The 60,802-nt window shown below is 48.3% G+C and overlaps 2 protein-coding genes and 1 non-coding gene across 6 annotated transcripts in view; all 3 read left to right on the top strand.

The window, feature by feature from the left end:
* The first annotated feature begins 5,311 nt into the window (after positions 1-5,311).
* Positions 5,312-5,384, top strand: TRNAR-CCU (transfer RNA arginine (anticodon CCU)). Its single transcript has one exon. It is a non-coding gene; the product is annotated as a tRNA-Arg (tRNA).
* A 5,486-nt stretch (positions 5,385-10,870) lies between these two features.
* CALCOCO1 (calcium binding and coiled-coil domain 1) lies at positions 10,871-28,614 on the top strand. Of its 4 annotated transcripts, XM_081821761.1 has the most exons (17): positions 10,871-10,968; positions 13,136-13,315; positions 13,655-13,757; positions 14,567-14,757; positions 16,950-17,108; positions 17,519-17,667; positions 20,191-20,281; positions 23,355-23,510; positions 23,701-23,955; positions 24,428-24,553; positions 25,049-25,144; positions 25,521-25,629; positions 25,856-26,055; positions 26,443-26,549; positions 26,808-26,879; positions 27,104-27,168; positions 27,550-27,779. In XM_081821761.1, the coding sequence occupies exons 2-16, from the start codon at positions 13,160-13,162 to the stop codon at positions 27,147-27,149; spliced, it is 2,016 nt and encodes a 671-aa protein (XP_081677887.1). In that variant the 5' UTR covers positions 10,871-10,968; positions 13,136-13,159; the 3' UTR covers positions 27,150-27,168; positions 27,550-27,779. The 4 variants fall into 4 exon arrangements, with proteins under 4 accessions (XP_081677887.1, XP_081677884.1, XP_081677888.1 ...); XM_081821758.1 differs by lacking the exon at positions 27,104-27,168 and having other exon boundaries at positions 27,550-28,614; XM_081821762.1 differs by lacking the exons at positions 23,701-23,955; positions 27,104-27,168 and having other exon boundaries at positions 27,550-28,614.
* Positions 28,615-56,051: 27,437 nt separating this feature from the next.
* ATP5MC2 (ATP synthase membrane subunit c locus 2) overlaps positions 56,052-60,802 on the top strand; it is a 7,849-nt gene continuing 3,098 nt past the window's right edge. Inside the window, exons 1-3 of the mRNA XM_006728692.3 lie at positions 56,052-56,153; positions 58,828-58,897; positions 60,158-60,247. Coding sequence (XP_006728755.1) covers positions 58,859-58,897; positions 60,158-60,247 — 129 coding nt within the window. The 5' untranslated portion in view covers positions 56,052-56,153; positions 58,828-58,858. The remainder of the gene's footprint in view (positions 56,154-58,827; positions 58,898-60,157; positions 60,248-60,802) is intronic.

Raw genomic sequence — 60,802 nt, 5'->3', positions numbered from 1 at the left:
ACCCCCCACCCTGTCCCCTCCCACCTGGACAACCTACCACCCTACCCAGCCTGCCTCCCTCACCTCCTGGCTTACCTCCCCGAACAACCCCATCTCCCAACGGGCTCCACCTTCCCATTACCTCCATCTCTCCAACCTGCTCCATCCCACCATCTTGCCCCATTTCAAGTCATTTCTACATCTGCTTTCACAGCTCTCCCCCCACCCCTTCAGAATCTAGGGAGGAAGAGCAGGGTTCAGAGCCGAGTGAAAGGAAGTTTGTCCCCTTCTCTCTCTTCCTGCCCTGTGCCCACCCTCCCTGCTGTCTTCCCTCTGAGAGACCTGGACGGGTGTTAACAAGAGTTGAAGAGATCTCTCCTCATCAGCAAAGTGATGGGCGGGGTGCGCAGAGGAACAGGGTGACCAGGGGAAAACCTGCGAGGCAATTCAGTCATACCTGGGGAAGCCCGCCCACTACGGCGAGCCCCGCCCCCTCCTGGGTGGCCTTGGAGGCCGGGCCCTCACGGCTCCGCCCTGCCCCGGGTCTAAAGGGACCTTAGGCAGCCCTGGGACCTTGGGTAGTGGGCCTGGTTAGTTGGTCACTCCAAAGTCACTCCCTCTCAGGAGAGGACAGAGGCAAATAGTGACTGTTCCCCATCAGGGCGTCCCACCACCTCCAATTCCACTCCGGCTGGAGGGAAGGCTCCCCCTCCCCCCCAGCTCCTAGCGCGGGTTTGGGGAAGAGAAAGGAAAGTGCGCAGCCTCTGCGTCTTTTCTCCTCGCAGATAATTTATGCCTGAGAGCCGAGCAGATGGCGGGTAATTTAGCAATTACCGTGTGCAGGAACGGGACTCGCGCCTCCACATGGAAGCCAAAGAGTCCCCGCCGCAGTCTCATCTTCCCCTCTGCCTGCTTGCTCTATTTTGTCTCCTCTCCCTAACCCCCGCCACACCTTGCTGAATCCCAACACTCAAGGGGAGAGGATCTCCCTCTACGGGTCCCCTTTCAGCCTGATCCCTCCCTGTATGAGGCGGAGCATTTCTGCTTCAGAATACAAGTAGCGCGGTCAGCTCACTGGAAGTTCTTCCTCTGCGCTCACTTTAATCTTTCTTGCTGCTATAAGTAATCACACTTCCCCGGGGAAACTGGGGGGGGGGGTGTCTCTCCCAACCCTCCCCGTCTCTCCCCCCCCCCACTTCTTCATGTTCTCCATAGTATTTCCTGAATATCTAGGTTCCAGTTTCAGGGCTTCAGAGGAGGTTTCTGGGCTCCAAGATCAATCCAGGGGCTGAGGAGTCTGGGTATCTGCGTGGGCAGCAAGGGGAAAGCAGTGGTTATTGAGGTGAGAATGACCAAAGAGCATTTTGGAGCTCCGTGTACCCAGTGAGTGTGAAATGGCCTGTTGAGAAGCTGGGTTTAGCGAGGTGAGGGAGGGTAGAGAAGACAGGTATGAGTCTGAAATGTCTCCTCCCATTCTCTTCCCATCCCCTCTGGGCCCCCTGGAGAGAATATGCTATAACACAGGCCCTGAGCCTGGAGTCCTCCCTAAGCTGAGGGGGGGTGTCCTCCCCCCTCCATCCACCTCCACCCAGCCCAGCTCAGGACACCCCCCACCAACAGCCCAGGCCACACTGTACCCCACCACACACACATACCCTCTCTTCAGCCAGGGCTCCCAGAGCTCTGACCGCTAACCTTACACACCAACCTGAACGCCCCCGTTCTGGCAGAATCCTAGGTGACCTCTGGCCTCGACGAGCTGGGCTCTTGGGCTTTGAGTCCCACCACCACCACCTCCCCCAGATCCTCCTCATTCCTCGACACCAGAGGAGCACTAATTAATTAGCGTGTGCAACCAGCCATAGGCACGATCTCTTTACTCACCACAGGGACCCGCTGTTAACACACCAGACCCCCGGGACGCGGGCACACACCAATTACACAGCCAGCAGCTCGGCTAATCACCGCTCCTGGTGACACTGTGGCTCACAGAGGAATCCCCAGCTTCCCTTGCCGCATCCCCCCGCCCCACCCCCCTGCCTCCTAGGCTGGGATGCTGAGAGGGAAGAGGTGAAAACTGGTTGGGGAAAAGTTGAAACTTGCTGGGAAAACAGGAGGCCAGCCATAGAGTAGCTAAGGGGAGACTGGGTATGAAGTTAGGAAGAAAAGAGAATTTTCCTACCAATCACTCTGGGCTATAAACAGCCACTCTGAAAACAGTAACTTCAGCAAGAGGGAGTGCTGGTTAGACTATGAGAAGGACTTCCTGAGTTGTTGCTGGTGTAGGACTGGGCTGGGAAAGAGCTGCCTTTCTCCTCACAAGCAGGAGGCAAGAGAAGGTGGCCGCTGAGGTGGAAGAGGAAGGGAGAAAGGGGCAGCCCCAAGAACACAGGTACCGAGGTGCATAGCGTCCCCCGGCTGCAGTTCAAGGGTACGGAGAGGAGGCAGCTCCACTGCAGACACAGATAGACAGCTTCCCCCCACACACGTCCCATTGACTTTGCCGTTCCGCTGTCACTCCACAGCTTCTCCGAGATTTAGCATATTGACTCTCCGAGCTGCAGAAAATTGAATTTTCTTCATTACGACTGTCTCCCGACAAAAGCAGCTCATAAATTCTCCATCTTTTTCAGACTTCCCGCCCCCTCACCACCCAACATTTCTCCAGGGAATTCACGTATGTGAACATACCATTGCCATGTAAAGGCGAGGCATGACCAGCTCTCCCCACGACCATCCCCCTCGCCGAGCCCACCCCTCGCGGCGCATGCGTAGATGCAGCCTAGACCTGGGCCAGGCCGCGGCCGTCAGCTTCCACAGCCGGGGTCCATGCGTGCAGTACTCCTGTGCCCCATAGGGCAGATACAGTGGGTCCCTACCATGGGACTGAAAGGTCCCATGCCTAAGGCGTGCTTGTGCTTCTCCTGTGCCCCAAGAGCCGTCTCACAGCTGTCACTCCCACACGGGACAGATTCAGGTGTCCGGACCTGCAATAGTCACTCCAGGCGCACCTGGGCACTGCATGGACACAGCTAACCACCCCTCCCTCCGGGATCGGAGCCCTGCCCACACTCCCGCCTTGGGATGCAACCCCCCCACCCACGTCTACAGGATGGTGCACAGTCACGGAGGGAGAGGAAGAAACGTCCCCCAGTATCTAGTAGGGAGTCTTCCTTTACACCATGGCAACCACTGCTGTCTCCTCCAACATTCCCCGGGCCCAAGTGCCCATCAAGGTGCTCCTCCTCTATGGACTACAGCCTCGTGCCTCAGCAGTCCTCCCCAAGGCACGAACACCCCTTTCCTGCATCCAAGGGTTTGTGTCGACATTGGTTTCCGGCTCCCGCGTGTACTCTCTTCATGTGACTCTCCACCACTTTGGCCTCGGGAACAGAACTGGGGGGAGGGCAGAACCCAGCCGAAGTTCCTTTTGATACCTGTGCCAGCCTGGCAGCTGAGGCTATAATGGATGGGCAAGAGGCCAGGCTGATGGCCAGCACCATGTGGCTTGTGCCCACGGCCAGCTTGGGGCGGGAAGTAGTGGGCCAGGTGCCCAGGCACTCCACCCTCCAAAATGCCACACAATCTGTGTGTGGAAAGAGACAGAAAGAGGGACCCAGATAGATAAAGACAAGGACATCCCCTGAGACCAGACTAAGCTAATCTCCGTCCCTATCCTGGCCCCTCAACAGCCGCTCCCTCCCCCACAACTCTGACCCAGGCACAAAGAGAAATCACCCTATACTGACAGGAGGGACCCCAACCGGTTGTTTCTTTTGGAGTATGACCAGCCCTACTTTAAACAGCAAGCCAGGGGCTTTGGGGTACAACTAGAGGATGATTCTTCAGTTAAGAGAGGGGCTGAGACTTGGGGGGTCTCCATGCATTTTTATGTGTGCTAATTGTTTGGGGGGGACTTCCCACCAGTTTGGTGGCACTTCACGTTTTTTTTTAAAGATTTTGTCAGAGAGAGAGAGTGCACAACAGGCAGAAGGAGAAGCAGGCTCCCCACTGAGCAAGGAGCCCAATGATGCAGACTCCATCCCAGAACCCTGGGATCATGACCTGAGCCGAAGTCAGACGCTTAACTGACTGAGCCACCCAGGCGTCCCTATGTGTGTTAATTAGTGTGTAAATATTATTCACAATGTAGATGAACATCTATTGTCTTTGCAATCCCAACCTGCTCCTAATGGTATTTACACACACACACACATACACACACACACACTTCACCTATTTTACCTATGTTTGGCTCCTCTGCTTCTCCCAACACCTAAATTTCTGAACCATCCTTCATCTCCTTTATGAGCAAGTTTGCAGCTGCAGAAAGTTGGGGGGTGCCTGGCTGGCTCAGTCTGTAAAGCATGTGACTCTTAATCTTGGGGTCATGAGTTCAGACCCCACGTTGGGTGTGGAGACTACATAAAATAAAAATTTAAATTTAAAAAATTTTAATAAAAAGAAAGATGGCTGGGGAGGCTGAGCTCTACAGTACAAGGAATGGCTTTCTGAAAACTAGGAAGTATTTCAAACCTTCTATATCCAGAAGTAGAGAAACAACTTCCCCCAACCCAATCCCCCCCAGACCTACCCCAAAACCTGCTCATCCCACCAAGTTCCCCATCTCAAGGAAGGACCACCATGCTTCACCATGTGAAGCTGGGAACCTGCGATCAGCCATGACTGACTCTTCCTTCTCCTTGGGTTAGAGATGGGACAAGGTACTCTGTTGCACACATTAAGTGATTTAAGTGACAATTTTTTTGAAAAGCTAAAAGTTGAACTTTTTTAGGGTCACACATCCATAGGCATCAAAATAACTTCACAAATCAAAGTGTCCTGCCCCCTTCTCCCTCACCACCCCCACACCCTTCCCATGCTATGTCCTAAATAACTCTTGAGTCTATCCACTTTACTCCATTCTCCAGCTGAGAGTGAGTTCTCAACAAGATAACTGAGCTACCTCCTTCCCGTTTTCCCAGACTCCAGAGTTAAACTTCTCCCTTCCCCCTGTACTAGGGAGGCCCAGGAAGCGAACGGGATATGTCCACCCACAGTTTCCCAGACAGAAGTATTGTGAAATATAATGCTTATTAAAAAATCTGTTGAGGGGCGCCTGGGTGGCTCGGTCATTAAGCGTCTGCCTTCAGCTCAGGTCATGATCCTGGAGTCCTGGGATCGAGCCCCGCATCGGGCTCCCTGCTCTGCGGGAGGCCTACTTCTCCCTCTCCCACTCCCCCTGTTTGTGTTCCCTCTCTCGCTGTGTCTCTGTCAAATAAATAAATAAATAAATAAAATCTTTTTTAAAAAAAATCTGTTGAATACAGGTGCCTGACTGGCTCAGTCGGTAGAGCATGTGACTCCTGATCTCAGGGTCATGAGTTCAAGCCCCACATTGGGTGTGGAGCCTATTTTAAAAATAAATAAAAATTAAAAATAGAAACAGATTTTTTAAAAAATCTGTTGAATAAATAGATGGAGAGTACTCAGAGCCGTATCTTGCTCCCTACTAATACAGGAAGGACCAAGGAGATCTGAACACTGTGAGATTAGGGTACATCTGTGGGTCCATGGGGTGAAGCAGGAGCTGCAGGACCTGAGTATTATGAGAACCCTAAAGCACCCTCCACCCAGTCTAAGGAAAATGGAGCCAAAGAACTAAGGAGACAAAAGAAAATGGGATAGGGGCCCTAAAGAAAAGTCCAAGAGAATCAGATTTTGCCCTAAAATTATGTTAATGTTTTCTTTACCGTTATGGACTGAATGTTTGTGTCCACCCAAAATCCACATGTTGAAGCTCTAAAGCACAATGTGATGAGATCTGGAGATGGGCTTCTGGGAGGTAATTAGGGTTAGATGAGGTCTGATGATGGGGCCCTCTTGATGGAGTTGGTGCCCTTACAAGTAGAGACCAGAGATGTTGCTTTTTCTCACCGTCCTCCATGCAAGGACACCGTGAGAAATCAGCTGTCCACAAGCCAGGAAGAGAGTCCTCATCAGGAACCGAGTCAGCCAGCACCTTGATTTTGGAATTCCCTCCCCAACATCTAGAAATGTGAGAAATAAATTCCTGTTGTTTGTGCCACCCAGCCTATGATATTTTGATATGGCAGCCCGAGCCGACTCCAACTCTGACACCTACTTCCCACAGAGTCCGCAGTTTGGAAACACTAGTAACAGCCTACAATATCTGATACACCAGCTGCTTCTGTATGTTTGTAAAGCACCAGCAGAGAGCCTGGCCCATGGCAGGCACTCAGTAAATACTGGCATTATGATTTTCTGAGAAAGCATCTTGTTATATTGGAAAAGGTACAGGTTTCAGAATAAAATTTTTCCAAGAGACCTTGAGCAAGTTACTCTTAGAGTTTCAGCTTCTTCATTTGTAAAATTGCACGGTGGTTGTAATGATTCTGTGCGCAGAAGAGCCCTCTCCACATTGCCAGCCCTCAGCTAGAGGTAGCTCCTCAAAGCCTTCCAAGAGTCCAGAACCAGCTTCCATTCAACATTTATTACGTACCAGGCACTGGGCTAGATGGAGCAATACTGAAGAGATAGGACTTCTACAAAAACAGAAAAGAGACTTTAATCTTCAGGAAGATAGAATTCATTTTGCAGCAGCTCCTTCCACAGCCTCTGGAGAGACTTTCAACGTCATGTCAATCTAACCCCAGCCCCAGTCAGGAGTTGCCCTGTATTCTGACAACACCGACAGTCCCAAGAGCTCACAACCTCACTCAGAAAGTATTCTTCAGGGCGCCTGGGTGGCTCAGTCGTTAAGCGTCTGCCTTCGGCTCAGGTCATGATCCCAGGGTCCTGGGATCGAGTCCCACATCGGGCTCCCTGCTCGGCAGGAAGCCTGCTTCTCACTCTCCCACTCCCCCTGCTTGTGTTCCTGCTCTCGCTATCTCTCTCTCTGTCAAATAAATAAAATCTTAAAAAAAAAAGAAAAGAAAAGAAAGTATTCTTCAATCCTGTGACTGTCACTTCCACTGGTCTTCACAGTATTACTTATTAAAAAAAGCATCGGGGGGCGCTTGGGTGGCTCAGTCAGTTAAGCATCAGACTCTTGATTTCAGCTTAGATTCTGATCTCAGGGTTGTGAGATCAGCCCCATGTCCAGCTAGTCTCTTGGTGCAGAGCCTGCTTGAGATTCTGTCTCTCTTTCTGCTCCTCCCCCTGCTTGCGTGCTCTCCCTCTCTCTCAAATTAATTAATTAATTAAAATCTTTTAGGGCGCCTGGGTGGCTCAGTCGTTAAGCGTCTGCCTTCGGCTCAGGTCATGATCCCAGGGTCCTGGGGTCGAGCCCCGCATCGGGCTCTGTGCTAAGTGGGGAGCCTGCTTCTCCCTCTCCCATTCCCCCTGCTTGTGTTCCCTCTCTCGCTGTGTTTCTCTCTGTCAAATAAATAAATAAAATCTTAAAAAAAAAAAAAGAATACTACTATTTAAAAAAAAAAATCATCAGCAACTAACTTCCTATTCCTGATGGGAATCAAATCCAAACTTTTTAACCTGATGTATTGGTTGGGAAAACATTAACTATAACTATATAGTTATATATTATTTTAGTTATATATTATTTTATAGTATTTTATATAACTATAAAACATAAAGCCCAAAATTTTAGTGTTGTAACGAATAGAAATTGATTTATTGGTCAAGTGAAGTACAAAACGCATGCTCCTGATTATAGCAGGCAGTTCTCTGCCAAGTGGTGATTCAGGGAACTAGGTTCCTTCCAACCTGTGGCCCTATTCATCTTTAACATTTGGTCTTCAAGTCACTGTGCTTAAGGTCATATTCATCAAACCACAAAGAAAACAACATGAAGGATCTCCCTTGGGAGGCTTCATAGGTCAAGCCTGGAAACAGAACATATTACTTAAAAGGAAACTGAAAAATGTGGTCCAGCTATGTGTCCAAGAAAAAGAAAGAGATTCTGATAAATACACAGGAGTCTCTGCCTCACCTGGCATTCAAGATTCTCCACACTCTGGCTTAAACTTACCTTTCAAACTTGATACCATTACACAGGTATGACTATTGGTCAGCTTTGCTGCACTAACAACCAAACCTAAAATCTCAGTGGCTTACAGCAACAAAGGTTTATTTCTGACTTATGTATATGCAGGCTGTGGGCAGGCTACAGCTCTGCTCCATGGGTCTTCCCATTTCAGGACCCAGGCAGAAGGAGCGTTTCTCATGTGGAATATACCCAGTCTAGTGGCAGAGAAGAACAAGAAAGTGGAAACTCACATGTGCAAACATGGCATCTGTTCACATCCCATCAGCCAAAATATGAAACATGATCAAGGTCAAAGTCAATGAAATGAGACATATATACTCCATCTGCAGGAGACACTTCAAGTCACATAGCAATGGGCAGGGAAGGAGAAAGTAAATAATTTCAAACAACAAGTCAATCTATTACAACTGCCATCTTCCTTCTAGGGTACATGATAGATACTACTAATTAATCCCAGCACTCTTTCCTCAGAATCCTTCTCAACACATTTCAGGCAGTCATTACTAATAATCTGAGTTTTTTTTTAAAGCTGAAATTTATATGCTGTTCTTATATGACCTCCTAGGCTCCAGTAAACATTATAAATTTCCACTTCTGAATCCTTGCTTCGGGCTGGAATAAGCTTTGCCTTCCCACACCTTGTTCTGCCAAACTATCCAAATCCAATTCATCCTTCAAATATCTGTATTTTATATTCATTCATTCATTTTTAAAAAATTTTTAAAGATTTTTTTATTTATTTGAGAGAGAGCACGCCGGGGGAGGGACAGAGGGGGAGGGAGAAGGAGAGAATCTCAAACAGACTCCCCACTTGCGGAGTTCAATGTGGGGCTCGATCTCAGGACCCTGAGTTCACGACCTGAGCAGAAACCAAGAGTCCCACGCTTAGCCAATTGGACCACCCAGGTGTCCCTTTATGTTCATTCTTTCAACAAAACTTATTGAATACCTAGCATAGTACCTCGCACATATATTTGTTGAATGAATGTTTCACATCACCTGTGCCTTGCACATAAATGCTCAGTGAACATTTGTCCCTTGATTAATTAATAGCACTGTTTCCTAGAACTATGGGAGTTAGTATCACATACCAGCAGTTTCTGTGGTGGGAGCCTAGTATACTGACTTCTTATGCTTGAATCCTGATTCTACCACTTACTAGTTAGATGATGCCAGGTAAGTCACTTTAATTGTGCCTCAATCTTCATCGTATGTAAATTGGGGATAATAATAGGACCTACTATATAAGCCTGTCATATTAAATGGAAAAATTTCTAGCATAAACACTTGTAAGAACCTAAAAAATGGAAAATGTTATTATTATTATTATTACTATTATTATTATTATTTTTAGCTCCCCCTGAGGCTGAATTTTCTTTCAAGCCTTTTTTCTGGGTGGAAGACAAAAACCCAGAACACATGGGACCTGGGTCGCTGAACAGGCCCCGCTCTTAACCCACCCCAGGACCTTGAGCCAGCTCCTCATCCAGCAGCTTAATCCCTAACTCATAAATCCTGACTAATGACACAGACATGTCACCTTAATGTTTGTGAAGCCCAGTGACTTATTGTTAAGTGCTTGGAGATCTTCAGATGAAAGGCACCCAAGGGCAGGCACCAGACACCCTATTCAGTCATAAAAGCAAAATACTACCAAAAAACTTGGAAAAGGCAGAGGCTCCATAATTTAGTAAGCAGAGAATTAAACCAGGCACCCAGGAAGAGCAAATCAATCCTAAGACTGTAATCCCTTAATACAGAGACAGGATTTATTTAACAACAAAGGTTTATTTCTGACTTATGTATGTGATGACGAGAACCATCTCATCATTTTGAATGCCTCAGACTACCTGGAGGGTCTTGGAGGGTCCAGGAAGGGGGAGGCAGGAGGATGCCCAAGTCTTTAACTTGAGTTGTGGGAGAAGTGTGAATCTTTCACCTCTCCTAAATAAAAACAGGAGCAGTAACATGTATTGTTATCCTAATACATTTAAGCCAGTTAAAAGGCTTGGGCAAACCAGCCCCTCTAAGTGGCTTGTTTGTGAGTTCTGACCAGTCCTGAATTATGTCAGTCTCCCCTTTCAACCTCATTCTTTCTTCACCTCCCCGTCACCACCACCACCACTTCAAGCAATGGGTCCTCTTCCTAGACCTAAAGGCCACTCTAGGGGAGCCCAGTCCAGGTGTGTATTGGCAGCCCCTGGCACTGAAACCTTCGAGTTGGGGGGGAAAAAAACAGTGGTGCACAACACAGTTTTTACAGCGCCTGTCCCTGAGGTGGAAGCAAAGAAGAAACTGCTACCACAGCCTGTAGTTTCCCGTCCCTAAATAGTCGGTAGCTGTGATGTAGTGGCAAGAGCACAGCCCTTGGGAGCCGTGCAGCACGGGAGATCTACCATCGCATAGCTTTGATACTTTTAGCCCGGTTCCTTAAACATTCTGGGCTTTAGCGTCTTCAACTGTAAAGCGTGGATAACAACGCCAGCTACCCCACAGCTTCTTGTGAAAAGCAAACGAGAGGATGCAACGCAACACGCTGAACAACCCCGCAAGGCATTACGCAGGAGGCGTTAGGGCCCTAACTCCTCCCCACCGTCCCACCCACCACGCACGTTACAAACTAGCAGTCTCCACTAATACAGCCGGCCCCCTCCTAAGGAATCATGGGCCGTGAAGTCCTTTGGTGGCCACACCCTCGTTTACAGTCATAGAAGTGAGAACTACGCCTCCCAAGATGCCGCGAGGAGGCAGCCGCCACGGCCGCCCTCTGCTCCGCCCTCCTCACGCACAGCTTCCTGGGATGTGTAGTCCCAGATCCAAGCCGGCTCGCCGGCCAAAGAGGGCGGAGAAACCACAAACCCCAGAAGCCCTCACGTCCACTCTTCTCCCTCCCCTCCAGGAGTCGGAGTGCTGTTTTTGTTGTTGGTGGAAGGTGAGGGAACAGCTGATCCGTGTGTGGGGTAAGAAACTTGGCCTAATTTGGGGGCGATCTGATGGCGGGGGTCACCGCACTTTCCAGTCTGTGGAAGGATAATCTAAGGGAACTGTAGACGGGAGATGCGGGAGCGTTTGGGTTTTAATACTTTCCGTACTGGAGAAGCCACCCCTACTGTTTTTAAGAGTTCTGGGTCTCAAGGGGGCCTGGATCAGGAGGGTGCCCCCTCACTTTTCTCACCTTCCCCTCAGTCCTTCTCTAAAAGCTTGTTACGCTTAAAGTAGTTGGGAGAAGCTGAAATATTTACTCATTCTCTCCCAGGGAAGACTTGACCCTCACAAACCTTCCCTTTCTCCTTACCCTCCCGATCCAATCCAGAGGCCTTTACTACGCTAAATCCCTGAGGGGAAAAAAACCTTCCAAGTGGTAGAATGTTAAGGAACTCTAGAGCCCTACAGAGTTGGGGGATTGGGACTCTTCCCCTCCCCACTCGAACACTTGAGTCTAGCTACACTCATACACTTTAAGTGCCCAGAGCTTTGTTTCAGGTTTGGTGAATGTTTCCAGCTGTTACGGATTTTCTTTGTGGGGCATATTTGGGGTTCCCCAGGCTTAGATCTTTGGAGACAACTCATCCCTACTTAGAAAGCCAGAAGAATTGTATTTGGAGAAAACATGGACTAGTTTTAACTAGGGATTTTTCAGAGATGAAACCCCAAAGAAACCTCTTGTCCTGAATCCAGTCCTTATTTTGGAGGGAGAATTTGCTTCTTTTTGGAGAGCTAGCACACTTTTCCTTCTCTACTGAATTTCTTTTGTTGTTGTTTTTTTTAAAGTTCCTAGCCCCAGACTTTAGCCTGGCGTGGGTTTGTGATGTTTAGGGGTGTGCACATGACTAGTGACGGCTGATTGGATGCCGTCCTCTGCAGTTGACATAGGATGAAGATTAGTGGGCTGGAGCGGAGTGATGACGAGAACCATCTCACAGCCTTAGGCTGAGGAGTTCTGTTGATTATTGTTGTTGCTCCTCACCCCATCCCCATAGTGCCCACCTAACTTGGAACACCTCTTCCACTCAGTCCCATCTTACAGCATGCCTCCAGCTCCCCATCCAGGCACTTGGAATCAAGGCCAAAGGGGGCAGAGAGAAAATGGAAAGGAAAATACTAGAACTGGGTTACCATAGTCAAACCAGTAGAATTCTAGTTCTGCTTCTGGCAAGATCTGAAGAAAAGAATGTTAGGTTCTGTTTGAATTCTCTCTCCCTTCTCTCAACATCATATATATATTTCCCCTTCTCAGGGCCCCTTACTTCCCACCTTCCAGTCTATCCCCTACCCAGGGGTGGGGCTTTCCTGGCTCCAGGCTCCCACATTCCATCTCCCCACACCACCACGTTCCTGCTGAGTGTTTCACTCCACCCTTGAAGCAGCCGCCTCCAGAATTCTTGACTTCCTGGAGTAATGAAGTGGAGAGACAAAACCTGTCTTTCCCTATACCCTCCCTTTCCCTTTGTCTCTTGAATGAGAGCAGAAGCTTTTTTTAAAACTCATGGGGGTGGACAGCTCTGAGAGAGGAGAGAACTGAGACCTCACGGGCCTGAGGATTGAGCTGTTGGTCCCCCTGCCCTTTCCAGCTCTGAAGGCTCAGTCATTACTTTCAGAGATTAGTTGCTGTTTTCAGGTGTCATAAGTCATCTTGGGTACAGTTGGAGTGGGCAAGGAGACACGCTCAGAAGGAGGGTGCCCCACACCTCAGTTGGATTTTGAATCCAAGAGTCAAAAGATATGGGGGTGGGATGAGGAGGTGGAGGCTCAAGAATTTGGAATGCTCAGGATGTTAAGAGGTGAAAAAAGAGGGACTCAGAGGGCAGACCCTGGGATACTGAGACTTGGTCAATGAGGCTGTGAAAAGGGAGCAGAAATGAGAGAGATGTTAACTCTAGGAAGAGTCTATCACTCAGAACAGGTACAGTGTGAGACAGGATGGGGACTGACTCAGAAGGCCAGACCTGTGTTCTGGAGACTAAAAATTATACCTCCAAAGGGTCCTATAACCCGCAGGGGCTGGAAACGAGATATGCCTTCACCTCCAGGTGTAGTGACAGGAGCTGTGAGTGGGTGGGAATGGAGTTGGAGGGAAGAAGAGATGGATTGGAGAGATTTATAGGATATTAACCCTTTATTTCATAGGAGGGCAGATATCTTGAGGGCAGGATGGAAGAATCATCACTAAGCCGGGCACCTTCCCGAGGTGGAGTCAACTTTCTGAATGTAGCCCGGACCTACATCCCCAACACCAAGGTGGAATGTCACTATACCCTTCCCCCAGGCACCGTGCCCAGTGCCAGCGACTGGATTGGCATCTTCAAGGTATCCCTGAACCCCCTTTTGGCTCGTATTTATGAGCCATGGGTTGGTTGGAATAAGGAGAATGACTTAGTCCTTGGATTCTCAACCTCATGTTGATAGAAAAGAAGGGAAAAGATGTCACAAATAACAGAGGCCATCGGTATAAGCAGAGCTCATCTTCTGCCCATCTTAACCTTGCTCTCTCCTGCCACAAGTATCCCTCCACATTCCCTGTCTCTCATCATCCTTGCCCCTGTAACAGCTTCCTGTCCCCCGTTCAGTCCCTCAGCCCTTTCTGCCATCCATAGCTTATAGTTGCATCACCAGACCCATCCCCGCTCCCACCATGGGCCTTCACAGGTGGAGGCTGCCTGTGTTCGGGATTACCACACGTTTGTATGGTCTTCGGTGCCTGAAAGTGCGGCTGATGGCTCCCCTGTCCACGCCAGCGTCCAGTTCCAAGGTACGAGGGAGGATGGAAGGTCCAAGACGGCAGAGCCGGGGGATAGAGGTTTAGAGGAGGATAGTGGGCTCAGAAACAAAAGGCACAGATGACAAAGAAAAATAAGTGCAAATAAATAAAATAAGAACTATATCCAACAGGGCTCAACAGACATAGAATCATGGGATTATTATAGAATCAGGGACTTAGAGATGGAAGGAACTGTAGAGGGCCACTAATCCTGCCTCCTACCAAAACAAAAAAAAAAGAGGAAGTCCTCTTAGGGAACGAGGGGTAGGGAAGAGGGAAAGGTGGTGTCATAGAATGAGAAGGTGGTCGTGAGATTCAGAAAGACCTGGATTCAAATCTCAGCTCTAATACTTACAAGCTGTTTGACCTTGGACAAATTACTTAATCTCTCTGTGTCTATTATCTTAACAGTAAAAGGGGATGCATGGCTTATAGGTACAATATGAAGGTTTAAAGTGATACACGTAGAGGGTTAGCATCATGCCTGGTACAGGGTGGGCACTCAGTAAGTGGTAACTAGCATTATTATTATTATTATTATTATTATTATTATTATTATTATGGAAGGTAGGTTTGGGAAAGAGAGGAAGGACAGGCCTAGGCAGAAGGAGGGACAAGAGTACCCCAAGGAATGGAAATAGCCTGTGGGAGGTGGAAAGAAAACAGTAGATGGAACAGGGAACAAGAGGCCGGAGCCAAGGGCAGTAGGTGATAAGATGCATCCAGGGGAAGGGAGACCTGTCAAGCACTTGAGGGCCTGGGATCATATTCGGGTCCTGGGTCCATTCTTCTTCCCACAGCCAGCTACCTGCCCAAACCTGGAGCCCAGCTCTACCAGTTCCGATATGTGAACCGCCAGGGCCGGGTGTGTGGGCAGAGCCCCCCTTTCCAGTTCCGAGAGCCAAGGCCCATGGATGAACTGGTGACCATGGAGGAGACTGATGGTGGCTCTGACATCCTGCTGGTTGTCCCCAAGGCCACCGTGCTGCAGGTGAGAACAGAGCAACAGAGCTGCTTCTGGGCAGGGGAGTGGGCGGGCAGCATGGCAAGGGACCCCTTGCTTTACCTTCCCCTGGGCTGTGGCCTCAACCGAAGATCTCACTGGGAGTTACACAGTCTTGTCGTTAAGAAGGTCTCATTCTAACGTAGACACAAACATGTAGGGCAGGAAAGCAAGCCGCCCACAGGCCACTGTCACTCAGATTACATGAGTACTTTTCGAGCATTCCTCCCAAGTGCTACATCCTGTCCTAGGCCCTAGAGGAAGATCTAAAGGGTGGAGGGAGGCCACTCCAAGGAAGGAATGTTCAGAGGAAGAGGAGGATGAGACCCACGTCCAGGACAGGTGAGGAATGAGAACAGATAGTAGGGCCCAGACAGTATCGGAGGCTCTTGGGCACTTGAAATGTGACTGGTCCAAATTGAGATGTAAAATACACAAAGGATTTTGGAGACTTAGTATTTAAAAAAGTAAAAGAGCTTAATAATTTTCTATATATTGATTGCATGTTGAAATGACAATATTTTGGATAGACTGGGTTAGACAGAATATCATTAAAATGAATTTCACCTGTTTCTTGTTAATTTTTTTGAAGTATTTACTGGAAAATTTAAAAACTATATACGTGGCTTATATTCTTTTCCCATTGGACCAAATAGACCAAACTGAGAAGAATTAGAGAGTGAGGGTAGATGTTGGCAAGGACTTCCTGAAGGAAGAGAAGGGACAGGGACAGGTGGGGAGGAAGGACACTCCCTAGATAAGAGGACAGACTTGAGGAAGGCTCAGGAGGTGAGAAGGGGTTGCTTGTCTGTGACTGAAGTAAATTCTTGCTTTCTAGAACCCTCTAAACACATGGAATCAACACAATAGGAAGAAGATGTTTATATCTTGCATAAGTCAGATGTGTGAGCTCCTACCCCATATTCTGTTTTTTTAATTCTAATTCCAGTGCAGTTAACATGCAGTGTTATATTAGTTTCAGGTGTCAATAGTGTACAATACAGTGATTCAGCAGTTCCATATACTGCTCAGTGCTCATTATGATAAGTGTGCTCTTAATCCCCATCACCTATTTCACCCACCCCCACCCACTTCCCCTCTGGTAACCAGCAGTTTATTCTCTGTAGTTAACTACAAAGAGTCTGTTTCTTTCTCTCTCTTTTATTTTTTTCACTAGGCTCGTTTGTTTTGTTTCTTAAATTCCACATATGAGTGACATCATATGGTATTTGTCTTTCTCTGACTGTACACTCCCCAGCTCCATCCATGTCATTGCAAATGGCAAGACCTCAGTCTTTCTTAAGGCCGAGAGTATTGTGTATGTGTGTGTATATACATACACACACACACCACATCTTCATTATCCATTCATCAGTCGATGGACACTTGGGCTGCTTTCATAGTTTAGCTATTGTAAATAATGCTGTTATAAACTTAGGAGTGCATGTATCCCTTTGAATTAGTGTTTTCGTACTTCCTGGGTAAATACCTAGGAGTGCGATTACTGCATCATAGAGTAGTTCTATTTTTAACTTTTGAAAAACCTCCATTTTCCAGAGTGGCTGCACCAGCTTATACTCCCACCAGCAGTGCAAGAGAGTTCGTTTTTGTCCACATCCTCGTCAACACTTGTTGTTTCTTGTGTTTTTGATTTTAGCCATTCTGACAGGTGTGAGGTGGTATCTCATCACGGTTTTGATTTGCATTCCCAGATGACGAGTGATGTTGAGCATCTTTTCATGTGTGTTTTGGCCATCTGGATGTCTTCCATGTTCTGTTTTTACATTCATTATTCTTACTACAATTACCTTTCAAGAATCTACACTAAGAGATCACTTTACAAATGAGGACAAAGACTCAGAGAAGTTAAGGAACTCATTCAAAGTGACATAGCTAGTAGAAATTGTAAACCTACATCTGTCTGGTTCCAGAATAGATAAGGTACAATTCAGGGAGCCATCCCTTTTGTCTGCATGGATTGAGAGAGACTTCTTCCAAGGGGGTCGGGAGCTGGTATGTCTGACTGGTGGTGGGCAGGATTCAGTAACACCCCAAGCCTCCCCTTACTCCCCTCTTTATAGCTTGTACTGATGCAACTTCCCAGCCCCGAATGCATCTGCAGAGTGGTGGGGACGGGGCTTTCACAAGCACAAACCCCCTTTTTATCCTGCCTCCTGTAGAACCAGCTGGACGAGAGCCAGCAAGAGAGGAATGACCTGATGCAGCTGAAGCTGCAGCTGGAGGGACAGGTGACGGAGCTGAGGAGTCAAGTACAGGATCTCGAGACGGCTCTGGCGACTGCCAGGCAGGAGCACGCGGAGCTGACGGAGCAGTACAAGGTGGGAGTTGGGCCAGGTTGGGGACGGGGCCTGGCTGCTCACCCAGAGTCCAAAATCTAACCCAGTGAAGATGGAAAAGGAGAGACATTAGCGGGCTTTTAAGATGGTTCTGGCATCAAAAAATAGCTTTAGGGAGTAACAAGTGGGATTAAGCTTGAGATGACAGGAGACACATTGCAAACATAAAGTAATAAGACTCAGTTCTTTGCACACAGGAGTGCTGAGGTAGGGTGGAGATGGCCATATTCACCAGCCAGAGAATGTTCCCTTGCAGTTTCTTTCTCAAGGAAGGTGACAGGGTGGTGAGGGGTTGATAACAGTCAAATTCTGGTATGCTCCTCCTAAGCCCTTGTTCTATTCTTTGAGAGATGAGTCTCAACTTCACTATTCTGGGGTAACCTTAATTCCAGGGGCTTTCCCGGTCCCACGGGGAGCTCATAGAAGAGAGGGACATCCTGAGCCAGCAACAGGGAGACCATGTGGCACGCATCCTGGAGCTGGAAGATGACATCCAGACCATCAGTGAGAAGGTGCTGACAAAGGAGGTGGAGCTGGACAGGTGAGAGGACCTCCTCTGCCCCCGTTACTTCCTTTCATTTCCTGTCACCCCGAACTCCAGCCTCTCGTTTCAGGCAGGTGAACCTGCTGTCTCATGTGGTTATCCCGCTTACTGGGGAAATCTTTTCCTGCCTAGCTCTTCCATCTTTCCTGAGCCTGTTTGTATTCCTCACCTTCAGAAGTCATCATAGTTACTACTTATGGTACAGCAAAGGCTACGCAGGAGCCGGGAGTGGAGGATTTGGAAGAAGAGAATGGATAGAACAGTCAACACAAGAGAGGATGGATTTCATTCTGAAATCCATCTTTCTTCTGAAATCCATCTTTCTATCTATTCTTTACCGCAGCAAAGAAGATTAGAGGGGCACCTGACTCAGTCAGTAGAGTGGGTGACTCTTAATCTCAGGGTTGTGAGTTTGAGCCCGTCGTTGGGCATAGAGATTACTTAAAAATCTTTTTAAAAAAAGAAAGGGGGCACCTGGGTGGCTCTGTCAGTTAAGCATCCAACTCTTGGTTTCAGCTCAGGTCATGATCTCAGGGTTGTGAGATCAAACCCCATGTCAGGCTCCACACTCAGCCCGGAATCTGGTTGAGGTTCTCCCTCTGCCCCTCCCCCACCACCACCCTCCACTCCACCGGCCCCTGCTTGGGCAAGCATGCACATACACGAACACTCTTTCTCTCAATAAATAAATAAATAAAAATCTTTAAAAAAAAAAAAAAAGAAAGAAAAAACTATATTAAAAAAATAATAGAAAATAAAAATAAATTTAAAAGAAAAAGAAGACTAGACTCCATTCTCACTGTTAGGAAATGTTCGAACTGGTGTTCCAGAATGTGATGGAATCTCTCCTCTGAAAAAAGGCATAAGTCATAGAATTTTAGCACTGGGAGGAATATAGGGTATTTGAGAGGGTCACTGCTTCAGAAGGCAGCCTTTTTCAATATCAGACAACTGTCAGTTTTGTATCCCTTGGATTGAATGAAACTGTCCTTCCTATAACTCCCTCCTATAACTTTCCTCTCTTGGTCCTGGTTTAGACCTCTGGAGCCGCACAGAATGAATTTCTTTCTTCTACCAGACAACTATTATTTCTACCAAATAGCACAAATGTTGACCACTTCCCATGCCTGTCCTTCAGATTTTCACCAGGAGAAACAAGTTAGTTGTTTCTTTCATCACATCACACAATTGAGTCTCTTTCAGTCAGCACTGGTAGATCTTACATATATTTTTTAAATTTCTTAAAGGAAAAAGGCATATTATCCAAGGCCCAAAGTAAAACATGAGTTACTCCCTAAGGCTTCTTCAGTGCAGAATATGTTGGTCTTGCCCTAGGGAGATACTAAATGTCTAGGTTTTAAATCATAGAATAGAAAAGCAGGGATCAGGAGTGCCTGGGTGGCTCAGTCGGTTACGTGTCTGCCTTTGGCTCAGGTCATGATCCCGGGGTCCTGGGATCAAGCCCCACATCAGGCTTCCTGATCATTGGGGAGCCTGCTTCTCCCTCTTCCTCCGCTGCTCCCCCTGCTTGTGTTCTCTAACTCACTCTCTCTCTCAAATAAATTAATCAAATGGTTTAAAAAAAAAAAAAAAGAAAAGAGATGAGACTGATCATCTGGAAAAGATTAGGGACTGTTTAGACCAGGGGTCAGTAAACTATGGCCCATGTGCCAAATGTAGCCTTGCCGCCTGTTTTTGTACAGCCCGTGAGGTAAGAATGGTTTTGACAATTAATTAATGGTTAAAATCAAAAGAAGAGGGACTCCTGGGTGGCTCCGTAAGTTAAGTGTCTGCCTTTGGCTCAGGTCATGATGCCGGGGTCCTGGGATCGAGTCCCGCATTGGGCTTCTTACTCAGCAGAGAACCTGCTTCTCCCTCTGCCTACTACTCCCCCTGCTTGTGCGCATGCTCGCTTTCTCTCTCTCTGACAAATAAATAAAATCTTCTAAAAAAATAAACAAAAGAAGATATGAAAAGGAAGATAAGAAATTCAGATTTCAGTGTTCATAAATAAAGTTTTATTGGGACAGCCATGCTAGTCATGTGCATGTTGTCTGGGGCTGCTTTCACACTACAATGGCAGAGTTGAGTAGTTGCCACAGAATCCTCATGGCCTGCAGGGCCTAAAGTTTTTACTGTCAGGCCCTTTACAGAAAAGTCTGCCAACTTCTGATCTAGATCCAAAGTTTATAATCAATCACGGCTGTCCCTTGTCTAAAAAAAGACTCAGTTCTGGTCTCTTGATGGAACGAAAACAACTAGGAAGCCACCAGCAGAACATTCCTTAAAATGATAGAAAAGAAAAACTTTATTTCTAGATTGTTCTCTAGAATCAGGAATCTTGGGTACTCAGGGCTTACAACAGGATCACCTTGGTCTGGGGATTTGAACATCCCAAAGACAAATGGAGGTCTGGGCATAGAGGAGCACCAGTAGAAGAGCTCAAGACAGAAGTCCGAGCCCCTCATTTCTTCTCTGGTGACCAGTAGGTCATCTGACGTTCCATCTCCCCACGCACAGGGTGAGAGACACAGTGAAGGCCCTGACTCGGGAACAAGAGAAGCTCTTCGGGCAACTGAAAGAAGCGCAAGCAGATAAGGAGCAAAGCGAGGTAAGGGCTCAGAGTCGGTTCGCTTTCTGAATTGTTCATCCAGTGTTTATTAATTAAGTTCTGAGTTCTAGGCACCAAAGGGATATAAACGTAAAGAGAACATTGTATGCACTCTCGTAGGAAGCATAAAATGTATACCCAAATCAGGATTAGTCAAAGTAAGCATCACCAGGGAAGAATAATGAAGTGTTCTGGTGGGGGCGCCTGGGTGGCTCAGTCGGTTAAGCATCTGACTCTTGATCTCAGCTCAGGTCTTGATCTCAGGGTTGTGAGTTCAAGGCCCAGCAAGGAGCCTACTTAAATAAATAAATAAATAAATAAATAAATAAATAAATAAACGTGTTATGATGCTTCATAGAGGTGGGTGAGAGCACATCTTGTTAGGGTCATTAGAAAGGGCCTTTAGGGGCACCTGGGTGGCTCAGTTATTAAACGTCTGCCAGGGTCCTGGGATCGAGCCCCGTGTTGGGTTCCCTGCTCATCAGGAAGCCTGCTTCTCCCTCTCCCACACCCCCTGCTTATGTTCCCTCTCTCACTGTGTCTCTCTCTGTCAAATAAATAAGATCTTGAAAAAAAAGAAAGGGCCTTTAAAAAAGCTGGCACCTGGGTGGCTCAGTTAGTTAAGCGTCTGCCTTCAGCTCAGGTCATGATCCTGGAGTCCTGGATCGAGCCCCATGTCGGGCTCCCTGCTTGGTGGGGAGTCTACTTCTTCCTCTGCCCTCGCCCCGCTCATGCTCTCTCTGTCTCTCTCAAATAAATAAAATCTTTAAAAAATAAAAAGGGGGATGGGGCGCCTGGGTGGCTCAGTTGGTTAAGCGACTGCCTTCGGCTCAGGTCATGATCCTGGAGTCCTGGGATCGAGTCCCGCATCGGGCTCCCTGCTCAGCAGGGAGCCTGCTTCTCCCTCTGACCCTCCCCCCTCTCATGTGCGCTCTCTCTCTCTCTCTCTCTCTCTCTCTCATTCTCTCTCTCAAATAAATAAATAAATAAAATCTTTAAAAAAATATATAAAAAAATAAAAAAATAAATAAAAATAAAAAATAGAAAGGGGGTATAGGAGTGCCTGGCTGGCTCAGTCGGCAGAGCGTATGACTCTTGATCTCAGGGTCGTGAGTCCAAGCCCCACTTTGAGCATAGAGCTTACTTTAAAAAAAAAAAAAAAGCAAAAGGGCGGAATAAACTAGCCTCGTATTTTCCAACTTTTTTAGCTTTCCTCCCCACCCCCAGTAAAGTTTTACATCTTGTGTGGAATCTCACTGAATAGATAAAAGCAATATTTTATTACTATAAATTTTTATAAATTCAAATATTCAGTGTTGACTTACAAGGTAACAAAAGTAATCAGGTAATCCTGATGGATGTCACACCTTGAAATCAGAGGTTATAGATAACTGCTCTGTCAGCCTCAGCAGCTGGTATAGTTCTGTATTGTGTTTTGGTTGTATAGTACTGAGAACACTTTGAATCTCACACACGAGTAGGTGAGAGTGACAGCCATTGTTAAACTATCCACCTGGCCATCTCAGTTTGCTTTTTAGTTCAATAGAAGATCCTGAGGTTTGCACAAAAATGAATTAACCTAGAAGCATATGTCAGTGGATTGAGACTGTTGTGTTAACTTGTGACTGTGTGGGGGTTTTTTTTTCATATTTTTTAAATAATTTAGAAGAAGCTTAAATCACATATTTGCAGAACCTCTAAATGGCTTCCTCCAAACCCTAGGCTTTTGTGGAAGATGATTTGAAAACCATTTGCTTAGCAGTGAGGAGTAGGAAGAATTTAAGTAGACAGAGATGAGAGGGAGGCCCTTCTGGAAACAGAGAAAGACGCGAGCAAAGGCTGAGAGCCCCAGAACACTCAGGGCAATTGAATGTGTGGGTGAAGAGTTTGAGGTAAGGCCTCGGTCAGATTGGAGAGGACCTGGAGTTTAGTCTTTATTCTGTAAGCAGTGAGAGGCGTCAGTAATTTTCAGGGGGGTGAGATGTACTTAAATGTAGATCACACTTAAGAGGTACTTAAAGAAGATTCATGTGATCTCCTTGTGGGAAATGAACTAGTTATGGGATTACTCAATAATCCAAGTAAGAAATGACCAGGGCTTGAGCTAACGTGGTTGCAATGATAGTGGAAAAGAGAAGATGGCTGTGAACAAGATGGAGGATGGAGACGCCAAAGGCTTTTCTGTGGGTTGCTAAGGAAAGAACAGAACCAAGCAGGCATGGCACCAACGGATCCAGCGTGAGTGACTTGGGAAGTAGTTAGTACCATGGGTGGAAATAAGAATGGAAAGGAGTGGAGTGGGAGGTAGAATATGCTGAGTTTGAGAGCCCTATGGGACATCCAGACTGAGTTTTGATATAAAAGGAAGAGCAGATGGGTGCCTGGGTGGCTCAGTCAGTTGAGAGTCTGCCTTTGGCTCAGGTCGTGGTCCTGGGGTCCTGGGATCGAGCCCCTCATTGGGCTCTCTGCTCAGTGGGGAGTCTGCTTCTCCCTCCCCCCCCATCCACTTGTGCTTGTATGTGTGTGTGCACGTGCTCTCTCTCTCTCTCTGAAATAAATAAATAAAATCTTTTTTTTTTTTAAGATTTTATTTATTTATTTGACAGAGAGAGTTAGCGAGAGCAGGAACACAAGCAGGGGGAGTGGGAGAGGGAGAAGCAGGCTTCCTGCCGAGCAGGGAGCCCGATGCGGGGCTCAATCCCAGGACCCTGGGATCATGACCTGAGCCGAAGGCAGACGCTTAATGACTGAGCCACTCAGGCGCCCCAATAAATAAAATCTTTTAAAAATAAAAGGAAGAGCAGAGAAGCAGAAATGGTACACAGGATACCTAGATTCGTGTAAGACCCTGCCCAGGCTGTGATGCTGGTACCTCATGTTGGGAGCCGGAGACCGGATGTTCAGGACTGAGTGGCTTTGAGCTGAGACCCCAACAAGGGCTGACGAGCTGAATGCTTGGGTTGTGTTAAATCTGGGAAGCGGAACCATGACCTCCCTCATCACAGTGGTTCAACCCCCAGCCACCCCAAATACTACATATACCCCTTTCCTTACGTATCTCCACCTCCATCAGGCTGAGCTCCAAATGGCACAACAAGAAAACCATCGCTTAAATTTGGAGCTGCAGGAAGCGAAGGGCCGGCAGGAGGAACAGGGTGCTCAGGCCCAGCGACTGAAGGACAAGGTGGCCCAGATGAAGGACACCCTAGGCCAGGCCCAGCAGCGTGTGGTAAGTGAAGCCCCTAGGCAACAGGAAGTAGAGAAAGTTCCAAGGGCTCACTATAGAAAAGTGGGGAAAAGACAAGGCTAAAGATCAAGCAGTGCAAATCTTGAGTCCTGATGCAGTGGTGGGTAGCAGGGAGCCTGGTTCACGAGTGACTCACTGGGAGCCCTAACTCCATCTCCTCCTGTCTTCTGAGGCTGAGCTGGAGCCCCTGAGGGAGCAGCTTCGAGGAGCCCAGGAGCTTGCAGCCTCAAGCCAGCAGAAAGCCGCCCTTCTCGGGGAGGAGCTTGCCAGCGCAGCGGGAGCCAGGGACCGCACCATGGCCGAGCTCCACCGCAGCCGTCTGGAAGTGGCTGGAGTCAATGGCAGGCTGGCTGAGCTCAGCCTGCACTTGAAGGAGGAAAAAAGCCAGTGGAGCAAGGAGCGGGCGGGGTTGCTGCAGAGTGTGGAGGTAGAGGGATGGGGGGACCTGGCAAGCTCACGGCCACTGCCCCCACCTCCCATGTGGCCAGATCCCCTCAGAGGACAGAAAGGGATGAGGACCTTAGAGGACTTAGGGATGGGGAGGGGCTCCGAGGGAGGTACAGGTCACTCTCCAGAGATGACCCATCGTCTCTAAGCGGGGTGTCCCAGTCCTGATCTTTGTAGCACCTTCCTTGGTTACCATCTTGATTAAGAAACATTTCCTGCCCTAGGCACCGGGCCCCATCAGTAATGCCCATTCCTGATCAGCGAGGCACCTTGCTGGCATGTCCCTTCCTTCAGTGAGAAGTATAGGGAATGAGGAAGCCAAGCAGGGGAAATTGCTCCCCAAATACTCATTTAACTAAAGGAAGGGACACAGTGCGGGATGGTGCTGTTGCCAGCGGCATCCCTTTTCCTTCACCTTTCCCCTCCCATGTTCATTTTTGGCCACGTTGCAGGCCGAGAAAGACAAGATCCTGAAGCTGAGCGCAGAGATACTTCGACTGGAAAAGGCAGTTCAGGAGGAGAAGACCCAGAACCAAGTGTTCAAGACTGAACTGGCCCGGGAAAAGGATTCGAGCCTGGTGAGGCGTGCAGCCGCCCGTGAGTCCGGGCCCAGGGCCTCCTGAAGCAGCAGTGCCCTTCTTGCCGTCTTGGGTGTGGGTTCAGAAGTGCTGGCTGCTCACTTCCATGTTGAGTGGCCTCTTACTTGCACTTGTCCCACAGCTCATCAGTTTGAAACGTACGATGTCCCCTTCTGTTCTCCAGACACATATCCTGGGCCTCTCAGGGATGACTTAGGACAATTATGGAGTGCCCCTGCTACCACCAGGGCCCCTGCACCCCAGCCCAGAGGCAGTCACCCAGGCCCACACTCGAGAAGCAGAGCCTGGGACTCAGGCGACTATCTCCTGTGATCAAGACAAGGGACTCATGGAAGAAGAGTGTTGGGGCTTCCCCCGTGTGTGTCGGGGCAAGAGAAGGACAAAGGCACAGAGAGACATGGTTCTAGGGTGGTGGGTCCAGGTCGCAGGGCCTGGGTTCTTGAAGGTACATTCTAGGCTCCACATTCCCCTCAGGTGCAGCTATCAGAGAGCAAGCGGGAACTGACAGAGCTGCGGTCAGCCCTGCGTGTGCTCCAGAAGGAAAAGGAACAGTTGCAGGAGGAGAAGCAGGTGAGAACCTATGACTCAGGCTCCCTGGATGCCAGAATTGAGGACTTGAGGGCTGGGAACTTTGTATCTTCTTGCCATCTCTTGGCTTAGAAACTGTTATCTCTAAGAGGGCCCAGAGGCTAAAAATGGGACCATGGCTCCTCTCATTGGCCGACTTGACAGGACAGGAGAGGACTGCAGGGGCAGGGGATGTAGGGGGTGAAGGAGGGCTCCTGGGGGGGGAAGAGTGAGGCTTTACTTTGAGCTGCCCCGCACGTTAGAGAAGGCACCTGATCCTGAGGAGCTCGGAGTTCATCTTGGGTGCCAGGGAGGACTCTGCAGGGCAGTGGGCTGGGCATCTTCCCAGCCTCTCCTGCCTCTCTGCTCCCAATGCCAGGAACTGCTGGAGTACATGAGAAAGCTGGAGGCCCGCCTGGAGAAGGTGGCAGACGAGAAGTGGAGTGAGGGCGCTGCCACAGAGGACGAGGAGGCGGCTGCGGGGCTGAGTCTGTAACCACCAATCTTGTGACACTACTTCCCCACCCCCCTGTGTCCCTGTTGGGGAGAGCTGCATGTGACCCCTCTGGGAGCGGCCTCCACCTTCTGTGTCTTGCCTTTTCCCTTGCCAGACTCTGGCCTCCTGTCCAGTTTAACCATATCCCTCATCCAAAGGAGACAGCCCAGCCAGGCCTCTAACGACACATCCTTCTCTGCCCTCTCTCTCACCAACAGGCTGCCCAGCGGCTCTGACAGACTCAGAGGATGAGTCCCCGGAAGACATGAGGCGCCCTCCCTATGGCCTGTGTGAGCGGGGAGACTCCGGCTCCTCTCCTGCTGGGCCACGAGAGACTTCTACCCTGGTGGTCATCAGCCAGCCGGCTCCCATTGCCCCCCAGCTCTCAGGGTGCGCTGAGGACAGCAGCTCTGACTCGGTGAGCAGTGCGGGGAGGAAGGGGTGGCTAGGGCCATACCCAAGTGGCCCAGCCTCTGGAGCAGGAAGTCTTAGCCCAACAGGGCTCTCTTTTTCCCTTGGAGAGGAGGCAGGCCCAGCCTCTCTTCCAGGCCATCCAACAGACAACACCCCCAAATCCACCCCAACCCAATAGCCTCACTGCTGCCGCCCCCTGCCGCACCCCACACTTCTCTTCTTACCCACCAGCCCCCATCACAACTCCTGTCCTGCCTCACTCCTACTGCAGCCCACTGTCTACTCTCTGGGCCTAGACTGCTCTTCCCTTACCTGCTCCAGTGGGCTGCTCCCCTGTCTTGGGACACTCACTACCCCAAAACCCAGCCCTACCTATCTCTTTGGTGCCCAGGAGGCCGAAGATGAGAAGTCAGTGCTCATGGCGGCTGTTCAGAGTGGGGGTGAGGAGGCCAATCTGCTGCTTCCTGAGCTGGGCAGTGCCTTCTATGACATGGCCAGGTGAGCGCAGAAGGGGGAGACCAGGAGGGAGGTGGGAGGATGCCAGTGGAAAGGGCATTTGGGTGAATGGTCCCCATGCCCTTCGCCCAAGCTCCCTCTTCTTGGCCCTGGCCAAGAAAAGGAGACACAGGTAAGGTTGACACAGAAAGTCACCCACCACTCCGAATCCCAGGTGCCTTCAGGTAATTCCTGCCCTGTCTTATCAGTGCACTGTGCACTCAGAGGCCCTGCCTTTAACTGGCTTCTGTGTTGTTCTAGCACCATCTTCCGTGGAGCCCAAATTGCCCTGCATCCCCTCTCTCCTGCCCCTTTCCCTTCCCCAACCACCAGGTAGGTACCCAAGCTCCATCTGGGGAGGAAGGGAGGTGACCGATGCCCCCAGGGATGGGATCAGAGAGAAAACTGGGATCCAGCGTCCATCTGGCCAGCTCTGAGATGTCCCCCTTCCCTGACCCTCTTCCCTGACTCCGCCGGGAAACCCTTGGGCGATGCAGCAGCAGGGGCGGGGGTTCCAGTATCAGATTGCCCCTTCGGCCTTCCCTTTCCTTTCGCAGGTCAAGAGGGGAAGGCAGGGGGAAGAGACTTGATTTTATCATCTAGCCCCCGGCTTTGCCTCCATGTGAGATGGGCTCAGGGCAGGGAGGGGTGATGCTGTCATCCTCCTCAGCTGGAGCAGGAAGATGAAGGACGATGTCAGACTCATTTTCAGCCTCATTAGGCAGCAGACGGAGATGGAGGGAGGAGAGCAGGGGGTTGGGGGATGGGCCATGCACTACAGCAGGCACTGAAGAAGAGAGGACATGGAGAGCCAGGAAACCAAGCTCTGGTAGTGTGGGGAAAAAGGTGCTGTGGGTGAGGTGCGGGGAGAGAGCCACCAGGGAGCTGCATGAGGAACAGGGGCACCTGGGAGCCCGGGTGCGTGGGTCCCTCTCCCTGAGGTCCACAAGGCAAGAGGGCATCGGAGCACACTGACCCTCTCCTTTCCTTCTGTCTCCTTCAGTGGCTTTGCGGTGGGTCCCTTGTCAGAGGCCAACACTGGGGGCCCTGCCACCCCCCCGTGGAAAGAGTGCCCCATTTGTAAGGAGCGCTTCCCAGCCGAGAGTGATAAGGATGCCCTGGAGGACCACATGGATGGACACTTCTTTTTCAGCACCCAGGACCCCTTTACCTTTGAGTGATCTCACCCGCCCCCCCCCCGCCCCAGGACATGCCCAGATACACTTACACACAGACACACACTCATGCACAGACGTACACTTAGGTCTCATGCCTTCTCTGCCACCCTGGGCTCCGTGATATTCTGTTCCCTAAGAACCGCTCCCTGAACCATGTTCATCCCAAGCTCTCACCTTCATCCTCTCCCGCCTGGCTCTTTTGTCCAGGCAGGGGCTGACTCTACCCGCTAAAAGCGGTTTTGGAGGAACCAGGCTGGAGGAGACCTTCCCCAGGGGGAATAGGATCACCCCCTCCTCACCCTGGTTGCTCTGTCACTGACACCACCCACACACACACACACACGCACGCACTCACACTTACACACACTCTCTGCTGCCCCAAAGCCAGTTCCTGGGGCACCCCACTGCCTCTTATTCGGGGTCTGTGTTGGTTTACCTGAGTTTTCTCAGGGGCCTGCATCGAGGCAGCAGCGTGGACACCATGGCCTCTTCAGGTCTCTTTCAGTTCTGAGCTTCAGTGGTTCCTTCTGTCCCCCCACCCCACCCCATTGCCTTCTGCACCCTGCCCCAGCCTTTTCCACGCCATTAGGTATGAAGTTTGGAGGTTTCTTTTGTATTTTTGAGGTTTTCTGTACTCTATCTCCTGCCCTTCCCTGCCCTCCCTCCCCCAGTGTCCTCACATGGAAAGAAAGAATGCATTTGTGCCTTCTGTGAGGGATGAGGGGAACAGATGGTCCCAGGTGTCCCCATTTCTCACCCCTTCCTCCCTCTCCAGGTTCCCCCACAGCAATAAGAGCTTTCCCTCTTTATCCCTCCCTCAATCTGTAGTTTGAACAAATATATTTATATGATATGTATAACAATTCTAATAAAATGTGTTCCTACCATGAGGTGTGACTAGAGCAATGAAGGTCCGGATACCTGGCTCCTAGACCATAGTGGAAGGGAGGGGGAGGGAGGGGGAGGGAGGGGAGTCCCCCCTGCCTTGTTGGGGCCAGTGGCTGCACAGCCGTTCCACATTGTGCCTCCTGGTGGGCAGAGGAGGAGGGCGGGAGCTTTGTCTCAGGTTGGGGGGTGGGGGTCTGGCTTGGAGAAGACTGCTGTTGTGGGAGCGGGGGCAGCAGATTGATGGGTCAACGTGGGCCCTGCTCAGGATTTCAGTCCTGGGGTGGGAACCAGCGTTCTGGGCCCAGGTGCATGTCTCAGAAGGCAGGGAAGTTTCCACTGCTCAGACCTTCACCCCCCCCATGGCAGCCGTCGCTGTACCATGGGCCAGAGACGGGCATTACTCCCGTCAGGAGTTCACACCCTTGAGGAGCCACTTCGTAAAAAATGCCCTAAACCGCATATCGCTAAAGCCTGTTTGATATTCCTTCCATCCCTGCCTCCTTCTCTCCCTCTGTTGCCATCTCACGTACACGTGTGCACCCTCTGACTCCACGGTCACAAAAACACATTCATCCACTCTAACCAGCTTCACAGGCTAGACACACACGGCGTCGTAAAGCATTTATTAAGGACCTGCGTGCTCGCCAAGGCTCTCGGCAATGCCCAGCACAAGCCGTGCCTACAGCCCCCTTGTTCCCCATCCCAGTAGCTCCCTTAGCAGCCACCCTCCTTCCCCTTCAGGGCCTCTGGGCGGGCAACCTGCACCAATCCCTCTCTGCACCCACCTGAAATCCCCCCAGTGCACCCCCTTCCAGCCCCACCTGGATGACATCTTCCATCCTTCCTTCTTCCCTCCCGTCGCTGTCTCCTAGCAACCCCATCTCGTTCCCTGAATCCCTTCCAAGGAAATTAGAGATAATGGATCTCTCCTCTCTCCATCTCAACTCCTCTTTATTGATCCTCCTTTAATGAAAGTTAATTATAACAATGATTTAATTAATAGAATCCCTCTCTTCCTTTATTGCTTCCCGTATTAAGACTATTAATAAATACGAGCTGGGCTGACAGAGGCATCCATCACTCGCCTGGGATTCCCCCCATCCCTCCTTTTTCCCTCCCCCTTACCCCTCCCCTCGCTTGGCCTATAAACTTGCCGGGGTAGTGGGGGTTAATCAGAGAGGAATTATGAGCCAACATCCCCAGCAGGAGGTGCATTTAATGAAATCACTTGTGATTTATGTCTGGGGGAGGTTGGGGAAGGAAGAATCTGGAACCCAGACATTCTGGCTTCCAGAAGGGTGCCCCCCCCTAGTGCAAAAGGGGAGGAAGGGAGACAGAAACAGGGACCCAGAGCCCCTGCCCCCACCGCACAGCCCCTGCCATGCCACACACACCACCCCCCACCCCTAGGAGCCACACGGGTAGCTGCACAAGGCCATCGACCCCGGCTGCTGGGCTAAGAGCACTTCTGAGGGATACAACATAAGTGTTCTTTCCCACCTCCAGAGCATTACCTCCAGGATGTTGGGTCATAATTCCTCTCTGATTAACCCCCCACTACCTCTCTCTGATTAACCCCCACTTATTCTCATCTACTCTCTGTGTGGTATTTGGCAACTTGGCCTTTCTACTTGTTTCCCTTCCGGAATGGATTGTTTCTTCTGCCCTGCCTCCCAGCATCCATGCAGAAACCGTTGGATCTGAATGGGCTCCCGGCACTAGTGTGAAAGGAAAAGTCAGACCAAGTAGCAGCAGATAGGAACCGGGGTGTCAGTCGTTGGTGGAAGAGAACGAATGCAAACATCACTCCCCACTTACAGAACCTCAGTGGCTGCCTGGGACCTACAGGAACTGAAGTGCAAATCACTTAGTATGTCAGTCAGGGTCTCCACCATCCCACTCCAACCTGCCTCTCCATTTCCCATCCGACCCTAAGGAACCCTGGACTCCAGTGTCACACAACTACTCCACCATTTTTGCAGGCCTCTGGGCGCACGCTTTCTTCACAACTCACGGGACGCCTCCTCCATGAATTCCTACTCGACTTTTCTCAGTTTTACCCCCTGAGGGGCCACATACAACCCTTCGCAAAAATACACCACAGCCTGCTTGCAAGTCTTCCTTCTCTCGACTCTAAGCAGCTTGAGGGTAGGTTCTGTGTTTGTACATCTCAGGTCCCTGAAGTCCAGTACGGAGACCAGCACATAGGGCCAGTCCTTCCAAAAATAAATTTTTTAATTATTTTACTAAAATATTTCGTACATACAAAAGGATATATGTGTCCACATAGAAGGGATGAAGAATAATAAAATGAACGTCATTGGACTCACTAACCAGCTTTAGAAAAACATTACCAATACTGTTGAAGTGCCTGGTGTCGCCTAAAAGAGTAAAATGTGATGTCATTTGGGACAGAGACAGGTCATGCATTAATTCAGAGAACTTTATGGCGTGCTCTTTATGGGTCAGGTGCTGGGAGTAGAGATGGAACGGTCAAAAACAGTCAAAAACTGCCCTCGAACAGCTTCTAGTCAACATAAAGCAACGAAAACAGGAAAGCAAGATAAGCACTACTTTAGAGATAGGCACGGCAGGCTCTGGGCCCACAGAGGAAGGATAATCAACCAAGACTGGGGGAGACAAAGCTTACCATGGGTGACGATGTAGAAGCTCAATCTTAAAGAGACAGAAGGAACAGAATGTGCAAAGACATAACTGGCTCAGAAGCTTAAACACTCAGGTAGGGCTGCTGAGTGAAGGTCGTAGACTGTGAAATGAGGCTGGAAAGATGGACTGGGAGACCTTTTTTTTTTTTTTTAAGATTTTATTTATTTATTTGACAGAGAGAGACACAGCGAGAGAGGGAACACAAGCAGGGTTCTCCCTCTTCCACTCGGGAGAGGGAGAAGCAGGCTTCCTGCAGAGCAGGGAGCCCGATGTGGGGCTCGATCCCAGGACCCTGGGATCATGACCTGAGCCGAAGGCAGACGCTTAACGACTGAGCCACCCAGGCGCCCCTGGACTGGGAGATCTACACTCAAACGTTCACTCAACAAATATTCATTGAGTGCCTACTATGTGGCAAGTGCTGTTCTAGACACTGGGAAACAGCACGAACAAAACATAAGAATGCCTGCCCATATGAAGCTTACACTCTATTGACAGATCATGAAAGTCCACAGAAACCAGTTAGGAACCCATTGTAATAACCCAGGCAAAAATGGTGAGCACTGAACTGAAGCAGTGTCAAGAGAAAAAGAGGCAGAATTCTTGAAGATGCAGAATTAATGGGACTTGGTGATAATTAGATAATGGGAAGTGAACAGAAGCAGTCAGGTTGATCCCCGGTTTCTCATTTCAATGACCAGATAACCAGCAATGCCATTCACCAAATAAATTGTATAAAAGGAGAAATATATGGAGGGAAAATATGACTGGTGCAATTTTGACTTGTTGAATTTCCAACGTGTTTGGGATCTTCCAAAGGAGAGAGAGATCCAGTAGGCTGTTGGAGAGATAAATGTAAGTCTGGAGCTCAAGAGAGTTTGGAACTGAAGACAGAGACTTAAGATCCTTGAAAGTAAAGGTGATGAGAGTGAAGAAAGATCAGCCAGGTGTCCCCGCATGTAGAGTGAGAGGGTAAGAGGGCCAAGGGCAGAACCCACGTGACCATCCACATGAAAGGGAAGTTTGGAGAACTTGAAGTCTCGGAGAAGACTGGGAAGGATCGGTCAGAGGTAGCAGAGAGGTCAAGGAAACGACTCCTGGAAACCACTGGATTGGCAGCCTGGAGGTCGCTGGTGGCTTGGCAAGAGGAGCTTGAGGAAAGTGTTGCAGCTGGAGCTTAATGTGCCGCTGGACTTCACAGAACCTGTAATAGATACACAGTTCTGACCCATGGGAATTGGGAATATGTCTCCAGACTCACATAAAAACAAGGACTCCTGAGTCAAGGTGTCAGAAAAATCAAGGGCAGGAACCAAGATGCCTGGATCCGACATCAAAGAATTCCTACTGCTTGTGACTGGTCAGCGTGAGGCACGCTCTAGGCCTGCCCTGTCCTCTATGCTAGCCACGAGCCCCTGTGACTACTGAACGCTTGAACTGTGGCTAATCCAAACTGAAATGTTGGGAGTTTCAAGACTTCGTACCAAAAAAAAAAAAAAAGAGAGAGAGAGAGAATTTAAAATAATTTTATATTGATGGCTTGTTTAAACGATAATAATTTGGATATATTGGGTTAAATAAAATATGGTGTTAATGTTACTTTTACCTGGTTCTTTTTTTTTAAGATTTTATTTTTAAGGAATCTCTATGCCCAACGTAGGGCTCGAACTTACAACCCCAAGATGAAGAGCTGCATTCTCTCCCAACTGAGCCAGCCAGGCAACCCTCACCTGGTTCTTTTTACTTTTTTAAATGTAGCTAATAGAAAACTTAAAATTACAAACGTAAAGCTGTGTAATCAATTTCTCCTTCACAGTGCTAACCAAAGCCCCACCCCAGAATGGGACCCCCACAGCCTGGACATCCCTAGACTCCCCTAGAATCCCAGCATCCCTCCTAGCAGGAAGATACATGCCTGAAATTTCCAAGACTGCATACTGGATGCACCGCTCTGCCCTATGCTACCAAGGCCATAACTGGGGGCAAGAGATTCCAGTGCTTAGTACCCTATCTCCAGGTTGCCAGTCCCAGTCCCTCATATTTTTTTCTTTCTCCAGGTCTATTGATAATCAGGTGAGAGTAGAAATGTCCTATGCTAACTCACGAAAGTGGATTTTTCCCCCCAGGGTTAGAACCCAGAATCTCTCTCCTAACCCTAAATTTAGAAGCTATATCTTCCCTCCTCTGTCTCCCCTATTTCTCAACTCCCATGCTTTTCTTTTTTTTTTTTTTAGAGATTTTATTTATTTATTTGAGAGAGAGAGGGTGAGAGACAGAGAGCACGAGAGGGGAGAGGATCAGAGAGAGAAGCAGACCCCCCGCTGAGCAGGGAGCCCGATGTGGGACTCGATCCAGGGACTCCAGGATCATGACCTGAGCTGAAGGCAGTCGCTTAACTGACTGAGCCACCCAGGCGCCCCTCCCATGCTTTTCTAAAACTGGAAATCTCCCAGATTGGTGGAATCATGGTGTTGTGGCAATTAAATAGGTGTTAGAGGTCTCCAGATTTAATTTGTCATACTTCTTAACCATGTGACCTGGAGCAAAACACTCCATCTCTCTGAGCCCTTATCTGCAAAATGTGGATAACTCTCTCCAGAAAGGTTATCGTGATGATGATATGAGATCAAATGTGTAAAATGCCTTGCACAGAGCCAGGCACTCGGTAGGTACTTTATAATTTGGGGGTTTCTGTTTTGTGTCTTAACCCCTGCATATTTGGAGAAACAGAGAAACTCAGGTTCATATATGGAGACTGATAGGCCCTCAAAACCAAAAGGGCACTTAGAGATATATTTCCAACTTCTCACTCGGTACAGAAATTCCCTGGACTACATCCCTCATTGGTAGTCATCCAACCTCTGCTTAAACATCTCCAGGGGCCATTCATTGGTTCACTCAATAAATAAGAACAAGGCACTGTGGGAGCCACAAAGAAGGGCAGACACAGATCTTGCTGTTGAAGAGCTTATATATTAGCAAAAAGGATATACAGAAGAATAACTGTAATATAAGGTAAATGTGGCATGCGCCAACTGAAGTGCCACGAGAGGGTCAACAACCTTATAAGCTAATCTGTGGACAACTAAAAGATAGCTCTAATATTCAAATCCCTCCCTCCCAAGTGTCAGAGCTCAGTTTTCCCATCCATTTCGTGGAAAATAGTACAAGATTCTTCCACACTACGTCACGGGTCATCCTTAAGGAGGACATTTCTGTAATAATCTTAAAACTTCAGGGATGCCTGGGTGGCTCAGTCGGTTAAGCAGCTGCCTTTGGCTCGGGTTATGATCTCAGGGTCCTGGGATGGAGCCCCACCTTGGGCTCTCTGCTCAGCAGGGAGTCTGCTTCTCCCTCTCCCTCTATTCTCTCTCTCTTTCTTAAATAAACAAAATATTTTTAAAAATTCCAGGAGACTGTGGCCATGGAAAAGGCTAGAACGGATGAACGGGAGCACAAGTGTGGGGAGAACTGGATTAGCTGCAAGCTGGAGAGTGTCTTCGGTATCATAGAATTTCTGGGAGTCCCTAGATGCTCATCCCACCCTCTACATACTACCAAGAAATTCCTGCCCACCTGGAAAGCCCGGCACATTCCTACTCTCAGGATTTATCCAGACGTTTTCTGTCTGCTTTTTCTCTCCCTTTTCCCCCATCCTTATCACATTTTCTTCATCTTTTATCAGCATCTCTATGATTTTGTGTCCATCTCTGCTTCAGTCTGTCCCTCTCATCATTTAGATTTAGAGTGCCTGTTATTCTTGAGGTCTCTCTGCCTCTATTTCCATCTTCCTCTCTTTGACTCTTTCAACGTTCTCCATTTCTTGGTTGGTTTCCATTTTTCTGTCTCGGGCCTTGCCTTCTCCCCAGCTGCGGCAAAGCTATAAAGCCAGCCGGCCCTGCAGCAGGCAGCCGCCAATCACTAGGCTCCAGGAGTTGGGGGAGGGGGCTGCTGGAAGGTGGGGGCCTGGGAAAGCTGGGGCATTGTTGCTACAGCAGGGGAGGGGAGAGGCAGAAAAGAGCAGAGAGATGCCACTCCCAGAAGGCGGCCACAGCTGCCTCCACAGCCTGTGTCTGGACCCCTTTCCTACAGGGAGCAGACACCTGGCCCTCTTTCTGTGGTAAGACAGGGTACATGGGTCCCTCCCATACCCTCCCCAAACCATGATTTCTCATCCAAAACCACTGGCCACAGATCACTCCACGCGAGATTTGCCTCCTCCTTCATTCTTAGGCCCTCCCAAGATGAGAGAGCTAAAGGACCCTGGGGGTCTGGGGATGTCTGGGACAAATGCTTACTTCGTGAACACTGGGACAATAAAAGAATGGTCAAGACAGGGTGGAGTGAAGGATGCTGAGAAGCAATGGGTAGTGGGGAGGCCCAAGAGGAGGGAAAGTCCTAATCAGGCAAGGGTGAACCAGAAGGCTGGGCACTCCAGGCTTCTTACCAACTCCCTGGTCATTCCTAAGGCAGGATCGACAGCCAGAATCCCTGGTCCCTGGTCCAGATTGGGATTGGGCAGATTAGGGTGCTGCATAATGAGCAACTACTTAGCTCATCATTAGAGACCTATAGGGTCGGGGCGAGGGGCAGGGGTTGGGGGGTTGCCTAGGAAGGGAAAGCAGGGAAGGGGAGGGATTAGCCAGAGATTTTAGGAGAAGAGCGGAGGAGTAACATTTCCACCCTGTAGGGCAGAAGGAGACAGGCCCAGCAAGTAGTAATTCCTGGTGTGCCGGCGACCCCTGCTGGCTATGCACGCCACCACCTGGGAGAAGAGAAGGTAAAGCCAGCCTGTGTGAGTCCCGGGGTGGGTAGAGTGTGACACTGCGTCTATGAATGTCCCACTGTACAGTAGTGACGGGGCGTGTTAGTGCTACCCGTGATTATATGTGGGCCCCCCCCGGGTGAAGGCAGAAAAGTGACCAGCACAAAAGCCACAAAGTTCAGGCTCTGAACTCCTGGCCCCTGTGGGGCGTCTGGGTGTCTGGGAAGGAAGGGTGAGGTCTTCGAGCCCAGCATACGTCCTCACGAGTGTCACAAGAGTAGTCGAGGTCCACTCGGCAGGGTACCGCTTGCATCCAAGCAAAACTAACCAGTCTGGGGTTGCGGGGGAAGTAGGGGCTTTGGAATCAGACGTCCCTGGGTTAAAAATCCTGATGCCCTGGTGACTCCCTGCATGACCTCAGGCAAGTGACTTAACTGCTTTGAGCCCAATTTCCTCACCTATAAGGGCATAATAATACCTATCTCACAGGGCTACTGTGAGTGTTTAGCACAGTGCCTGGCATTTAATAGATGCTAATTTCCTGCCTCCCTCTTCCTTTATCTACTCCCACCCCCAAGGTCGAGCAGGGATTTCAAAAGGCAAATAAACTGAGGATGATTTTGACAATGGTGATGGTGGTGCTTTATATTTACATCACTCACGCAAATCATTTTAAACATATTTTTAATACACAGCTTTTTTCCTTTTTATTAGCCAAGCACATCATGATCATGTTTTATTGGGACAGAAATATCCTGGTGTTATGGCAGGTATCTAGAAGGATGGCCTTATGAAGTGATAACAAGGCATGACAAATCTTTCTTTATTGTGATACATTTTCATTACTCAGGTTAATCAGGAATTACCCATTAGAACAAGAGCTTAAGATAAGTACATGACAGTCATCTGTGGAGATCAAAATCTCCTGATTTTCCAATGGGTATCTAATTGTTATTGCTGTTGTGGGGGCCGATTAATGCCTTGATTGAACTGGTCTTAAAACATTAGAATAACTCAAGGAGATATGACAGGTAGTTAAAAATGGTATATTCTGAAATTCAAAAGAAGATGGATTTCAGTTCCACGACAGGATCTCCCAATCCCTCCAGCAGTCCAGCGATGGGGCACACTGTTTATGAAGTAAAGAGCTCCATTTCAGCAGAAGAATTGAAGCAGAAGCTGCTGACTCCCTAGCAGGCTTACTGTGACAGAAATTTAGGCTAAAGAGGGAGATTGGTGGGGCGCCTGGGTGGCTCAGTCGTTAAGCGTCTGCCTTCAGCTCAGGTCATGATCCCAGGGTCCTGGGATCGAGCCCCGCATCGGGAAGCTTGCTTCTCCCTCTTCTACTCCCCCTGCTTGTGTTCCCTCTCTCGCTGTGTCTCTCTCTGTCAAATAAATAAATAAAATCTTTAAAAAAAAAAAAAAAAAGAGGGAGATTGGTAAGAGGCCCTCCGAGGCCCCTCCACAAACACACTCCAGCGCAGAAGTTATACTTAGCTGGTAGAAGTGTTGTTCCGAATGGCATAACTGCCATACTCCGTAGTCATTGTTTGTCACCATGGGGTGGAGGTGGTAGTGGGAGGGAGGTAGAAATAACAACTCTATTCTTTTCCTCTCTGAGACTTTGCTCTTCCTAAGGAAAGGCAGAACTCCAGAATCTTTCACTCTCTAACCACCTCCCGAAAGAATCAAGGACTTAGGGAATTAGGAAGGAGCAGGAGCTGGGGAACTAGGGTGGAGACAGGAGGCTTAAACTCATCCCAGAGCAAGGTCAAAGGGCCCTTTAAGGAGTAGCAGAGACAGAAGCCAAATGTGCAGGCTCCCATCATAGTTCTAATGGGTAATTGCAGATTTCTTCTGCAATTCCTTTTTTTTTTTTTTTTCTGGCTTCATGGGATCCATCTTCAAGTATCTTGAAGAAAGATTTACTTAAAGAAAAGGCTTCTTTCGTCCTTTAATTTTCTGTCTGCAAGAGGTGGGCAGGCAATGGGTGGGGGCAGAGAAGGGGACAAATATTTGTTGAGTGCCTATTTAGTACAGATGCTATAATTTCCGCATTTGATTAAGAGAGGTGTGTATCTGCTGTCATGCAGGTAAATGTGTAGCTATAATGTATATACTGCTTTGTAAATGTGGATGTAAATGCGATGCATCTGCCAGAATTCCTTGCTGTTCAGGCCTCTCTGAGGAATTTTGTCTGGTGTCTTGCTGCCTGTGGGGAAATCTGTGTGCAGCTCCTCCAAGGATTTCAATACCTTCCATGGGCATGTGGACTAGCCGGAGTTATTCTCCTAGCTTCGGGATCTTTGTACATGATTGCGAGCTTCTCTTCCCCCATCCTCGGCACAAAGGTGTTATCACATTAGGACCCATCTGCCTCGTTACCTACCATGGGTGTGACATTGCATTTCCCATCTCTGTCACAATGCACACAGACCCATGTGCCCAATCGGACCCACATGAAGCCATGTGTGTCCGGCGGCCCCTCCTCCCACCCCTGTGGAGAGTCCTTGGCACCCTCCCCTCCTGGCTACCCCCACTCCCCACTGTCCATGCCAGGAGAGATCTAATTACACAGAAATTAGTACAGAGAAGGATCGTTTGCTTTTATGGCATCAGCACCAGGGCAGCTGTAAATCTGGGGCCGCCGCTATAGCTGCCTCTGGGCACTGCGCAGGCTGTAGGGGGGCTCTCACCTCCACACCCCACTTTGTTCCATCTGTCCAGCTGCCTAGGCCTCCACTCCAGCCCAGGAAACCAGAGCTCTATTTGGTACCTATCTCACTGGGGTACGAGGAGGTCTGGGACAGGGAGAGGGGGTTGGGGGTGTGGCCAATCAAAAATGACACATATTAGGTGTTCAGTTAATGTTCCCTGAATGATTCGAGAGGGGTTAATCCCAGCAGTGCTAACTAATACCCAACTACCCAGACCAGTGGCCAAGGGATGAATATTCCTAGTAAGCACTTCCTGGATAGTCTCCACTTCCTTATGAGTCCAGGTGAAGTAAATGGGGTGTTCTGTCATCCTGGCTTCCACTTTTGAGACCCTAAACTCCTTCTCGGGCAGCATCAGTTAGTGAAGAACAGCCCAGAGTTCAGATCTTGATATTTCTGTTTACTGGCTGAGTGACCTTGGCTACCCTACACCCTTGCACCTGACCCTTGGCTTCCTCATTTGTGAAATGGTAGTTGTGAAACCTACCTCTTAAGTTGTTGTGAGACATCAGTAAGAAAGCACCGGCCCAAGAAGAAAGTGGTCCACTAACTGTTGTTATCACTGTTAATGTCTTGCTAGCTAACACTTCTATTTCCCCATCTTAACTAGCTAACACTTCCATTTCCCACCTCTTAACTAGCCTTTATCCCAACCAACTCCCTCAAGAGCCACCATACAATTTGGGGCAATAGGATATACAGGCAATTTGTTCCCAACCTCGAAAGAGTGTTTCTTTATGTTAAGAATCTCATCAGTAGACAGGTGGCTCCAACAATCCTCGTGCACCTGGAGACACCATTTTACTCATAGCCAACTTTCTCCAGGCTCCTACCTTGGCAGTGATTATTTTTATCTCCCTTATTTTCATAGAGGGTATGAACTTGTTCCCTGGGCTACTGGAGAGTCTTGGTGTAAATGTCTGGGTAAAAAGAATCAAGGACTTAGGGAATTAGGAAGGAGCAGGAGCTGGGGAACTAGGGTGGAGACAGGAGGCTTAAACCCATCCCAGAGCAAGGTCAAAGGGCCCTTTAAGGAGTAGCAGAGACAGAAGCCAAATGTGCAGGCTCCCATCTTCTTGCCAACACGGTCTTCAAACCCAGGGACTTGGGGTCTCCTCCCTCTTGTCCTCTTCTATTCTGATATCTCCAGCCCAGGGCACTCAGCCAAGAATTCTTGATTTTACCCATATGCAGATAACCCTGGAGAGCTCTAAGTGGTGTGTAGGCCAGGAAGGGAAGAGTCAAAGAAAGGAAGGGGTACACCCTCTTCCCCAACTGGTCTGCCTAGATCTCCAAGCACCCTTTGGCAGGACCCCCTGCTCCCACCGTTAAGGCGCATGAGGAGCTCGCAGGAGAGAGGTGAGGCATATCTTCTGTGTCTGGCCTCTCACCCCTTGATCTGCGTCCCAAGGAGGGTGAGGATTTGGCGTGAAGGGCAGAGCGGCTGGGGCATCTCTGGCCCCCGCCTCCCCCACCCCCAACCCCAACTCAGGCTGCAGTCTCTCCTCGTTGTAGCAGAGCGAGAGCAAAGGGACGGGCAGTAAAGATGAGTGATGGCGCGGAGACAAGCAGAAATACACCATCATGAAAATGCTAATGACTCCTTGCTCTCTTTCTTTATGGTTGGAGTAATACAGACTTCAATCATAAAAACAATCTCCCAACATTTTAATGGGCTCCATCATGCCCGCACTTGTCGGTATATTTGAAGAATAAATCACCCTCCCCGCTCGGAATGAATTCGCTGTCAAACTCGGCTCCCTCGGAGAAAATGGATGGGGAGCGAGGATGGAGGGGTGTGTGTGTGTGTGTGTGTGTGTGTGTGTGTGTTGGGGCGGGGGGTCCTTTTCCTAACTCCCTCCTAAACCGTTCTTTAGACCGTTGTGCGAGATGCCAGCACCCTGAGTGGGAGGAGAGGGCAATCGGGAATTGGTGGAGCTGAGCCCTAAGGGAGAGTTTGGGGCAAGAGTGGGCAGGGACAGAGGGATTCCACAAGGAGAAGCTGCCCCAGAGATGGACGAGGAAGAGAGAAAGGGGCAGGAACTGTGGCGGCTTTGGACGGAAGGGGCAAAATCATGACATTGAACCGAGAGAATGCAAAGACGATACAAACAGCATACAAATCCGCATTATTTCTGCGTTACTTGGTCGTATTTCTTTCAGACCAGGCCTCAGGCAGAGGTGCCGACGGAAAAGGGAAAAGTTCGGGAAATCTCTTTGGGGTAAGAGAAGGCAGAGAGGGCAAGAAACGAGCCCAGGAGTTCCTGCTCTGAGCTTGCAGGTTTCAGCGCAGTAAGCTACAGGTCCAAACTGCGGAGACCCGCTGAGAGTCCCGGGTAATTCTCATTTCCATACAGGTGGCCGTCAGCCAATGAAAACTTGGGATGCGCACACTGTGAGCAGCCAATCCCAGTTAAGGATGAGCCGAGCTGCCAGGCTTAATTGCATCTTGATTGGTTGTGATGTTGCTAGGCAGAAATGGAGTCCTAGAGATGGATGCGGGCAAGACCGAAGAGGCAGGTGGCTATGAAAATCTCTGGAAACCTAGACTCCTGGATTGACATTTTTCTTCCTGATCTCCTTTATTCCTAAAGGATTAATGGGGTCAGGGGAATGACTCTCCCTTGTCTCCTCCGCTTGAGTGGGACAGGGCCAAATAGTTGTATCTTTCCCCCCAAAAGCCTTCAGAGAAATCTGGCTATTTGCAGGGTCTTCTAACCGGAAAAATCCCTAAGGGGTAGTTCAACCTCACGATCGTAAGTAAGTCCTTTCTGAGACCTATCTTCAAGACCTCTGGCTGTGGTTTAGGGCAGATTTTCCCTAACACGCTCGGGAAAGAGAGAAATCTTGCCACACATTTTTCCTTCACCCAGCAAGCCTCAAAGAGCAAGAGAATGCCCTACCTCCTGGCCACTCCACCCTGACCCAAGGGCGGACCCGCAGACCCTGCGAGGGGTCAAGGCGGCCACAACCTACCCCCAAAGGGCTGTGTAGCGGCATTCCCAAACGCGCGGTTTCTGCACCTTCATTTGCTTCCATTTGCATAAACCCCGTTCCCCCGTCACCCCGCTTCTGCAGTTTCTCTTCTCCGCGCGACCCGCCCCCCACACCCTACCCCTCTCACCAGCCCGTTCGCCCCCACCCCGGCGCACCCCCGCCTGCAGCCTCCCCTGCTAGAGACAGGACGCCGAAGCCTCCCGCGGCTCCTGAGTCACAGCCTCCGGGGAGGCCGGAGGGAGGCGGCGGGGGGAGAGGCGGGGGCTGCCGCCGGGAGCTGCGAACCCGCTGGTCTGAACTAGACCGTCCGCGAACAATATGCCACCATTTAAATCTGAACGCGCGCCAGCCGCCGATTGTGATGTTAATTCGGGGATGATTTAGGGGGGCGGAACGGAGGGGGGCTGGCCGCCTCTCTGTCAAAGTGCTGTCCGGGGGCTTAATATTTGTAATTGAAGCTGATGAGGACTCCGTCTCTGTTTCCACTGATAAAAAAAGGCAGGGAGGGAAAAAGAGCAACTAAATTATGGGGCCGGGAGAAAAACATGATTAATCAAAGGTTTGAACTGTCGCCGTGTTCGAGGCCCAGTAAATCTCGCCCGGCCGGGGCCTGTGGAGGCCGGAGGATAAATCTGAACCGCCCGGTGTTTGCCGCCCCTTTCTGTTTGCCTCTCGGTTAGCACGTCAATTAATTCAATAATTGGATTTGAAGAGATGTCATTAGATTATCGAGGGGGAGCCAGGAGGAGCGGGTGTGGAGGAAGGGGCCCGGGGATGGCGAGGAAGGCGGCGAGAGCCGGCGGGGTCAGGTGGTGGAAGGACCCAGAGAGCCGGCCCCGCCGAGACCGCATCTCGCCGGCTGCCCGGGTTAGCGCCGCGCGAGGAAGAGACCCGGGGGAAGGCGGCTGCGCTGCGCCTTGCCTACGGCTGCGGTTCCCAGGCAACCTCTCCGAACACGCTTCCTCCAAGCTTTCCCAAATTTTCTCTAAATTCTGCCCTTGTGCCCTCGACTCCTTTCTCAGTTCTGTTCTCCGTTTGAAGCTGATGCGTGTCCCGGCGTGAATTCATTTGCAATTGTTTGTATGTTTGTTTGTAAACGGAGTTTAACTGTTCCTTCCTCTGATTCACCCTATCTGACCCAGAGTCTGCCCCCAAAGATTGGGCTTCCCAGAAAGGCAGAAACCAAAACTTGTTTCTGAATCCCTTCCCCTAACGGTCAGAACAGAACTTTTTTCTCATCCCCCCAAGTGCCTCTCCCACACACACACTTAGAATTCTAACCTATTACCAAATTACTCTCTGCTTAAAGAAAACACCTCTACAAACAAATAACATACACACCAAGTAGGACCCCAAACCACAGGTCACCAGGCCCTCCAGAGCTGCAGCCTGACATAGAAGTAGCTGCTTCAAAAATTCAGTCCTTTAGTAACTTCGGGTGGATCCCCCAAAAGGGTAGACTCATCTCCTAGAAGCAGTATGATGTTTTTAAGGTTTTTTTCCTCCATTTTTTTTTGTTTTGTTTTTGTTCTTGTTTTTTGTTTTGGGAGTGATCCTGATTTGATCTTTGGGGGCATGTTAAGGTCAGAGGAGAGACCATGTCTGCCTGCCATTGTGTGTGTGTGTGTGTGTGTAAGAGAGAGGTAGATCATTCTTTAGTAGGTTTTTGTCCCTGGTCTCTGTAGAATTTCATGCAGAGATGAAGAAGGTTGGGAAAAAAGCATGTAGGAGAACCATGCAAATCATTCTGGAAAATGACAAGATGAGACTGGAGGCTAAGGAAGGTGGTGAGGGCAGGGACATAAAGGCCATCCTGCCAGGTTGGCTGGTGTTAAAGAAGCCCTAGGAAAGGACGCTAGCAGGCACCCCAACCAGAGGCTGCCCTAGTGAACAGGACCCACAGCTACCAGTGGTAACTAAACAAGGGAGATTAAGGAGCGAGAACCGAGCGAAATAATAACATGAGCAGTACAGCAAATCCATTTTTATTTAAGCCAACAAGTGTGCCATCCATGCACACTTGTTCAGATAATTATCATCCTTTCTCTACATACGTAGGAGGCAAAATCCCATCTATGAAGGGACAAAACGGAGGATTTCGGCAGCGTCGGTTTCCGTGTGCAGGCTCCTAAGAGAAGTCGACTCTCGCCTGCTCTTTTATGTTACCTGGTCTCCATCTATTGCCCGTGTAGATTAAGCTCCACACTCAGAAGTGAATTGGACCAACCACCTGCCCTTCCATCACAGCTTAGTTGTAGCTATGTGCTCTCTGAATGCTTCCTTGATAGCAAGCATCCTCTATACTGGAAAATGTTTTCATTTAAACCTAGCAGTTGAGGGATAGCATCACAGGAAGAATTTGTGTTCAAGGGTCCTTCTGCAGCTCTCTCTATACTCCTCATCAGCCAAGCCTTTCATGAAGCCATCAAGATCTTCATATATAACTTATCAAAAAAGGACATCCATCTCATGAATGACAGTACCACAAGCTGCCGCAGATACCACAAGGAGGTGAAAGAGGAGATTTAAGGGATCCCCACAAGATTTAGACAGTTGAGGCTGGTAGAAAGAGCAGAGGACTTGAATTCAAAAGAATAGGCTTTAAGACCCTGTGGTCACTGTTGAGCTATGTGATCAGAAGGAGCTGCTGATCAGAGAGCTGAAATGACTTCTGTAGGTCACACAGCAAGCAAGTGGCCGGGCCAGCTCAAGAGCTCAGTTCTGGGGGCGCCTGGGCGGCTCCACTCTCCCAATTCACTATGTAGACAGCACAGTGTAAAATCAAACTTCCTGCATTCAAGTCCTATCTGCTCGGCAGTTGTGCCTCAATTTCCTCTTGTGTAAAGTAGAGATAATAATCATAACTACTTCATAGAGTTGCTGTTGTTAGGATTTAGATAATTCATGTAAAGAAACCAGCACTACATCTAGCACATAATAAGTATTCGATAATAGCTGTTTTCATTATGATGATGGGCACAGTTCTCATAACTCGCCAACCTGAATGAGGCAAACTGGCAAAAGGTATTCACTGACACCTGTTAAATGCTTTGTGATTTAATCACTAGGCCTTAAGGGAAGCAGTGAACACTGCCTTGAAAAGACTATGTGTTTTGATGATGTCAAAGACCACTTCTCCCCTCAAACCAGTCTTACACTTTTAAGTCTGCCAGAACCAGGTCCATATAGGAGGGTACACCTGGAACAGCTGTATCGGGGATCATTATTCAGTTACTGCATTCATTTGTTCCCTCGTTGAATGCCTAGTTGAAAAGAAGCATGGTCCCTCAATCCAGCGAACCTATATTGAGGGCCCATTATGTGTGCAACACATTTACAAGCAGTTATCAAGCCATGAATCATTACATTATTAGCTCCTCTAGTGAAGGATATATATGTGTGTGTCTGTGTGGATGTACACACATATATGTACAGTGTATATATGTAAATATGTGTATGATGTATACATATATATTATATGTAAAGAAAAATTTTTATACCCCTAGCACCTAACACAGTTCAGGCACATGGGAACACAATAAATGATATCGAATGAATATACAGATACAGACAAATGGGAAATGTTAGAGAAATAGAAACAGTTCCTTCCCTTAACAAGCTTAAACTCTAAATGCGGAGACAAGACTTGCACACAGGAAAGAATAAGAGAACAATACAAGACAGTAAACACATTAAGACTGTGAATGAGTTCTAGGTGATATAGATTAGGAAGAGCTCAAGGGAAGGTGGGGAGGGTGGTGGGGAGGGATGCTTAATATGAAAGGAGAGGAGGGGTGCCTGGGTGGCTCAGGCGTTAAGCATCTGACTTGGTCTCAGCTCAGGTCTTGATCTCAGGGTTGTGAGTTCAAGCCCTGCATTGGGGATCCCTGCTGGGCGTGGAGCCTAATTAAAAAAAAAATGGAAGGAGTGGATCTGAAATAAAGAATAGAATTTGGAATGGCTGAGGAGGAAAAGGGCATATCAGCTGAAAGAATAGTAAGAGTGACAGCATATGGTAAGAATCTCTACATGTTCAGGGCGCCTGGGTGGCTCAGTTGGTTAAGCAACTGCCTTCGGCTCAGGTCATGATCCTGGAGTCCTGGAATCGAGTCCCACGTCGGGCTCCCTGCTCAGCAGGGAGTCTGCTTCTCTCTCTGACCCTCCCCCCTCTCATGCTATCTCATTCTCTCTCTCAAATAAATAAATGAAATCTTTAAAAAAAAAAATTAAAAAGAATCTCTACATGTTCAGGAACAATACAAGATCAGCTTAATAAGGTCAGTCTCTGTATTTGAAAGACAGAATCTATATGTGTTTACAACCATGTGTTTCTCTGATTGTGTTCCTGGTCACCAAAAAAATGATGTTTGGATTTTCAATTATTTTAGATTATTCACACCTCCTTCCCCTGTCTTAACCTGAAAACCAAGTAAACAGCTGCTACTGTCAGCAAAACAGATTGTAACAGCAATTATGCCATTACTATTTCTCATTTATCTGCATGTAAGACAACTTACTCTTCCTCCTTCTCCCACATGGTCCCAGCCCGAGATGGGATTGTTACTGCCTACATTATGACTCTCTCCTTCATAAAACTCCTTTTTTCCCAGGCCCACTCCTCCCAGACAGCTTTGCCTGAGAAAAAACTTCATATTTATTCCCCAACCTCCATGGTTACTTTGAGGAAAGCATGGTGGTGTGTGGAAGGAAAACAATGTGAATGAGTGGTTGTTATTAAATACCAGAGGCTTTGTACATATTAGCTTATATATTCTCATAATAACCCCATGAGGGAGATGATATTATCCCCATTTTATAAGTAAGGAAACTGAGGCTCAGAGAGTTTGCCCAGATTCAAAGAAGAGTTAATATCAGAGTAGGGATTTGAGCCCAGTCTATATGATTTCAGAGTCTGTGCCCCTGGACCTGGCATAATGGACCCCTACCCTGGATGCCTGTTTTAGATGGTCTCCTCCTCCAGAATGAGGATAATTTAAGGCCAAGGGGATATGCCTAACCAGAGCTCACGCCTCTCCCATTCTAAACCATTCTCCAGTTGGCAGAGGAGGAAAAGCAGGCTTCCCGCGGAGCTGGGAGCCTGATGCGGGGCTCGATGCGGGGCTCGATGTGGGGCTTGATCCCAGGACCCTGGGATCATGACCTGAACCAAAGGCAGACTCTTAACGACTGAGCCACCCAGGTGCCCCATGAGTCCAATCTCCTAAAAGCACAGAAGGAGCTCTTGGGGGAACACCACTAACCCTGTTGGCCTGGAGTGTGGATGGGGTTTAGATGTGTGGCTACATTGAGCACATGCTTTTGTGTGAGGCCCCCAGGTAGTAGGACAGAGCCCGGAATGGAAACAGAAGCCCAAATGTCAGACAAGGGGCTAGAAGAGTCCCAGAATTCTAATTATAAATCTTCCCATTGGTATTGACATAGTTGTCAAAAGGGTAGAATATGTTTTATTTAGCAGTATGTTTCCTTTGATTTACAACGTTTACATATTTAGACATTTGGTATGTAGGCCTATATTTTTTTATCTTGCCCTGGGCCCCACAAATATTAGGGGTAAGCCTGTTCATCTCACTATGATGCTGACTCTTTTCCTCCTGCCCTTTCCATTCTGTCCTTTATGCCTAGAAAGCCCCCAAACTTGCCCACCAACCAATTTGCCCCTCTTCATTCTCACAGCTTCCCAAATCCACCCTTCACCAAAACTTTTTCAGCTGGCTACAAAAGGAAGCGCTGATTTCCTCTTCCCTGTCCTTTCACGGCTACCAAGACTTCTGCTATTCCCAGTCTGAGGACAATGTAACTAACTTACAGTGCATGCCTGTGAGTCATTTTACTCTGTCCCACTATTCTTTTGCCCTTTATGTCTGGGAGTCTTCCAGGGGGTCTATAGCACTCATTAGTGGCTCCCATGGGCCACAACCCTCTCTTATCCTCTATAGACAAATATTGGGGAAGATCCTTGATCTTAGATGAACTCCCAGTCTAATACACAAGGCGGGCCTAGTGACTCAGGCAGGGTTGGAAAAGTAAGACAGAACCACGGTTATCTAGCTGGTGGTTTCAGTTTCATTTTTATTTTTTTAAGTAAGCTCTACCCCCAACGTGGGGCTTGAACTCATGACCCAGAGCTCAGGAGTTGCATGGTCTACCCACTGAGCCAGCCAGGTGCCCCTTCAGTTTCATTTACTCTGTTGAAAATGAAGGGAGTAGAGCCTGGAGAGGTTAGATTCATGCAGGGTCATTGGGTACAGGACCAAGTTTAGAGAAACGTCAGCCTAAAGTGCAGGGCTCCTGGGTTGGAGAGCCTATCAGGGTGGTTCCTACAATGTGGAGATGGAAGAAGACTAGGCTTGGGAGAGAGCCAGAGAATGGCACCATTCAGTGACCCAGGCTGGAAAACTGAGTGCCATCTTCATCTTCCCTTCTCCTTCATCCCCCACAACAATCCCTCAGGCCTATCAGTTCTTCCTTCTAAACCTCTTGAGCTCTGCCCATTTCTCTCCATTCCCACTATCACCTCAGAGCTCAGGCAACAACCATCTCTCACCTGGATTTTTTTTTTTTTTAAGATTTCATTTTTTTTTTTTTTAAGATTTTATTTATTTGACAGAGAGACACAGCGAGAGAGGGAACACAAGCAGGGCGAGTGGGAGAGGGAGAAGCAGGCTTCCCGCGGAGCAGGGAGCCCGATGCAGGGCTCGATCCCAGGACCCTGGGACCATGACCCGAGCCGAAGGCAGACGCTTAACGACTGAGCCACCCGGGCGCCCCAAGATTTCATTTTTAAGTAATCTCTACACCATGTGTGGGGCTCGAACTCACAACCCTGAGATCAAGAGTCGCATGCTCTACTACTGAGCTCCCACCTGAATTTTGACAACAACCTCATATTGCATGCTATGCCCCCAGTCCTCCCATTCTCCACACTAGAGCTAGAAAGAAGTGCAAATCTAAAATGCAAGAGCTTCAAGGCTCCTGGCTGGCTCAGTCAATGGAACATTCAACTTTTGAGCTCAGGGTCATGAGTTTGAGCCTCACTTTGGGTGTAGAGATTACTAAAAAATAAAAATAAAATAGGGGCATCTGGGTGGCTCAGTCGGTTAAGCAGCTGACTCTTGGTTTCAGCTCAAGTTGTGATCTTGCAGTCGTGGGATGGAGCCCCACATCGGGCTCTGCACTCAGGACAGAGTTGGCTTCAGATTCTCACTCCCTCTCCTTCTCCCTCCAGTTCACACACTCTCTCTCTCAAATAAATAAATAAAATCTTTTTTAAAAATAAATAATAAAATAAAGTGCTAGAGTTTCCTCACTCTTCTGTTTAAATGACTCCTTGCTGCTTTCTGGATAAAATCTAAATGCCTTAGCTTGATGATCAAGATCCTTCAGGACCTAGCCACTAACAACCAGTCTCCTCTCTGCACCCTTGCAACTGTTCGTTCTGGCCACACTGAATTACTCGCCCTTTGTGGAAGAGACCATGTACTCCCTCACTTCAAAGCCATTGTATTTACTGCTCCTTCTCTATGGAACATCCTTCTATTCCCTCCCAACGCAGGTCCTCCATGTGGGTCTTAAATGTTACCACCTCCTGGAAGCCTTCCTTGACTACCAGTTCTCAGTACTAGGATGCATAACCTCCCTATGTGTTTTCATAGCATCCGGTGTTTACCCCTCTTATAATAATATTGCACTGTGTTGAAATTATCTGCCTTTTAATTCTCTCTATTCCCTGCTATACTATAAACTTTTTAAGAGCAAGGACTCTGTATTATTCACTGTTCAACCACTCACAAAATTTCTGCTGAGGACCTACTATGTGCCGGACACTGTTCCAGATGCTGAGGTTACAGTGGTGAACAAGGTCCCTGGCCCAGTGGGGCTTATCTTCTAGTGGGGAAAAAAAGCAATAAAAAATAAAAATAAAATAATGATAAGTGCTAAAAAGAAAAATAAAGGAAGAAAGGAGTCAAAGAAGGGAAGGTAGTGACTATTTAGTTGGGGTGGTCAGGAAAGGCCTCTCTAAGGAGGTGCTATTTGAAATGAGACCTAAATGAAATGAGAGTGAGTATGATCTGGGAGAAGAAGGTTCTGGGCATAGGAAATAGCCAAGGGCCTGAGTAGGAACACAATGGTGTGTCTGAGTATCCGCAGGAACAAGCTAAACCCTGGAATTTTTTCCATGAGCACTGAAAAACTGTTGGGAGGTTTTAAGTTGCATTGTCTAATCTACATTTTAAAAGATCACTTTAGCTACTTACTGTGTGGAGAGTAGACTGTGGCAAAAAACTGGAATCAGGGAGACCAGCTAGGAAGCTATTGTAGTGATCCAGCAAGAGATATCAGTGGCTTGGACCCAACTAGATTTTGGAAGTGGTAAGGGATGAGTAAATGTGGAATATATTTGTATTCTCAGTGTCTAGCATGATGTCTGGCTAGACATTCAATAAATATTTGATGAATGAATTAAGAATTAATTAATCCAATTAAATGAGGACTCTGAACTGGAACTGAAATCATCCATCCTTTAAACCTTTACTAAAATGCCAACCCCCCTACAAACTGGAAGTAGAGAGCTGGCACTAACAAAGGATCAGAACTAGGCCATATATATTTGTTAATTCCTAAAAATCAATAGGGAGATGACAAATAACCCAATAGGAAAATGGGCAAAGGACATACATGAATAGGCATTTCACAGAAGAAGAAACATGAGTGGCCAATAAATATATGAAAATATGCTCAACCTCATTAATAATTAGGCAAGTATAAATTTAAACCACCATGAAATACCATTTTATATCCAACAGATTAGCTAAATACCAAAGTTGGTGAGCAACCAAACTCTTACTAACTTTGTTGGGCATAAATATTGGAAAACAAATGCACGTTATCTAAAAAAGTTCATATCCTACAACCTAACAATTCCCTTTATGCAGAAACTCTTGCCCATGTATACCAGGAGACATGTACAGAAATATGCTATGCAGTATTGTTTGTAATGGCAAAAAGCTGGAAACAAACCTAAATACTCATCAACAGGGGAATGAATCAACAAATTGGTGGATTATTATACAATGAAAATGAATAAACTATAGCTATCTTACCTCAGCATGGATGAATCTTAGGAAGATAATGTTGAATGAAAAGAGGAAGCAAAGGGAGTCTACAAACAATATTACATCTTTCTTAGCATGGTAAAAAAAAGAAAAAGGGGGAGTCAAAATAAACAATATATGGCAAAATTAGGAAGAAAAACCTTGAAGTGATAAACATAAAATTCAGGGGCTACTATAGGAGAGAAGCATGTGGGGCTCCTCAGTGGCATTGGTAATATTTTTTTTCTTTCTTTTTTTTTTTTAAGTAACTATTCCCAATGTGGGGCTCAAACTCACAATCCCAAGATCAAGAGTCACATGCTCTACCAACTGAGCCAGCCAGGCATCTCATGGAAAGCAAGGACTTTTGTCTTGTTTTGTCCACATCTGTGTTTCAGGCACCTAAAACAGTGCCTGGCACATAGTAAGATAGCAATAAATATCTGTTGAGTAAATAATATATGTTACTTGCATTTTTTCAAGTGATTCAAATATTTCATACTTTAAAAAAAATTTTTTTTTTAAAGATTATTTATTTATTTGACAGAGAGAGACACAGTGAGAGCAGGAACACAAGCAGGGGGAGTGGGAGAGGGAGAAGCAGGCTTCCCGCAGAGCAGGGAGCCCGATGCAGGGCTCGATCCCAGGACCCTGGGATCATGACCTGAGCCGAAGGCAGACGCCCAACAACTGAGCCACCCAGGCGTCCCTAAAAAAAATTTTTTTAAAGATTTTATTTATTTGAGAGAGTGAGCGAAAGAGAGAGAGAGAGGAAGAGGGAGAAGCAGACTCCCCTGCTGAGCAGGGAGCCTGACGTGGGGCTAGATGCCAGGACCCTGGGATCATGACCTGAGCCGAAGGCAGATGCCCAACGACTGAGCCACCCAGGCGCCCCACATTATATCACAATGACTTTTATTTCTGTGTTGTCTGTGTTCCTTGGCCTGGGAGCTACCAAATGGCAAGCACCAAATCTATGTTCACACAGATACTTAATCATAACTTCTTGATAAATATGTAGGATCTATACAAATTCATCATACAAATTCAAAGGAACCTAGGTTCTTCTCCAGCAAAAATTTGTTTGGCTATCCTGCCACCAACTTTCCCACTGGTCCCTCCCTCAGAAGCCTGGATACTAATGACTCTTTCTCTCCCTCCATCTACTGTTTTCTTCCTTCAGGAATAGGCAGGTTTACTGATGGCTCAAGTCCTGCTCTCCTGGGGAATTGATTTAGCCAGAGAAAGTAGGAAATCCATCAGTCAGTACCCACCAGCCGCAGGTGCTTGAAATTAACAATCACCAAATAGAGTTCAAGACTTAAGAATAGTCCTTGTTGAGGTGCCTGGCTGGCTGAGTCAGAAGAACATGCAACTCTTGATCCTGGAGTCATGAGGTTGAGCCCCACATTGGATGTAGAGATTAGTAAAATAAATAAATAAATAAATAAATAAATACACTTAAAAAAAAGAATAGTTCTTATTGGCAGTGCAAAGGTACCACTCTAACTTGTACACAAGTGCCTGTTTAAAAGAAAGAAAGAATATCCTAGTTAACCCTGGAGTTAACCCTGGAGAGAAACTTAAAAATCACCTACTTTTCTCCCTGATTTTTCCAAGTGAGGAAACTGGAGTTTTGAGATATGAAGTAACTTGCAAAGTTATTCAGGTAGGTAGTAGCAAGGCTGGGACTAGACTCTGTTTCCTGCTTCCTGGACAGCTGTTCTTTCTATGCCACATGCTGGTGACATGTGCATCTACCAAAACGCATCATAAAGTAGCCTCATCTTAAGCCATCAGGAGTGAAAAATAAATTATTCAAACCCTTCCTCTTCTCTCTGGCAATTTTTTTCCTTTGCGTTTCTCTGTGTCCTACTCTCTCTTTTTATCCTTCTTATGTTTTTCTCTGTGAATCCATCTCTCTGTTTGGGGTTTCAAATTGAACTGTGGCATGCCTGCATGATTCTTTTGATTATTCTTCTCTAAGCTGTTGTTTCCCATCCAAAGGCAAACATGCATAAGCCAATCAAGACTCTTTCTTGGCGACCTTTATGGAAAAGAACACTCAGAATTTCTATATGAGAGGTGCTGGACCTCCCTCCTAGCCTATCCAGTCAATTAAAATGAGTCCCTGGCCCCCCTGAGGGCTGTTAACCAATCCTAAGAAAGAAAAGATCAATCTCATTTCTTCGTCACTACTGTGCAGGGAGGCTGCTAACCAGTCAGAATGTGCCACTAAGAGTCATTAGAAAAACTGGCCAATCGGGCCAACCTTGTTACATGGTCTGGTAGGAAAAGAAAGGGACTGATTGGAAAGGATAGTCTGGCTCCACACCCTTTCCTTCCTGGATCCTAGTTTTCCCTGGCTGAAGTGGTGGAAGGACCCTTTCCCAAACCCTGAGTTAAGAAGATCCCTAGACCCTTCGCTAAGGCTTGGTTTTGTTGTCTTCAAATTCACCCTTCTCTCACATACCTCAGCCACTTTTTGTGGTCTCACTGTTCCCCTACTGACTGAATTTCTGACTTCAGGCCTGGCAGTAATAGCCAGCCTCCGGAAGTCTCAGTCCTCCCCACAGATCTCTCTATCCACCGACCTGTCAAAGAACTTGTTTTGCATGATTTATGAGGGTGAAAAAGTTCAGTACCTGATAGTTGAGTCTCAGGAGATATCATTGCAGGGACCTTGCAATCAAGTCTCCAGGGAGCAGTGCAGAATCGAACTGCAATGCTTCCAGCTATAATGATAATAACAACAGTAACAATAACTAGTATTATTGGGGCGCCTGGGTGGCTCAGTCGTTGAGCGTCTGCCTTCGGCTCAGGTGAGGATCCCAGGGTTCTGGGATCGAGCCCCACATCGGGCTCCCTGCTCAGCGGGAAGCCTGCTTCTTTCTCCCTCTCCCACTCCCCCTGCTTGTGTTCCCTCTCTCACTGTCTCTCTCTCTCTGTCAAATAAATAAATAAAATTAAAAAAAAAAAAAACACCCTAGTATTATTATTACTATCATTTATTGAACTCTTACTGAGTTCCAAGCACCTTGCAAAAAGCTTCACATATATTATCCCAATATTCGCTGTGGGGTACGCACCATTACTACTCCAAATCTGCATAGGAAAAAATCGATTTTGAGGGGTTAAACAGCTTCCCCAAGGTCACAACGATTTGGGAACCCAGGTTTATGTGAATCCAGAGCCCAACACCGAATGGGCTTAAGGGAGAATTAAACACTGCAGGCTATAACAACTTTAGCTTCCTCACGGGCCCCTTCTCCAACCCTCCTTTCTGATTGTCCGTGATATCTAAGAGGGGGTCTAAACTGTCGCAACAAACAGCTGCAACAACCGTTTGGTGGCGGCTCCTAAGAACTGTGGACTTTCTGCCTGGGAGGCCGTGAAGCCGAGAGCTGAACGGAATTCGGGGGGTGGGGGTATGGGGCCCGCAGGGGATATCCTTGCCCGCCCGGCTTCCCTTTCTCCTCACAGCATCTTACACCGTGCCTGGTACCGCTTGGTACTTGGTAAATACCTGTTGATTGACTCCCAACGATCCCAGCTCCTTTCTTCACCTATCTCCCCCCGCCCCCACCCCGAGTCAACAACTGGAACTGAAGGGATATTTGGGGATTTCCGGGGAACCAGTGAGAATCCTCACCGAGCTGCAATCGTGGATTTAGGAAAGGCGGGAAGTCCCCCACCCTTCTCTCTTCACCCGCTTCTCCGATTTCTCCCCACCCCTTCCCCTCCCTTTCAGGAGCTCAGGGCCATAAAAATGCAGATGGAGGATCGGTGTGAAATAACGGGCCCATATAAATCCCTCTGCCGCCCGCCTGCAAGATGGATTGGCCGCATTGAAATTCCTCCGCGAGGATAATTAAACTCGGGGCCTCATCCGGGCAAAATTACATTCCTGTAATGGCGTCGCCCGGGGTCCCGGGAAATTGCTCCGTGGGCTTTCAGCGGCGGTTTTTATCGCCGGCCAGGGTGTGCCTGGCTGCGGCTCGCCTCTCCTCCGGGACCGTAAAGCTGCTGCCGTGATTTATCCTCCCCTTCTCCCAAATCCGATTAAATGGAGGAGCTCGGGGCCGGGGCGCCGCGGGGCCCGGGAGCCGGGAGGGGGCGGCGGGAAGGACGGGGCCAAGGAGGGGAGGACAAACGGCCCCTCAGAGGGTGGCGGATTTGGCTTTATTTACAGCCGCGGCTCTCTTTTTATTTTTTATTTTTTATGGGGGTTTGGTGAGCTTTCCCCGTCCTTCTCGAGCTGCGTTCAAGCACGATGCCTGGATGGCTGCGGTTTGGACATGAGGGGAAGTGGGCAGGCCTTGTCGCCCTCCTTCTAAGGGGGCGGCTCCTAGCCTGTCTTGGGAGACAAAGAGGCCTAAAGGGAGGGATGAGGGCCGCGATCCCCCCACCCCCACTTATTTCCATCGGGGAAAGGAAGAGCGAAAGGGCACGAGGGAGAACCCGAAGGGCTTCCATGAGAGCACCTCGTGGGAGGACGGCTTATCTCAACTCCCACAGATGGAGCCTGGGCAGAGGCAGGGGCATGCCTGCAGTGACCTCACAACCTCGCTACAGGTCTCTGGTGCCCACTATTCCTTGACTGTCTCAGGACTCCGAAGAGAAGGCTTAGTGTCAGGGCACTTGAGTCACAATCATCGTTGGCCCCTATCTTCTGTTTTCCTCATTCCTGGCTGATAACTAGAATAAGAAAGAGGGAGAGGGAAATAAAGGCGAGGCCACCACAGGCAGCTGGGGCATTTTGCTCACTATCGCCCATTGAACGGGTTTCCCATCCATAAAGTCAGGGTCCCTGGGCGACAGAAGGCAGGAGTCCCATGACTTCATTTTCCTTCTGCTACGTTTTGGGCACTGAACCCCTATCTCGACGTATGTTATTTAACACTGAATTTCTGGTGTGTGTGTGGGATTGTTAATGTGACTGCACATGCTGGGAAAGGGTACACGAGTCCAAGATCCCAAACGCTGAGCGGACCAAACCGCAGGCCACGTTACGGATCGGTTTACACCGCAGAGCTGTCTTCATTTCTGCAGAGGCTCGGCTCGGCCTGCAGTTTCTCCTCTCAAACACCAGGTGGAGCGACTGGCCGAATGCCGCCACAAAGCTGGCAGGCGGCGCTGTGGCGCCTGGGCCGACCCTCAATATTGCAATCACTCTATCTTTAGAAGGCGACTCGTTGGTCCAGGCCGCGCATGCGCTGAGCCTTCCTGTCGCTCTTCCCGCCTCCCCCCGCCCCTCTCTGTCTTCTCTGCACTGGGAGCAGGTAAGGCCTTGGGCCCTCGCGCCCGCGATGCGCTGCGCACGCGCGCGCAACACCCCCCAGCTCGCACGAGTTCTTTGAGGCCCTTTCCTTGCATGCTCCCACCCTGATCCTCACGCCCTCCCTTGTCCCCGGTATTCCCGCGCCTTAGGGCTGCCCCTTCCGCGTGCCAGTGACCTCCAACCGCGCGGGCCTGGCGCCATCTTGGATGTCTCGTGGGAGGGGGGAGGGAAGAGCGCCTTGGAGCTGGCGAAAGTCAAATACCGGAACGCTCATTTTCACCTGTTCCACTCGGCCCTTACAGAGGTCTTTTCTCCTCCTTCTGTCTATTCAGAGTTGTTACAAACCCCGGACTCTCCCTATCTGCTTTCCCTTCTCATCCTGACTCGTTCTCTCCTTATCCTGCAACCTCCAGACTTGGCCCCAGGATCTCAGCTACCCCAAGCAATGGAAATAGCCGATAGTCTTTTAAAAGTAAACGTGAACATGGCAGAACAAAGCAGCCAAAACACCCTCTCCATTCAGGCCGTGGCCTGGGAGAGCTACAGCAGAAAAGAGACCAGTTTCTTTGGAACCATTGGTTGTCCTGCAGTACCGTTCTCTTCCTCCACTCAAGTGAAGTTGGAAAAAACAGAAGTGATGGGCGAGGTTTTCTATTAGAGGCAGCAGACCCAAAAGAGTCGTGTGGGGCAGCATGGGGTGGTCTTCACCTGCCAGCTTTCTTGTCAAGGGTATACTAAGAGTCCCCAGACTCTGCTCTCAAGAGGAAAAGAAGGTTTAAGGAAAGGAATGGTTAAGTCAGTAGCCCTCTAACGCTGTGACTGATCGCGGAGGAATAAACCCATGATTTAGGCCCACTGATCCTGGATGCTACTGTTAACTGAGGTGTTGTAGGCTAACAACTGCAGACTTGCCATGGTTAGGGGGCCAGTGGAGGCATCTGCACTTCATGCAGGCTCCCTTAATTGCGAGCCTTTGTTGTGGGCTTGTTACATGTCAGCACCACATTAAACTCTTTACATGTTACTTAATTGACCCCCCAACTATGTGTTGTACAGTGATGTTGAGGTTTAATTGCCTTGGGGGGAAACAAACAGTATTTACTTATTTATTTATTACGTTTTAAGTAAGCTCTAAACCCAAGGTGGGGGTTGAACTCACAACCCGGGAGTCGCATGCCCTATTGACAGCCAGCCAAGTGCCTAGTGCTCCTTTTTTTTTTTTTTAAGATTTTATTTATTTATTTGAGAGAGGGAGCCAGAGAGCATGGGGTGGGGAAGGAGAGGAAGAGGAAGAGAATCTCATGCAGACTCCGCCCTGAGCTCGGAGCGCCTCTTGGGGCTCAGTCCCACAACCCTGAGATGGTGACCTGAACCCAAACCAAGAGTGGAGCACTCAGCTGACTGAGCCACCCAGGCACCCCCCCCCCACACCCCCGTCCTCCTTTTTTTTAAGCTTTAGGGAAATTTCGGATTTTGACCAAAGAAAACCTTTATAGCCTGCAGCAAAACTGGGTTAGAGTTATATATGGGCAATTGTGGAGACGGGATAAGAGTTGAAGGCATTGATTAATCTGAAAGTGACTGATTCTGTATTCAAAAGGGTAACCTGGGAAAATCTTGAGTACAGCTCATTTAAGGGAGTGTTATTTAACAGGTTTAAGTAACCCCTGAATATTTCAACCTGTAGCATATTAGGAAGCATTAACTTAAGTGTGAGAAGATTTGAAGTCCTGACTCTACCACTACCATCATTACAAGACTAGTTTTAAGACCACACTCTCAGTGTACCTAAGGATCACTTGAGAAGCTTGTTTGAAATACAGGATATTTGGGCCTTATACCCAGAGATCTTGATCAGGAAGGTCTAAAGTGGGATCCGAATATGCAAAATTTTTTGAATATGCATTTTTAATACACAGATCGTCCTGACCCTCAAGTAACTAGTTCAGGTGGGCCTCTCAGAGAAATCTTTTTCGTAGGTCTTTAACTCAACCACTCTTCTCTTAAATAACTTCACTTCTACAAACTTAGTGCACCTACAGGGTGTCAGCATTCTTTTAGATCTTGGGCATACAAAATTGAATGCCTCTTAATGTGATGGTGAAAGTGAATACTTTAACAGTCATGGCTAATTAGAGTAATGGGAGGATTCCTCAGTGATCTGCCTCACTATGTTAATTAATGTAGGAAATTGAAGTGTTTTGAGGAACCCAAAAACTTCCAGGTAATTCAGTGAAAAGATGGTTGGAGATCCTTCCAGGGTCTTGGCCTTCAACAAACATCTCCCAAGAGTCTTTAAAGGGCAGCTGTTTCGATCCCGGACAATGAAACCTTGAGAAGAGTTCCTTTTGAATAGATACTGAGGAAAGCTTAGGCAGAAGACACGGGAACTTCCTCTGAAGGACACCAACTCATGAAGCTATGGAAATGAATAACAGGTCTTAAAGTTGAGACCAGGTGGCTACTTGTTTAGACCAGGGGGAGTCACTTGATTATAAGGAAATCTTAGAAGCTGTGTGGGGGAAATCTTGACTTCAGGGTTTTAATTCCATCTCTGCTGATGACTTGAGGTCATTCAGTCGGCTCTCTGGGCCATTTAAATTTTCCAGAGCACCTTTTCTGCTAATAAGGATGTCCTTTGATAAACAAGGACAATGTTACTTCTGTAATTTCAGCTCTCCTGCCACAGCCCCTCATCCCCTGAAAATGTACGCCTGTGCAAAGTTCGTCTCCACCCCCTTCTTGGTGAGTGCCTGCCTTTTCTGGGAGAGTTTTTAAGGTGGGGCATCTTGTCTCTTCCTTGCCACACCTTGGTCATCACAGCTGGGCTGGGGGAAGGTCCTTAGCTGCGTTAGCCTGACAGCAGAGAGTGAACACTTAACCAGACACCCCTTGTCTCAGATCCCTTTGAAGCCAGTTAAATCTTTTCATCCAACCATATTAGAAGAAGAGTGAAAATGAGAGTCTAGACTAAGATCGGGTTATTTCTACCCTAAAACTCTGTGTTCCTGTAAACTGGAACCCAGCTGGAAATAGCCTAACTTGGACTGAGTATGCACTGTGTATAGGATCTTGCCCTGAGTGTTAAGAGAGCCATAGTCCAGAGTTCCCCTCTGGGAGCTTAAATTTGGGTAGCAAGTTAAAACACATGTAAATACACATTGGAAAAATATTTGATTCAGAAGCAACAGCATGGAAGAAATTACAGATTATTATTTTTTTTTAAGATTTATTTATTTGAGAGGGGAAGAGAGAGAAAACAAGTGGGAGGGACAGAGGAAGAGAGAGAGAGAATCTCCACTCTGCGCTGAGTGCGGAGCCTGATGCAGGGCTCAATCTCACAACCCTGAGATCATGACCTGAGCTGAAACCAAAAGTTGGACGCTTAACTGACTGTGCCACCCAGGCACCCCAGAAATTACAGGTTATTAGATTATGGAGGCAACTGGTTCATACGTATGTAAGTGAAAAGGGGTGGTGCTATTCATGGATACCATTGATTGAACACTGGGTATACCGATTTGTATACATAATCTCATTTACTTCTCACATCAACCCGGAGGTACCACGTTCCAGTTTAATAGATGAGAAAGCAGGTTTCGAAAAATTTAAGTGACTTGTCCTAAGATCACATGGCTGAAATAGAGCTAAGATTAGAATCTAGATCTATCTGACTAAACCCTGGCTGGTAACCACCATGTTGTCTGCTTCTGCTTGGGGTTAGTCAGAAATGGCTACAAGAGGGGTTAAATTTTGAGCACAAGGGTAATGCCTTGTGGCCTGAAAGGAAGTAGGTTTCTTCCCATAAGACAGAGGAGAAGCCTGGGAAGCAAGAGAACTGGTGTTGGTTCTTGAATCTAAAATTTGCTGAAAATAAAAGAGTGATCCAAGATTCTGATTTAAGCTCAAGAGAATGAATGGGGCATCCTCGTGACAACTTGGGATGGTTCTGAAACTCCTCCACAACCTTCCCTGACCCTCTTGCCTTTGTGTCATTCCCCCTAGGTCAGGAGCACCTCTCAGCTGTTGAGCCGATCACTGTCTGCCGTGGTGCTGAAACCACCGGAGACACTGACAGATGAGGTACCTTATAAGGTGGGATTGGGCCTGTGGTTTTTGGGGGTGAAGGGTGAAGAGGGCTATGTGGCGGTGCCAGTAGGGGGAGTGCTGAGGACAATCATCACACACTAAAGTTAGTGAAGGATCAAGGCTATTGGCTTTAGGTGAAGGTGGAGGACAGTTGATACCACACAGGATTAGTGTTCCAGCTTTTGCCACTGGCGGCACACGCCCGTGTGTGCTGCTGATAACTACCACTACTTGACCTAGTTCACTGACGTCAGCTGGTGGCATTTGGTCCCAGGCAGATGATGATTTCAGGGCACCAAGAACAGGCTAGGGCTTCAGTCTTACACACTTCTAGACCATACCTGAATCTTTTTTTTTTTTCTTTTCTTTTTTTTTTATTCTTATGTTAATCCCCATACATTACATCATTAGTTTTAGATGTAGTGTTCCATGATTCATTGTTTGTGCATAACACCCAGTGCTCCATGCAGAATGTGCCCTCCTCAATACCCATCACCAGGCTAACCCATCCTCCCACCCCCCTCCCCTCTAGAACCCTCAGTTTGTTTTTCAGAGTCCATC

The sequence above is a fragment of the Leptonychotes weddellii genome, chromosome 5, assembly GCF_054177405.1.
Source record: "Leptonychotes weddellii isolate Sample4059 chromosome 5, ASM5417740v2, whole genome shotgun sequence".
In the NCBI taxonomy this organism is placed as follows: Eukaryota; Metazoa; Chordata; class Mammalia; order Carnivora; family Phocidae; genus Leptonychotes; species Leptonychotes weddellii.
This window is presented reverse-complemented; position numbering and strand designations above follow the sequence as displayed.

Excerpts from the sequence above, each read along its gene's own strand:
- CALCOCO1 (XM_081821758.1), top strand. The coding sequence starts at position 13,160 with ATGGAAGAATCATCACTAAGCCGGGCACCTTCCCGAGGTGGAGTCAAC. Across the intron at positions 13,758-14,566 it reads CGCCAGCGTCCAGTTCCAAG|CCAGCTACCTGCCCAAACCT; the intron begins GTACGAGGGAGG and ends TTCTTCCCACAG. Across the intron at positions 23,511-23,700 it reads GCCAGGCCCAGCAGCGTGTG|GCTGAGCTGGAGCCCCTGAG; the intron begins GTAAGTGAAGCC and ends CTGTCTTCTGAG.